This window comes from Miscanthus floridulus, chromosome 17 (assembly GCF_019320115.1).
Source record: "Miscanthus floridulus cultivar M001 chromosome 17, ASM1932011v1, whole genome shotgun sequence".
Classification (NCBI taxonomy): domain Eukaryota; kingdom Viridiplantae; phylum Streptophyta; class Magnoliopsida; order Poales; family Poaceae; genus Miscanthus; species Miscanthus floridulus.
This window is the reverse complement of record NC_089596.1, coordinates 81,352,508-81,423,864: the sequence shown is the minus strand read 5'-3', so window position 1 is coordinate 81,423,864 and position 71,357 is coordinate 81,352,508. Positions and strand designations below refer to the sequence as shown.

The following is a 71,357-nucleotide window of genomic DNA, read 5'->3' as shown; positions in this document are numbered from 1 at the left end:
TTAGTCCACTCCGATCATTATCACGTACAAAAAACGGTGTCAACACTTGCTTTCTCCGTTCGTTCCCTGGTCCTTTCTAAGCGGGCGTCCCCGGTCGGTTGGTCCCAGTCGGCTATGGTTGCGCCAGTCGGAGAAAAGCAGTGAGCAGGGTCCTTGCATACCCCAGTCGGAGACATGGGGTCAGAGTCGGAGGCAGTGCTTTGCCAGGCCTTCTGGTCGGAGAGACCGTCCGGAGGCGGGCTGGAGACCGAAACGGGCGCTCCGGTCGAAGAGGTGGGCCGGAGTCGGAAGGCGGGTGCCTTTCCTCCTCGGCTAGACCTTCCGGTCGGTGATTGGATTGCCCTTCTAGCCTATCGTTTAGATACTTGGGCCGACCCACGAGTTGGGTGTTTGTCTGCTTGGGCTAAACCTTCGTTTAGGAAGCCGGTCCACAAGGGACCCCGGGTTTATGAACCTGACAGGAGCCCCCGAGCCCTCGGGCGGTTCGGGCAGAATCGTTGAAAGCTCTAGTTTGGTTTTGGTTAATTGATGAAACCCTAAGTGCTAACCTAGTTTATCAAAGAGATCATGAGATAGGTAGCACTACTCCAAGTGATGAAGCAATGACGAAGATCATGACAATGGTGATGGCATGGTTATGATCAAAGGCTTGAACTTGGAAAAGAAGAAAGAGAAAAACAAAAGGCTCAAGGCAATGGTATAAAATGTAGGAGCCATTTTGTTTCAGTGATCAAGACACTAAGTAAGTGTGATCACATTTAGGATAGATAGCCATACTATTAAGAGGAGTGAAACTCATATCGAAATGCGGTTATCAAAGTGCCCCTAGATTCTCTAATTCATTGCATATGCATTTAGGATCTAGTGGAGTGCTAACACCCTTGAAAATATTTGTGAAAATATGCTAACACATGTGCGCAAGGTGATACACTTGGTGGTTGGCACATTTGAGCAAGGGTGAAGGAGACAGAGATGAAAGAGGGTCAGTCTCGCTGTTTTACAACTGACCGGATGCTAGTCTCAGGGGGACCGGTGCATTCGGTTAGGCATGGCAGTGAAAACATGGCATCAGTCATGCGATCGGATGCTGGGCCTCTGACTGACCGGACGCTAGAAGGCAGCGTCCGGTCAGAGCTGATGTAGCTGCACAGAAGTCAGGGTAACTGACCGGACGCTGGCTGTGTCCGGTCAAGTGCGACCGGACGTGTTCGGTCGAAGAAATGCGTCTCTGGGAGCTTACTGAAAACGACCAGATGCTAAGGTCCAGCGTCCGGTCACTTTCTAACTGACGCGTCCGGTCATCACTTGACCATTGAGATTGGGCGATCGGCGTTTGAAGCCGATGACACGTGGCGCACATCGTACGACCGGACACTGAGGTCCAGCATCCGGTCAATCTAACCGGAGCCTCCGGTCGGCCCGTGTTTAGTACAGTGAGGAGCCCAATGGCTCTATTTCGTAGGGGCTTCTATTTAAGCCCCATGGCCGGCTCAAGCTCACTCTCTTGCACATTTTCATTGACATAGCAACCTTGTGAGCTTAGCCAAAGCCCTCCCACTCATCTCCATCATTGATCCATCATCTTTGTGAGATTGGGAGAGAATCCAAGTGTATTGCTTGAGTGATTGCATCTAGAGGCACTTGGTATTCATGTTGCGCTGCGGATTTCGCTTGTTACTCTTGGTGGTTGCCACCACCTAGATGGCTTCGTGCAGCGATGGAGGATCGGCACGAGTTGGTGATTGTTCGTGGCCGTCTTCAGTGATTGTGAGGGGAGTTGTACCTTCCCTGGCAGAGTGCCGAAAGGTAACTCTAGTAAATTGCTCGTGTCATTGAGTTACCTCACTTGTGGGTAGGTTCTTGCGGTGTCCAATCATGTGGACGAGGTTTGTGAAACACCTCTTAGCCATCAAACCACCAAGTGTTGGTCGACACAATGAGGACTAGCGTGTTGGCAAGCACGTGAATCTCGGGAGAAAAATCGGTTGTCTCTTGCCATTTGATATTCTCCCGGTGATTGGTGTCATATTCATCTTGTGATTGGTTCATTCCTCTACACGACGGTATAACCATCCTACTCACTCGTTTATATTCTTGCAAACTAGTTGCAGCAAGCTCTTTAGTGTAATTAGATTTGAGAGCTTGCTTTACTATTTAAGTTTGCTTAGTGGAGCTCTTTAGAGTAGAAAGATTGAGAGCTCTTAGTGAGTAGTATCATAGCAAGTTATGTGTCTAGCTATCATTGCAACTAGAATTGTGGGATAGGTGGCTTGCAACCCTTGTAGAGCTAGAGCAAGTTTGCATTTAGCTCTTTGTCATACTAATCAAATTGCTCTAGTCGATTTGTAGATTTTTAAATAGGCTATTCACCCCCTTCTAGCCATATTAGGACCTTTCAAGTGATATCAGAGCCGTGGTCACCGTTTGATTAAAGAACAACCTTGGTGTCAAATTATGGCTCAAGTTATATTCAACCATGTGGGGGGCAAACCACCGTTCTTTGATGGCATATGCTATGATTATTGGAAGAGAAAGATGAGGATGTATCTTGGTTCAATCAATGATCAAGTATGGGAAGTGACCGAGAATGACTATGCTATCATTGATCCCGATGATCCCACCAATCAAGATAAGATCAACAAGCAATGCAATACAATGGCTCTCAACACCATATACAATGCCATTGATTCCAAGGTGTTTGAGCAAATCAAGGATTGTAAAAGAGCAAATGAGGTGTGGAAGAGATTGGAGGAAACATATGAGGGCACAACGGCGGTGAAGAGTGCCAAGTTGTATATTCTCAAGGATAAATTGACAAGCTTCAAGATGAAGGAAGATGAGAGCATTCTAGAGATGTTTCATCATTTGCAAGTGATTGTCAATGATTTGAAGGCATTAGGAGAGAAGATCAAGGATGATGATGTCTCTCATCGGTTCTTGATGTGCCTACCTCCAAGATTTGAGATGTTGAGATTGCTCATCATAAGAGGAGGATTGAAGGAGATTACCCCTAATCAAGTACTAGGTGATGTCATGACCCAAGAGACATACCGTGTGGAAAGGGAGAGGGATGACAAGGATGACAAGAAGGAAGAAGAAGACAAGAAGAAGAAGAGTATAGCATTCAAGGCTAGCTCATCATCGTCCAAGAACAAGGGCAAGTCCAAGAAAGAATCAAGTGATGATGATGATCTTAGTGATATTGATGATGAAGCTATGGCCCTCTTTGTCCGCAAGATGGGAAAATTCATGAAGAAGAAGGGCTATGATGCAAGAAAGAGAAGAGATCACACCAAAAGCAAAGAATATGTGAGAAGATGCTACAATTACAAGAGCCCCGATCATGTTGTAGCAAATTATCCCTACAATAGTGATAATGATGAAGATGAGAAGAAGAAGCACAAGAAAGATAAGAATGAAAAGGAGAAGGAGAAGAGAATGACCTTCCAAAAGAAAAAGGGTGGAGGCTATGTAGTCACTTAGGATAGTGATGGCTCATCGAACAGTGATGACTCTAGTGATGATGGCAAGAAATCTATCAAGAAAGCACTAGCAAGCATCGCCATCAACAACAAGCCCTCCATCTTCGACACTCCATCGACATGTCTCATGGCAAAGCCTACCAAGGTAAAATATGATGAGAGTGATGATGATGAATGTGAAAGTGACTCTTGTAGGAATGATAATGATGATGAGGATGAGGATGAGGAGTACACCAAGGATCACTCATGCTACTCATGAGAGGCTAATGGAAGCCCATGAGAAGCTTGGCAAAGCTCACTCTAAGCTTGAAAAGGATCACTCATCTCTCATTGAGCAAGTCAAAGTGAAGGAAGCCAAGAAGGAGCAAGTAATCGTATCATGTGATGTGGGACTAACATGTGATCTTATTAATAAATCTTTTCATGAGTCCATTTTAGTTGCTCCCACTAACCCCTCTTGTAGCACTACCACTTCTACTTCACCTTTGAGTGATGGAATCACTTGTGATGCCTCACTAAAAGTGGAAAATGAGAACCTCAAGAAGGAGGTGAATGAGCTCACTCGTGCCTTAGGCAATGCCTATGGTGGAGATGCCCGCTTGCTAAAGTGCTTGGGTAGCCAAAGGTTTTCTCTCAACAAAGAGGGATTAGGCTATACCCCCAAAAAAGGCAAGGCGGCCTTTGTCACTCCCAAAGTTAGCTTTGTGAAGGACAATGGTCAGTTTTGCAATAGATGCAAGCAAGTTGGGCATATAGAGCAAGATTGCAAGATTAACAAGAACAAGCTACCTAATGTATCCTTAATTAAATTTGAATCTTGTTACACGCTTTTTAAGAGTGCCAATGGTGTGAAGGCTAAGTTCATTGGTACACCAATTGTGGGCCCAAAGAAGAAGGTCATTTTGGTACCAAAGACCTTGGTAACTAATCTACAAGGACCCAAGCAAATTTGGGTACCTAAAAAGAATTGATCTTCTCTTGTAGGTCAATTATAAAGCCAGAGGAAGGCATTGGGTGCTTGATAGTGGGTGCACACAACACATGACCGGTGATCCAAGAATGTTCAATTCAATCAATGAAAACAAGAGCAATGGGATTGATAGTATCACATTTGGTGACAATGGCAAAGGCAAGATCAAAGGGCTTGGTAAGATTGCAATATCCAATGACTTGAGTATTTCCAATGTGCTACTAGTAGAGAGCTTGAACTTCAACCTATTGTTGGTAGCTCAATTGTGTGATCTTGGTTTCTAGTGCATATTTGGTGTAGATGATGTAGAAATCATAAGTGTAGATGGCTCTAACTTGATATTCAAAGGATTTAGATATGAGAATCTATACTTAGTTGATTTCAATGCTAGAGAAGCTCAATTGTCAATATGTTTGATCACTAAGTCTAGCTTGGGATGGTTGTGGCATAGAAGGTTTGGTGATGTTGGAATGAAATAATTAAACAAGTTAATCAAGCATGACTTAGTTAGAGACTTGAAAGATGTCACTTTTGAGAAAGATAAGCTATATAGTGCATGTCAAGCCAGAAAGCAAGTTGGTAACACACATCCTAAGAAGAGTATGATGAGCACATCTAAGGCATTTGAGTTGATGCACATGGACTTATTTGGACCAACCACATACACTAGCATTGGTGGAAACAAATATGGATTTGTGATTATGGATGATTTCACTAGATATACATGTGTCTTCTTTCTTAGTGACAAGAGTGATGTGTTTGCAACATTCAAATCTTTTGTTAAGGGTATTCACAATGAGTTTGAAACAACAATCAAGAAAGTTAGAAGTGACAATAAAAGTGAGTTCAAGAATACTAGAATTGATGAGTTATGTGATGAATTTGGAATTAGACATCAATTCTCGGCCAAGTATACTCCTCAATCAAATAGGCTAGTTGAAAGAAAGAATAGAACCTTGATTGATATGGCAAAATCAATGTTGAGTGAGTACAATGTGAGTCATTCATTTTGGGCCGAAGCAATCAACACGGCTTGCTATTATAGCAACCGACTCTATTGTCACCCCATGATGGAGAAGACACCTTATGAGCTATTGAATGGAAGAAAGCCAAACATAGCATACTTTTGGGTATTTGGTTGTAAATGCTATATATTAAAGAAAGGCACTAGATTGAGCAAGTTTGAAAAGAAATGTGACGAAGGTTTCTTGCTTGGTTACTCCACTACTAGCAAGGCTTATAGAGTTTGGAATTTATCTAGTGGTACTCTTGAGGAGGTTCATGATGTGGAGTTTGATGAAACAAATGGTTCCTGAGAGGAAGATGAGAATCTAGATGATGTAAAAGGCACTCAATTGGTCAATGTAATGAAGAACATGGACATTGGTGATATAAGGCCTAGAGAGGTGATTGTTGTTGAAGATGACAAGAATCAAGTGCTCTCTAACTCAAATAAACAAGCTAGTGGTTCTCATGATCAAGTTCAAGCAAGAACTAGTGATGACAAAATGCAAGATCAACAACAAGTGGCTAGTTCATCATCTCAACCAAGTGATCAATCAAATGCAAGCAATCAAGTGCAAGTGCTTCAACCAACCAATGTTGCAAGAGATCATCCATTAGACACTATCATTGGTGATATTTCAAGAGGTGTGCAAACTAGATCAAGATTGGCTTCATTTTGTGAGCATTTCTCATTTGTGTCATCCATTGAACCTAAAAAGATAGATGAAGCTTTGAGGGATATTGATTGGGTCAATGCTATGCATGAAGAGCTAAACAACTTTATAAGAAACCAAGTATGGGAGTTAGTTGAGAGGCCTAAGGATCATAATGTGATTGGAACCAAGTGGGTCTTTCAGAACAAGCAAGATCAAGATGGGATAGTAATAAGGAACAAAGCAAGATTAGTGGCTTAAGGTTACACTTAAGTTGAAGGTCTTGACTTTAGAGAAACATATGCCCCGGTTGCAAGATTGGAAGCAATTAGGATCTTGTTAGCCTATGCTTGTGCCTACAACATCAAGTTGTATCAAATGGATGTGAAGAGTGCATTTCTCAATGGGTACATCAATGAGCTTGTATATATTGAGCAACCTCCCAGTTTTGAAGATGAAAAGAAGCCCAACCATGTTTACAAGTTGAGAAAGGCTTTGTATGGATTGAAACAAGCACCTAGAGCATGGTATGAGAGATTGAGGGATTTCCTACTCTCTAAGGGATTCAAGATGGGAAAGGTTGACACCACTCTCTTCACCAAGAAGCTTGGAAATGACTTGTTTGTAATACAAATCTATGTTAATGATATCATATTTGGATCAACAAATCAAGATTTTTGTGAGGAGTTTGGCAAGATGATGTCAAGTAAGTTTGAGATGTCCATGATTGGAGAGCTTAGTTACTTCCTTGGTCTCCAAATCAAGCAAATGAACAATGGCACATTTGTGAGTCAAAGCAAGTATATCAAGGACATGCTCAAGAAGTTTGGAATGGATGATGCTAAAGCTATTAGTACACCAATGGGGATAAGTGGAAGCTTGGATAGTGATGCTAGTGGCAACATGGTGGATCAAAAGATGTATCAGTCTATGATTGGAAGCCTACTCTATGTGACTGCATCAAGGCTGGATGTGATGTTTAGTGTATGCATGTGTGCTAGATTCCAAGCCTCACCAAGAGAAAGTCATTTGAAAGCAATAAAGAGAATATTGAGGTACTTAAAGCATACACAAAATGTTGGATTGTGGTATCCCACAGGAGCAAGATTTTAGTTGATTGGATATTCGGACTCCGATTATGCGGGATGCAAAGTTGAGAGAAAGAGCACATCGGGCACATGTCAACTATTATGAAGATCTCTTGTGTCTTGGTCATCAAAGAAGCAAAATAGTGTAGCACTTTCAACCGTCGAAGCGGGGTACATTTCAGCCAGTAGTTGTTGTGCTCAATTACTTTGGATGAAGACTACTTTGAGTGACTTTGGAATTAGATTCAAGCAAGTGCCATTGCTATGTGACAATGAGAGTGCCGTAAAGCTCACCAACAACCCAGTTCAACATTCAAGAACAAAGCATATTGATGTCCGCCATCATTTCATAAGAAATCACCAACAAAAAGGGGACATTTGCATTGAGAGTGTGGGCACCGAAGATCAACTTGCTGATATATTCACCAAGCCACTTGATGAAAAGAGGTTTTGCAAGCTAAGGAATGAATTGAACATACTTGACTTCTCTAATATGTGTTGATGCACCCCCCCCCAATTTATATGACATGCCTCTCCTTCGAGCAATCCAAGTAAAAGTTGATTGGCATGGCATACATCCTTGCTAAGGACATGATTAGTGCATCTAGACATATTTCACATTTGAATAGCATTATTCATGAAAATCAAATGAATTTGATGCTTGTATGGTACCACTATTGCTTGTATGTTTGAAATGATCTAGTGGTAGCATATGACATGTTTGTGGGCTTGTAAACCTAGTGTTTGATCTATAAAATAAGCTATAAGTGTTTAACTCAACATGGTACAAGATAACCCTTATTTGGAGGTGTGAAGAAGCTTGTCCTTGGATCAAACCGAGTTAAATAACTTTTGCAAGTAATCTAGATTGAACCAATTTGGGAAAATGATCCTCATTTTACATGGTTTTCACCCCAACCTATCTATAATTTGAACCTATCTACACTTTAAGTCTTTGTGGTCTTTAATGACAAAGGGGGAGAAATAGTGTACAAAGATAGTGAAAAGATGACAAGATAAGGGTGAGATAAAATATGACAAAGAAATGGGATCAATTAAAATTTTGAGCATACAAGTAGGGGGAGCAAGCTCATAAACTTGTATGATGCATTTGAATGTGCATTTCATATATTTGCTTGCATGGCACAAGTTTTAAAGTTCAAAATCCATGCTTGTGTGGTGTATGCTAATTGTAGATTTGAATGATGAAATGAAAATCTAGCATGCATAGGTCATCTAATGATTTCATTCCAGTGTATTTACAAGTGGTATCTAGTTATCAAGTGGTATCTAGCTAAAGTAACTAGACTTATGTTTATCATATGGAAATTAGACCCTTACTTGTAATATTGATCTCATGGGGTATTCTAGTTTTTATGTATGTCTAGTTACTAATGGTGCTAAGGATGGTATAATGGTGCACTCCGATTGGTATCACGTTTCAAAGGTCCATCTCTTATACCTTAGCATCATTTGGTAGAAATTGTCTCCTATATTTCCTATCTAAGCATATGTGCAAAGCTACAATCCAAACTCTTAGCACATATATAGGGGGAGCAATTGCTACCATATGGAGTTCATGAAACTTGTCCATATCCTTTACACATGGTAAATATGCTTGGGAAAGCAACATGGATTCAACTAAACTTTGATTCATATCTTTGTATAAGGGTTGTCATCAATTACCAAAAAGGGGGAGATTGAAAGCTCTAGTTTGGTTTTGGTTAATTGATGAAACCCTAAGTGCTAACCTAGTTTATCAAAGAGGTCATGAGATAGGTAGCACTACTCTAAGTGATGAAGCAATGACGAAGATCATGACAATGGTGATGGCATGGTTATGATCAAAGGCTTGAACTTGGAAAAGAAGAAAGAGAAAAACAAAAGGCTCCAGGCAAAGGTATAAAATGTAGGAGCCATTTTGTTTTAGTGATCAAGACATTAAGTAAGTGTGATCACATTTAGGATAGATAGCCATACTATTAAGAGGAGTGAAACTTGTATTGAAATGCGGTTATCAAAGTGCCACTAGATGCTCTAATTCATTGCATATGCATTTAGGATCTAGTGGAGTGCTAACACCCTTGAAAATATTTGTGAAAATATGCTAACACATGTGCACAAGGTGATACACTTGGTGGTTGGCACATTTGAGCAAGGGTAAAGGAGATAGAGATGAAAGAGGGTCAGTCTCGCTGTTTTACAACTAACCGGACACTGGTCTTAGGGGGACCGGTGCGTCCGGTCAGGCGTGGCAGTGAAAACCTGGCGTCGGTCATGCGACTGGACGCTGGGCCTCTGACTAATCGGACGCTAGAAGGCAGCGTCTGGTCAGAGCTGACGTTGCTGCACAGAAGTTAGGGTAACTGACCGAACGCTGGCTGTGTCCGGTCAAGTGCGACCGGACATGTCTGGTTGAAGAAATGCGTCTCTGGGAGCTTACTGGAAACGACCAGACACTGAGGTCCAGCGTTCGGTCACTTTCTAACTGACGCATCCGGTCATCACTGACCGTTGAGATCGGGCGATCGGCGTTTGAAGCCGATGACACATGGCACACATCGCACGACCAGACGCTGAGGTCCAGCGTCCGGTCAATCTGACCGGAGCGTCCGGTCAGCCCGTGTTCAGTACAGTGAGGAGCCCAACGACTCTATTTCATAGGGGCTTCTATTTAAGCCCCATGGCCGGCTCAAGCTCACTCTCTTACACATTTTCATTGACATAGCAACCTTGTGAGCTTAGCCAAAGCCCTCCCACTCATCTCCATCATTGATCCATCATCTTTGTGAGATTGGGAGAGAATCCAAGTGCATTGCTTGAGTGATTGCATCTAGAGGCACTTGGTATTTGTGTTGCACTGTGGATTTTGCTTGTTACTCTTGGTGGTTGCCACCACCTAGACAGCTTGGTGCAGCAGTGGAGGATCGGCACGAGTTGGTGATTGTTCGTGGCCGTCTCTGGTGATTATGAGGGGAGTTGTACCTTCCCCAGCGGAGTGCCGAAAGGTAACTCTAGTAAATTGCTCGTGTCATTGAGTTACTTCACTTGTGGGTAGGTTCTTGCGGTGTCCAATCGTGTGGATGAGGTTTGTGAAACACCTCTTAGCCGTCGAACCACCAAGTGTTGGTCGACACAACGAGGACTAGCGTGTTGGCAAGCACGTGAATCTCGGGAGAAAAATCGGTTGTCTCTTGCCATTTGATATTCTCCTGGTGATTGGTTTCATATTCATCTTGTGATTGGTTCATTCCTCTACACGGCGGTATAACCATCCTACTCACTTGTTTATATTCTTGCAAACTAGTTGCAGCAAGCTCTTTAGTGTAATTAGATTTGAGAGCTTGCTTTACTATTTAAGTTTGCTTAGTGGAGCTCTTTAGAGTAGAAAGATTGAGAGCTCTTAGTGAGTAGTATCATAGCAAGTTGTGTGTCTAGCTATCATTGCAACTAGAATTGTGGGATAGGTGGCTTGCAACCCTTGTAGAGCTAGAGCAAGTTTGCATTTAGCTCTTTGTCATACTAATCAAATTGCTCTAGTCGATTTGTAGATTTTTAAATAGGCTATTCACCCCCCTCTAGCCATATTAGGACCTTTCAACCATCTGGGGGGTTTTTTGTGTTGCCAGCGGGGGAGGTTTTTGTTTTGTCAGTAGGTGCGTGCGAGCACACCCACGGGTGTAGCCCCCGAGCCCCTGGGCGATTCAGGCAGAATTGTCTGGGGGTGTTTGTCAGCAGGCGTGTGTGCGTGCTTTTTAGTCGAGATGGAGTTTGTCAACTAAGGCGTCGTTGCGCAGCCGAGACGGTTAGTTCTTTAGGGATCGGGTGAGATGGAGCTCGTGGATCCTGGCGTCAATGCGTGCAGTGGGATCGGGTGAGGCAGTTAGTCAAGGGATCAAATAAGATGGAGCTCGCTGGTCCTGGTGTCGGTGTGCGCCTTGGGATCGGGTGAGTCGAAGTCATGGATCCTGGCCTTGGTGCAGTCTGTGCAGCTAAGGTAGTTAGTTAGTTAGTTTAGAGATCGGTTGAGACGGAGCTCACTAATCCTGGCGTAGGTGCGCGCTGTGGGATTGGGCAAGTCGGAGTTGTGGATCCTGATGGGGCGAGTTCGGGGTCACAGACCTAGGTAGTTTGGGAGTGCAGTCAAAGCATAGCCGGTTGGGGTGAGTTCAGGGTCGTAGACCTAGGCGTTTTGTGTCTTGAGCCCCCGAGCCCCGTTGGGCTTTTAATAGGGGTCGGTTTTGAGTTGTGTGCGTTACCCTGTCCTTGGTTCTTCACAACTGGAGGGGCTGAGTTTTGTCGCTTGTTCCGATCGCTCGGGCTCGAGTGACGCGCTCGGTGAGTTCGCTAATGGGTATGATTGAGTGGAATCTAGGTCCGTCGTTCATGATGGGGTTGGCATAGCCCTCTTGTGACATTCCACTGCTCCTTTACCTGCAACCCGGTAGATGCCTGGGTCGTTCCAGAGACTGACCCGTGTGGCCTAATGGCCTCCCCTCGATGGAGATTCTGTGGGCTTTGCAGAGGCTTAGGATCGAACGAGAAGGTTTGAGATGACCCTGTCTGCCAGACTGGGCAAGGGCCACATGGGGATCATCTATGTTTTCTCCCCTAGCTCTGTCGTTGCTCATGTCGAATGAGACAACTGCCGCTTCGTGACGCAACACGAAGCGTCGTGATGCATTTCGCTGCATGTGTGATGCTTAGTTCCCGAGCTCTCAGGTGGTTCAGTGCCCGAATTGTCTGGGGGCACAGGCGTATGGGATGAATGCGCGTATGGATGTATGAAATGATTTATAAAAATAGAGGGGGTCGGTAGTGTTACCTTGATGACTCGAGTGATGGGGTTTGAAGAGCTCTAGTCAGAAATGTCCGACCGGGACTCGTGCTCGTCATTCGTGACGGAGTTGTCATGGCCTACATGGGGCGTTCCTTTGATCCTTACCTATCTCTCGGTATTTTTCATGAACAGTTTGTTTGACTTTAAGAAGCTCGACGGTCTTTTCTAGCGGAGATCTCGTTTTGGTTTTTTCTAAGTCCTGCCTGGGGATATGGAGAGCCGCCTATGTGTGGTGGCACTTTGGTTCTTGTGCCCGGCGTGCGGTAGTGGCTGGCGTGCGGTAGTTGTGGGCCAGACCCATGCCATGTCCCATCTGATTAGGAGTTGTTCCGTCGGGCAGGGCACGTCTCATCGGTCAGGGCGCGTCTCATCTACATTAAATGGGAAAGAGAGAGGGTTTTTGCTCCGCCATTTCGACTTTCTTGATCGGCATGCCCTCCCCTAACTGTTGTACCCTTTTCCTTAAGTAGGAGAAGGGAGAAGGTTTCTGCCCTGTTCTTTCGCCTATTCCTCATCTGTCGTCTCCTTTCCTTTTCCTTCTTGTCGTGAGCGTTCTTGAGAGCCGTGGTGGTTTCTAGGAAAGAAAAGGGAGAGAGCGAGGGAGAAGAGAAAAACTCACCAATCCTTTTGTGATCCTGGAGCGAAATGTCGGACTAGAGGTCGTCTACTGTGAGGGAGTCGGTGTTGAAGGCCTTCGTCGCAAAGGGGTTTCTGCCGCCGAAGGAGGTGGCGCATAGGAGGGCTCTCGGGAGGGAGGAGTTCCCACAACCTCGGCCTGACAAGGTGGTTTCCTTTCTCACCTTCCATGAGTGCGAGTTAGGATACCCTGCACACTAATTCCTATGTGGGCTCCTCAATGAGTGGGGTCTAAAGCTGCAGCACCTTAATTCGATGGGGGTGCTGCACATCACTGACTTCGTCACTGTCTACGAGGCTTTCCTCGGGATGGAGCCGTATGTGGACTTCTTTCGGCGGCTGTTCTCTAGGAGAGCTTTGATGGTGGGGAATCCGGCCGAGGTCGCACTGGTGGGGGGTTTTGCCCTGCAGAGGCAACCGAGCGCGGGAGGCTCGTATCCCGCATACATCCCCTACGACTCCAACCGGGGGTGGCATGGGGAGTGGTTTTATATCAGGAATCTGATAGAGGCGCCGTTCCCAGCATTCATCGGTGGGAGGCCAGAGAAGCAGGACAGTTGGTCGTGGGGTTGTGCCTATAAGGAGAAGAAGAAGGTGGAGATCATCGAGGAGGAGCTCTGGAAGCTCATGCGGCGCGGCCTTGATGGGGTGCGGGTGTTCCACAACCTTTACCGCCGCCGAGTTGCGCCATTGGCGAAGAGGACACAGCCGATGTGGAAGTACAACGGCCCATCAAACTCGGACCGTGCGTCGCCAGAGGAGCTGCCGGACGACGAGGTCTGGAGTCGCCTTGGCCGGGTGCTGTAGCTGAAGCCCAAAGAGAGAGTCGATGGGAAGCCCACACCTTTCAACTCCGCGATCGTGTCCAGATTGGTATGCTCCCTTCTATTTAGTCCGTGCTTCTTCCTCTTGATTTTGAGCCACCCATTCCATAGGGGCTTGGAGTTTACAAGTCCTAGCCACACCTTCCCATGGGACCAGAGGGCATGGCCTGACAGGTCACCCAGAAGGAGGTGGTGGATGCCAGGAAGAAGAAGAGAACCAGGGAGGTTCGACGGAAGCAAGAGAAGGAGTAGGAGATCGCTCGGTATGTGAAGGCCAGGGAACGTAGGAGCGATGTCGAGTCGGAGCACACATCAGAGGATCCCATAGATGTGGATGACATGGTTTTCTCTGAGGAGGAGGAAAGTCGGGAGGTCATTGTGACCTCGACAGAGCATCATGACCCTACGGCGATGTTCGCTGGTGATGAGTAGGAGGCAGAGAGGCGCGCAGTGGTTCTCGTGCCGAGGAAGCGTGCGGTGAGCACGGACGCCATTGGCAAACGGGAGGCAAAGCGAACGCGATCACCGCGCCCCTTGGTGGTGTCGTCGGTCCTGTCACCGCCTGCCACGGACGTGGCTGAGCAAGCTAGGCAGTCCGAGGAGCAGAATGGCACCCGTGCATCGCCGGGACTAGTGCCAGCGTGCGACTCGCAGCCAAAGGATGCCTCGCCTGCCGTGGACGCAGTCGAGCAAGCCGGGCGGTCTGAGGAGTGGACTGGCACTCGTGCATCACGTGACTCACAGACAGAGGATGCCCCACCTGCTGCTCCGGTCAGGGAGTCCTGAGCCGAGGGTCATGGCGACCCATAGGCCGGGCAGGAGCTGGCTGGGATGACTTTGCCCCTGGCTAAAGTGAGGGGGTGTGGGTCGTAGCCTAGGGGTGGTCCTTGCCCTATAGGCCCATCGACATCGGGTCTTGCCTTCAGAGTCGTGCCGCTCACCTCCCGGTACATTTTTCTTTGTTTCTTTTTGATCTTTTGATGTTGAGTCTTTTTGGAGTGTGACTTACCTGCACTTTTTGTCAGTGGCCGGGCGATGATGGGGTTGAGCATCGCCCCAACTCCCATGTAGGAGACTTGGAGGCCCACCCTACAGCGTGTCGTGGCGAGCGGTGGGGGGAACGGGGTGGCCGTGATGAACCCTTTCCTTCTGGGGGTGGTGCCCTAGGGTCAGCTGCTGGTATGGTGGCAGCGGTGGCATCAGCATTGGCGGCGACCCTAGTGCTGACGGCAGAGGTCGCATCGGAGGTAACTCTCATGGCCTCTCCTCCACCAGTTGCGGCGAAAGAGGAGAGGGAGACCGAGCTCCCTGCCTCACCGGGTGGAGGGCTTCATGGCTCACCCTCATGGTCGGAGCCAAAGGCACCGGGGGGGGGACATGGCTAGGACGGAGTCGGAACGCCCAGCGGCAGCCCGCACAACCAAGGTGGTGGATATCTCGTTCGACGACGAGGCTGATGACATGGTGGAGCTATCGGTGTCATTGCAGGAGCTGGCGGTGGTTCAATCGGAGGCTGGGCCCTACGGCGGGCTGCCGGAGGGTGACCTAGAGTGGCACTGCCCTGAGGACCCAGCAAAGGTGTGGTTCGTCCTTTGGGATTCCCGGGAGTGTCAGCTCTGGGACATCCTTGGGGGAAAGGACTCGCCATGGTGTCCGAACTCGCCAACCTATCCGCGAAGCTCGGGGACACCTAGGAGAGGGTTAAGTCCGCCTAGCAGTTAGTTGAGGTTGACCTACAGCTCGTCGTGGAGGTGAGTTTCCCGTATTTGTCCTTGACCTCTCAATCTTTTGTTGGTTACCTCAGCATGCTTGTTTTTCATAGAGTTTGAAGGAGATGTCATCCTGTAAGTCTCACTTCCTCCGGATGGAGCATGCCTGGGTGGCTGAGCTTGAGCGTCAGCTAGAGTCCGCTCGCCGCGAGTCCCAGGACCAGGTGGCCAAGGCGACCATGGCGTGGGTGGAGGGGCAGCGTGCAGCAGAGCGGGTGACCGCCGCCAAGCGAGGGTTTGAGGTGGCAAAGGCCCACCAGGTGGAGACCGAGGCAGGGTTGCGGACATCCCTGGTGGACACCGAGGCAGCACTCTAGAAATCCCTAGAGACCCTTGAGTCAGAGCGGAGGGCCTTGGTGTCGGAGCGGAATGCCCTGGAGTTGGCGCGAAAGGCCCTGGAGTTAGAGCGGAAGGCCCAGTTGGAGGCAGACCAGGAAGTGCTCGCGCTTTAGGGCCAAGTGATGGGGACAGAGGAGGCAAGCTCCTAGCTACGCGAGCAGGTGGCCCGGCAGGCAGAGGAATTCTCCACCCTTGAGAACTTCTGCGTCGGTACGTACCTTTTATGTTTTTCCTCGTGTTGGTTTCTTCCTTCAGCTTGTTTCTGAGCTTATCGCCCTTCTTTAGGAGCTGGGCGGAAAGGTGAAGTCGCTGGAGCGGGACCTGGAGACAGTCAAGGTGACTTTCAGTTGGAATGCAGAGGAGCTGGCCAAGTCCCATGAAGAGCGACGTGCTCTTAAGGGAGAACTTGACTAGATCCACAACGTTGCCTAGCTTATCGTCTCGGAGGTCTTCGGGTCGGCGCCAAGCACTAGCGCGCCCGCCGTCCAGCTAGCGGAGGTCCCTAATGCGATCTGGAACCTTATCACAAGTGGGCTATTCTACGGAGCATTGGGGTGTTGACCTCGGTGGCGACATACCACCCAAACCTAGACTTCACCACTATCTACAGTGGGTACGCTGATGGCTTGAGCACGGAGGACATCCAAACGCTCAGGGAGAGCTTGCTGCTGCATGTGAGGTTGGTGGCAGAGCAAGTCTCTGCATAGTGGGTGATGGATGTTCACCGTGAAGACATGGCCAGAAGCGTGCGTCGGGAGGATGTTGCCCAGCCTGTGGATGGCATGGGGCCTGGGTCAGAGGTGGACATCGCTCCGGCTTCGACCGAGCCGAATGTCATCCCGCCGGGGAGTGAATAGCCCAAGCCTTCGCCGGTCGCACCGACAGCAGATGCCGCCGAGCCACCCTAATAGCTTGTAAAGTATAAGTAGTTTAGTAGATGTAAAAAATTGTAAGTTTATGGGGGAGGCCCCGTGTAAACGTTCTTGTGTACTTAATGACTACAGTCGGTTTTGTTTTTTGTGATGGAGTCACTCCATTCGGGAAAGCTTGTCCCTTTCGTTCCTTAGTTTTCCCTTAGCATAATTTTGTTTTTTATTCTTTCTTTCTCGTACTTGTCAGTTTGTCCCATAGGCTGCAACCTTGGGAGCCCAGGGCATGGCCCGCGAGGCTCAGCTACTCATAACCGTAGGTAAAGGCGGGGTGTGATTGGTCGGAATGTTTTGAAGCAAAGCTACGTAAGGTAAATTAAAGGAACAAACTACCCTTTTGTTCAGGTAGGAAGGAGTTTCACCATATGATAGCAAACAAAAAAGAGAGGTAGTAGTGCACCCTCGTGGAGCCCCGAAGCGACCCGGGCCAAAAAGTGTTCGGGTCAGGGTGCTCTTATAGGAGCAAACGCTAAGTAACCAACAGTAAGACTAAAATTTAGGGGAAGAAAAATGACATAGCTATTCCAAGAGTTTAGTGAGAATGTCGTCGTTGTCATCCTTCAGTCGGTAGGCGTCCGGTCGGATCAATTCAACCTTCAGTCATCCGGATCCTTGCCCGCTACGCCCCCTTTCTTGGTCGCTGCTTCTTCACCTTTTTCTTCCTTTGGCCCGCCGGCCTGCCGCAGAAGGCGCTTGAGGAGCTCGCAGTCCTTGTAGAGGTGTTTGATAGGGTAGTCGTGGTTGGTGTATGGGCTCTCCATGAGATCGTGGAAGTGGCCCAGAGGGTCCTGCTGGGGCTGCTTGCCCATGTGATCAGCCATGGTGACCAACACGGAGTTGGCCGGTCGGCGGTGATCTTTTCTGTTCTTTTTCCCCTTCTGCTTGGAGGGGCCCTCATCCTGATCCTGGCGCTTGGCCTTGCCTTTTCCTCGGCCTCTGTTGGAGCGCGGTGGGAGCGACGCTTACTGGAGGTGTTGGACAAAGGTCCGTGGTCCTAGGCCATCAGGGCTGGGACTCCGGTCGCTGCTGCGTGCGTCTCGGCTTGGTCCGAGTCGCGTGTATATAGGCGGTCGGTGTGGAGTGGTCATCAAGTCAAGACGAGGTGCCAATGTGGCGTCTTGTGCCACGCTTGGCAGTTGTAGTGGTGAGCGAGTGGAGCGACTCAACTGCAGCGTCCCCATTCCCCTGGCGGGGAGTGAGGCCGCGAGTCGGTATCGCGATATGGAGCTCTCCGCTTATTGAACGGTGGCGGTCTCCACTAGTGCCCGGAGGTTCCAGTGGATCGCCTGTTCCTGAGGATCGTTCGGCTCGGACAGGCCGCACAGAAGCATTGCCACAGCGATGATGTTCTGATTGGCCTGAGTGAACTATGGGGGATCGTTCCCCCTGCCCATGGCGTTGCGCTGGACCCGACAGGCATGACCCCGGGCGCCGCTCGCCGGTCTATGCGCACGGGGCGCAGTGTGGTGCGCCGAGTGCGCTGGCGCAGTCGGTGGCTGGTGCAGCCGCTGTTGTCGTGGTTCCTCGCCGTGCTCCCATGTGAGCTTGGGGGTCTCCGCACGATGGTCTGAGAGGGGCATGAGTTTGCAAGGACTCCGTTACCACCGGTGGCTGTCCCAGAGCGTCCGCCATAGCGCACTCCCAAGACGGACGGTGGCTAGGCGCCATGTTGCCGATGCTAGAGCTGTCACTCTCAACATCGTCATCGATGAGGTCGAGGAAACAAGTGAGAGCATAGCTGGCCATCCCCACAAATTTGGACTAAGAGGGGGCGACGCCGGCATCCTTCGGAGCCCTAGGCGTACGCGTCCGTGAGAGACGTGAGGCCGTAGGGGAACCGGTCGTATGGCGGTCGTGATGGGGACAACGGTGTCCCTCCGTGTAATTGGTGGAAGATAGAAAATAGCAAGTAAATAACAACATGTACATTACTCATAGCGGGGTTTGAGCAGAGAGTTTGCTCAGAATGAAGCACGGATGCCGCGTCGTCGAAGTCGTGCATCTCGAAGTCGATGGAGGGTGCCCCTCCGTCGGGTGCCGAAACAAGTGCCTCATCGCGGAGGTGTAGTACGCCGAGCCAGACGACAACGAAGTCCAGGCTTCCGAGGAGGAAGGCCTGGGATGGCTCGAAGATGGGTGGAACCCACGTCCCAACAGGTGGGCACGGGAAACTCCAGTGAGCCGAAGCGAATCGTATCGCCAGAGCCCGCCATGGCGAAGGTGGCGGAAAAGTGGGTCATCCGATGACTAAAAAGTATTGAACGTACAGCGTCTTCCCCACGGATGGCGCCAAGCCGCCAACTGTCGGTGCAGAAAGTGACCAACAAGTAAATATTTGTAGTTTTGTCGTACATTGTGATCGGAGGTGGCCTAGCACTCAATGACACAGGGTTTATACTGGTTCAGGCAGCATGCCCTACGTCCAGTTTTAGTCGGTCGATGACTTTATTCCTGAGTCCAGGTGCTCAAAGTTTGCAGTGGGGTTACAAACGAGAAGGAGAAAGATGGGGTGTACGAGAGGTCCGGCCGAACTCCGGTCGGAAGGGCCGAGAGCGACAGGAGCTCCGCTACGAGCTATGTGTTCAAGCGTGTGCTTAAGGTTCGAACCTGGCGGTTCTGTGGTTGTGAACTAGTAAACTTGGTCGATCTAATGAATCTGGATTCACCTTAATGCTGGAAGAGAGCACACCCCCTTTTATAGATAAAGAGGATAGCCTTACAAGTAAGAGGGAGAGAGTACGTATACATCTAAGTCTTGTTGCCCACGCCGGCGGGTACAGGATGATGGTAGGCGCCCATAACACTGTTGGATGTCGGATGCACGTGGGAGGCTGTGTCGTTTTGTTTGGGTATGGCAGATGTCGGTACCTGCTATACTGTTGATGCCCAGAGGCATGTGAGGAGTTTTACCATGTTTACTCGGTACGGTAAATGCCGGCGCCCACAACACTATCGATGCCCAGAGGCATGTGGGAAGCCTTACCGTATAGAAGTTAATGGCGCCCACAATACTGTAGGAGAAATGTCGGCGCCTACAACACTGTTTGTGTTAGGGTGGTTGCAGAGTACTGTTCCTGCAGGTGTACAGGGTACTGCCCCTGGTATCGTGGTTTGACTTGTGCGCCCTGCCTTGCTTTCTCCATTCGTTCCCTGGTCCTTTACGAGCAGGCGTCCCCGGTTGGTTGGTCCCAGTCGGCTCTGGTTGCGCCAGTCGAAGAAGAGCAATGAGTAGGGTCTTTGCATACCCTGGTTGGAGATGTGGGGTCGGAGTCGGAGGTAGTGCTTTGCCAGGCCTTCCGGTTGGAGAGACCGTCCGGAGACGGGCTGGAGACCGAAACGGACGCTCTGGTCGGAGAGGTGGGCCGGAGTCAGAAGGCGGGTGCCGTTCCTCCTCGGCCAGACCTTTCGGTCGGTGATTGGATTGCTCTTCTGGCCTATCGTTCAGATATTTAAGCCGGCCCATAAGTTACGTGTTTGTCTGCTTGGGCCGAGCCTTCATTTAGGAAGCCGGTCCGAAAGGGACCCCGGGTTTATAAACCCGACACTTCCGTTTGTAGTAAGCCATGGTTACTGTACTTTGAACGCTGGCCTTATTAGTACTCCGTACGTACTTAGATATAATTACTACCATTCAGAAGCAACAGGTGTCTAGAGCCGGTGTGCGACGCGGAAATGGACCCGGATGCGCAGTAATATTACACACACGTCGACACGTGTGCGACCCAGAATACGGATTACGGTACAGCTACACGGACGTGTACTACTACCAACCGCAATCTCATTAAGACGGCCTCCCAACTCTATGGATGGATGATCGATCGAATTGGCCTCCATCAATCCTCTGGTACATACCGAGCTCGCTGCGAGTTCTCATGTCTACGTTTCGACCTAACAGCGATTCTCTGTCACGTGCCATGTTCTCGTACGTACTACGCACTACTGGGGCTGTCAACTTGTAACAGACTAGCAGTAGTTTCCCGGTGTCTGGTTTCAACGCTACAGGGGGTTAGCACAGGCCACGGCATCGTATAATGCAGTTCCAAATTCCCTTGTACTACAAAAACCACTCTACAGAGTACATACGTACGTAGTACAAACAAATGAACCGTGCGCCCACGAAGAGCTCTGCTCATCGCCGGACGCTGGAGGGCAGGTAGGCGAAGAAGGAAGCAGGATGGACTCGCTGGAGCCGTCGCACTCGCACGCCGCAACCGACGAAACACGGGTCCAACGCACAGCTTCACAGGCCTCGTTCTCTATCGGCAAGGCGGCAAGCGGCATGGGCCCCAGGCCCAGCTCACTCGCGCGCGCCGATCCGACGAGCCGCCAACAAACAACGCCTCGCTCGCTGATCACTGACTACAGTAGGCGTCACGGATAGTGTAGCTTGCAATGGCGAGCCGAGGAGGGCCCGAGGGAGGCAAATAATTCAGCCTCAGCCACGTGCCGGTGCGGCGGTGCTGCTATGTGCTTGCTATTGCTACCACACCACATGCGCTGCCACTGGGAATTTGGGAACGGACACGGCGTGCCATTCTTTCAGATTCCGATAAGCCTGCTGGCCTGCCTGCCTCGACTCTCTTCTTTCTTCCACGTAGAAGCGCCAATGTGTCCTCCCAACTGGATTCAGTTTGCCCCTTCTAGTTGCCGGCCCTGTTCGCTTGAATTTATGAGCTACGATATTTTTCTCTCATAACAAAATAGCTTCGGCTTTAATACCAGACGGCTGCTGCGTCTTGGTCTCGTTTCGTTTCCCTGTCTGGACTGGATGGGTGTACTACAAGGAAACTCCCCGTGAGCGAGGATGCTTCCATGTGTCCCTCACTGCCTGATGTTAGCATGCATGGATGATGGATCGGCGGCCGCACTGAACTCCACTCCACTCGAGTTGGCGTGAAAGATCGAGGGGCTCTCTCATTGTCGTAGTAGGCGAGGCCCGCCCCCCCCCCCCCCCCCCCCCCCCCCCCATGTGGCGGAGGTCCTGCTGGCTGCTGTGGATGGATGGATGTCCCCGCCGGCCGGGGAGGGTAGGGAGGGATCCAGATGCCAATGCAGTAGAGAGGTCCAGCATGCAGAAGCTGAGAGCGATGCTTGTTTTCGCTTCGCGCGGAATGATTCCCGCAATCACACACGCAGCTCGTTCCTCGGCATGAAATCACACTCCGTCCTCCAATCATACAGCCCATCGATGATCGATCTCACTCCAATGGCCGTGAACGCTTAGCTCAGGAACAACCAATCATCGGTCACCATAATAACAACAGACAGTAAGTAGAGTAACAGTTAATGAGGATTGAGGACACTAGTTAGTTCTGCAGCTCCAACTGCTGAGGCCCTCGGTGGACCGCTCGTCCCCGGCCGTTTTGGAACGCCAGAACTTCCAGTGCCGTTGCCTTCCGCGGCGTTCGCGCCGGGTCCCAAGGGAGGCGGTTCCTTTTCCTCGTCCTCGCCATGAAAGATGAGTGAGAAAATCCATCGCCATTCACCAGCCTTCGTATCAGACCTGACCCAAACCCAGTGATGTGTAGTAGGCGGCTCATGATGGAGCAGGAAGATGGGGAATTGGGAGAGCTTTCGCCCGCTTTTCACCGTGCCTGGCTTCCCCTCTTCTCCAGCTCTCCTGCATTGCACGCACAGACGCACGCACTGGAGCCTGGTCGCCTGGAGCCGGAATTCCTTCCGAATTCCTGCCGGGGGCGGGGCGACAAGAAGCAGACGCGCGGGTGCCAGTGCACGGGGGCGGGCGTACGTCTGGCGATGCGACGCAAGCGAAAGGCGATCGAATCCGTGGGCGCGCTGACGGCTGACGCCCTGCGGCTGACTGCCGCGGCCCCACCCCCCCGCCTGCCAGCTCACTGTCAGCCACCCACCACCACCACTCCCCTCACCGCCCGGTGAGCATTGGCTGCACTGCACTGCAGCTTCCTCCTGCTAGTACCTCCCAGACCCAGCTCCACGCTTCCAATTCAATCAGAGCAAATAGACAGGGCAAAAATGGAGCTGAAGCAGCTGCAATGTAGCACAAGAATATAGTTTTGATGGTAAAAGCAGCGTCGGCTGCGATATGGAACAATTGGAGCAAAGGAATGCAATGGATTTTGATTGGATTTTTACAGGGCGGTACTGTTATTCCCCTTTTGATGATGGCCAATAACCAATTCTGTTTCTTCTTACTTAAAAAGGTTGCTGCATTTTCTTGTTTTCGCAGCTCAATCTTCTTCTTCATCTCCCTCTCCCAGTGTACAGATTCTAGCAAAACCCAAATAAGAAAAGAAAAAGAAAAGAGAAAACAAAAGAAAGGCAAAAATTGAGCACAAGAGGAATGGCAAATGGACTGACCAAGTCGTCCCGGATCTCATACCAGATGTGGAAGTAGGTACACCAATGCTATACACCACCAGCCGATTCCGATCCCGTGCGCCGGCGCCGGCGCCGACGCCGTGTCGTAGTCCTGCCCGCCGCCGCGGAGCGCGGGCGGGGAGGAGAGCTTTGTCGGCGGCGTCCGCGCGCTCTCGGAGGCCTCCGGGGCTGTCGCGACTGGCGGGGGCGAGGACGCGGCGGCGGTGGCAGCCACGACTGAGGAGTCGCCTCCGCCGCCTGCTGTGCGGGTGAACATCTCCTTGGGGAGGAGGACCTTGGAGACGGCGAAGACGGCGACGGGGTTCTGGTCGAAGACGGTCCGCGTGATGGTCGCCTGCACGACGCCCGTGTCGATGGCGACCGAGCCGTTGGCGCGGGTGATGTTGAGGGTGAAGCGGCCGGCGTTGCTGAACTCGGTGGCCAGCGTGGGCTGCACGGGGTTCACGATCGACTCCAGCGACCCCAGCGGGTAGTAGGAGTGGAGCACGTGGAAGCGGAGCACCACGGCCTTGCGGTCGGCGGGGAGCGACTGCAGGCGGTCGCCCGCGGGGAGGCCCGCGAAGGCGTCGTCGGTGGGGGCGAACACCGTGATCCCGGCCCCGCGCTCGTCGTCCTCGAACTCGGCCGCCACGCCCGAGGCCTCCAGCATCGACGCCGCCACGTTGAAGGCGCGCGCGTCGGCGAGGACGCGGGTGATGTTGACGGCCGCGGGCGGGCGGGACTCGGACGCCGCGAGGTCGAACCCGGTGGGGACGATGAGGCCGCTCACCGCCAGCACGCTCAAGTTGTACGGCACCGCGGTGATGGCGCCGAGGACGGTGGCGTTCGAGCCCGGGAACGGCGCCGGCGAGCGGACGACGGCGAGGGAGGCGCCCGCGGTGGTGACGTTGACGGCGCCCAGGTCCGCGGGGGCGCGGCCGGTGGTCTGGAATAGCGTGGTCACGAGCTTCCCGGAGGCGGGAAGGCGGCGGAGGTCGGCGGGGGCCAGGTACTCGAGGAGGACGTGGTAGCGGAGGACGTCGGCGAGGTCGGCGCCCGTCGCGGCCGCGAACGCCGACGGCGACTGCGGGAGGTTGCCGTTCGGCACGGCCAGCAGCGTCAGCGACGACCGCCCCGCGAGCTCCGCCAGCACGGGGCTGGACGCCAGCAGCCGCGTGAAGTCGCTGAGGTCCGGGAACGCCGACAGCACGCCCGTCATGTTGACCGCGACGGCCGCCGGCGCCGGCGACGCTGCAGACGCCGCGGCGAGCAGCGCGAGAGCCGCCGCGAGGAGTACGAGGCAGGAGACGGGAGGGATCTGTCTCCGCATCTCGCCGCCACTATTGGAGTGGAGTGAGCGAGCACTCGAGGCTGTGAGCGACAGCGAGTGAGGTGGTGAAGCTCCAGATGCGGGGTGGTGAGCGGAAGGGATTGAATATTTTATTTCGCTTTTGTCAGGACAGCGCCTTTTTTCTAAGGAAAAATGCTGGATGGTATTATTTTATATCCGGGATGGATATTTGAGTTCTTTGACAGAGTTTTAATCCCTTCTGATTAAGTTTTTAAACTGAAAAGTTAAATTTCGTAAATTTTCACTAATAATTAGTTAAACTATTTGTAAGTTTAGATATAAAACTTGTATCGGTAAATTTAAATTTAAAATGTCTTTAAGATATCATGATTCTTTAGCAGTTCAGAACATATTATATGTTAAAATCTCTTTCCATCTGACTTCTCTTTAGTCAAATAGATTTATTTTTTTTGGACATAGGAGTAGGGTGCTATACCGCCAGCGCGATGTGATTTGTGTTTTCATGAAATTTATGGCGTGAGGGTCCTGGTGGGTAGCTTGGACTGTAGTAGTCTGTAGCAGCAGCAGCTAGGCAGCTAGCAAGGCTGGCCACCAGCTCTAGCGCAACGATGCACAACTCGGCGGGACGGCGGATTATTATTTTTTTTTCTCATAAACTCATCTCAATTGTCCACAACAATGCACAATACATATTAGATTTTGAGAAAATGAAGTGACCAAGGACATATCGATGATCATGTTCTAGTGTTGTAAGGCAACTTTTGATAGTATGGCATTAGATATTAAAAAAAGAGATAAAAATAAGTTTCATCTAGATGAAACCCCACAATGTTGTTTTCAAGTCTTAATCTGTCATAAAAATCAAATACAAATAGTGCATATAAAACACAAGAAATAAAACTATGTGGCATACTTGTAGACAAGAAACCGACACATTGAGATTGGTCTAAATGAGTAATTAACCAAAAATACAAGCACCCACGCATCCCTTCAAGATTTCTTATGGTGGCATAAGAAATCTCACCAGCTATAAACATTCAGCTGGCACAATGATTTTTAAATGAACCAACAGTGGGCAAAAAGCCCACTTAAATTTTAACGTATTCATTAAAGGACCAGAATTCATAATACAGAAGAAGCATGACGCCTGCAAATAGGAAGTTGAGGGGAGTAATTTACGGGAGGAGCATCATGACACCAGTTCCAGAGGGTGCCAGTGTCGAAGCTCTGTAGATCCACAGCTTGATATGGGCATGGATCATGGCGTGTAGACCAGTGAGGTCTACACGTTCATTGTCAAACACGATTATTTAGTTGCAGCTCTTCCAGATGATCTAAAGCATGAAGACGACCACTGTGTTCCTTAGGTTAACCTTGTTGCCGAAGGTGAGCAAGCGCTAACCACGTATGCGAGGAGCCAAGGCTGGTGGGGGAGGAGAGGGGTTAGCCACTGCCAACACCCACGACCAGAACCCGACAAAACAAAGGCAGCCAATGAACATTATTTTTCTCTCACAACAAATCAGCTAACAGTACTTTCAGTCATGGCTTATCAGCCAAACGAACATGACAATATTTCTTGGTAGGAATTATGCAGAACCAACGGTGTGGTGAGTCGAGGCGGCCATGAAAATTAAGGAAGCTCCTGGTTCCGGTGTTCGGGAGAATCCCGAAGAAGATTTTTCACCTATGTAGAGGCAAAGCCAACCTAGTTGACATCTTTGAACGACGATGTATGGCCTATTTCCTGAATTTATTCTAGGATTTAATAGTGTGCCTGTGGTATTTCGTTAATCTGAAAATCTGCTGGCCCTCTTTATAGGGTTAGGATGTGTGTGCATGTCTAACTCAATTCACGCACATCAAGATAAAATGTAGAATCCTTATTTGCCTAAAAAATCGCCACATTTGATAATGCCCGTGTAAACGCAATGCTTGTATGCCTAGTTAAAATGGCCAATTCAGCCTGTATAAATTTCTCACCAATGGTCACTATTTTATAGCTTCCTCGAGTATAAATTTCCAGGTTTGTTCAAACAAATTTCACAGATTGTACATTCCCATAGTCACATTGTCAAATGTACACCTATAAATTTATTAAAAATGGCCAATTGCTCGACAAGATCATGGAGCAATAAATCAAGTTTACTTTCTCAGATTGTATTATAAAATGTGGAGACCGTAGATCACCAATTAACTTTGGTAATTGCGTAACTCTAAAAGATGCATACTCCTTGGTTACAAGAGTTGCCTAAAGTCAAACCTTTTTAAAGTTTAATCCAATTTATAGAAAAGGGCGTCAAAATTTATATACCAAATAAATTAATATCATTAGATACATGATAAACTATATTTTCATAATGTGCTCAATTAGTATTACAAATATCTATATTTTTCTATAAATTTAGTCAAACATAAAAAAATCTAAGTTAAGATAACTCTAGGAATTGATTTACCTAGGACGAAGCGTTGGTACATATATGTCCTGTTGGCTTGGCTGATAAGTCATGACTGAAAGTACCGTTGGTTGATTTGTTATGAAAGAAAAATACTGTTCGTTGGCTGAAAAGTACGGCTTATAAGTCAAGCGAACAGGGCGATAATATCTAATGTGATGATCCATACGCGGCCACATGGTGAATGACACAATCAATGTTGTTTCCCAACTCACATGATGTTTAATTTGTATCTACTAACCAACTTGCCCCATCATCTTTAGGTCCACAGCGACATGCCAGCGTGCAAGTAGCAAACCCTCACCCAAATGAATAGATCTGCTAATGCACGAGAAACAAAATAAACAATTCTGCAAAGTCCTTAACCTATTGGGACCTACTGTAAAAATTGATTTCAATGATCATTTTCCTTCCTAGCCCATGTAGTTTCCTTCATCATTCAAACAAATGTGGATTGCCGTCTAGAAATTAGGATGGATCTCAAGCGGAGGATATAGAAATATGTCTGGTTATGTAGTTTCTGTTGTGATGATTTCGTGATGAAAATGGTGTTTGCCGTGAACCTTGTCAACGCAAAAAGTTGTAGAAAACTTGTTGATCTTAGTTGTCCTAAAATTTCATAATTTTAGGCCAACATGTTTGGGAGTTATTAATTTTGCAAATTCCTTGTCAGATTTTACTTGTTTTTTGTGCAGTACTGAAAGGTTATGCTTTTTGACTTGGTTAACCATTGAATCATCTCTTGGTGACAACAAGAGAGTTGTAGTACTTTTATTAGGCTTTCCAAAACATTAAAGAACATAACTTTTGGGGGACTAGAACTCTAGATACAAAATTCTGAAGTTCCTATCAGAACTCTGTCCATGTTTATATAGACCGAAACATTTTAATGTTTGACTTTGCTAACCGTTGAATCATTAAGGTGATAATAATAAATAATAGTAAGGACTCTTCCCCTTATTTTCTATATTTATCCTTTTCTAAGCTTAAATAAATGACTATAAATTTGTAGTGGGAGCGTAGGATCCAATAACGGTGGGTGGGGCAGGGGCTGGAGCCCCCGTGCTATATCTGCTATATCTGCCCTGAGAAATCTATCAACCGCGCAACTTGGCTAGACTGAATAGAAAGAGGTAGCAAATACATTTGGCATGTTCGCTGATTGGTTTCAGGGCTAATAAGCTCGGCTGGTGCTGGTTTGTTGTGAGAGGAAACACTGTTGGCTGGCTGATAAGCCCTGGCTGAAACCAACAAGCGAACATGCTGATTAACTATACATCTCCCAAATTTCAAACCAAGATTTTTATTTATGGAAACGTTCCTTATAGGCATTCGTCCAGATGGACGGACCCGGCCCCCGCCCGCACCCCCGTCACCCGACGTGCTAGGCGCTCGCTAGCTCGCTCCCGGACTCGCGCCTCCCGTCGCGGCCGTGCTCCATTCGCCTGCCCCTGCTCCTGCCGAGGTCCGTGCCGCCGCCGAGCTCCACACCAGCTACTTTCTCGCCACTTCGCGGCTTCGAGCTCCCAGCCGGCGTCGAGCTCCACGTCGATGAGCCTCCATTCGTCCAAGTAGCAGCAGATGCTATGCTAAAGCGCATGTTGCAATAGTATGTTTCAAGTGTTTTCAGATGTTTTTGAGGTATGTTGCAAGTGTTATATATCGATGTTGCGAAAGTAGATCGGGATGTTGCACATGTTGTAATGGCTATACACATATGTTTCAAGAGTATGTTCCAAATGTTTCATCTGTTCTAGACGAATGTTGCAAGTTTTTTGTTTGGATGTTGCAGAAGTAGATCTAGATGTTGCATATATATGCATGTTGTAAGCATATGTTTCAAGTGTTTCATACGTATGTTTGCAAATGTTTCATCTGGATGTTGCATATGATTGCAATGATTTTCAAATGTTTTTCAAGCATTTTTGCAAGTGTTTTCAGACGCTTGTTTCAAGTGTTTCATCTGTCTTCTTTTGTATGTTGCAACGGTTGCATTTGGGTATTTCAAAAGTAGATTGGATGTTGTACATGGGCGTGGGCAGCGTCCGGGACGGCGTGGGCGACGTGCGGGGCGGCGCGGGACCACTACTGCGCTCCCTCATGAGCCCGACGCGCTAGACGATCGTTCGCTCCCTGTGCGGGCAGCGTCCAGACGCTAACACTTGGATAAGACGTCCGGGCGCTACTAAGTCCGTTTTAGGGCCTGTTTAGTTGCCAAAATTTTTTGCGCAGTACCCATCACATCGAATCTTGCGGCACATGCATGGAGTACTAAATGTAGACGAAAAAAAAGTAATTGCACAGTTAGGTGAGAAATCGCGAGACGAAACTTTTGAACCTAATTAATCTATAATTAGACACTAATTGCCAAATACAAACGAAAGTGCTACAGTTGTCAAAATCCAAATTTTTTTGAATCTAAACGGGGCCTTATTTATCTGACCTGAACTCCTTATCTTCCTCCCACCAAGTGAAAGGCGTTGCCTCCGTCACATATTCCAGCTCCACCAGACCACAAATGATGTTGCATTATAGGCTATTTCAAGTAAGATGTGAGTGGAGTAAAACCTATCCGTGACGAATTATGTACTCCCTCCATCTCAAATTGTAAGTCATTTCAAGAATCTTGGAGAGTCAAACTTTTTCAAGTTTGACTAAAATTATAGAGAGAAACACAAAGATTGATGACATCAAATAGGTATAATATGAAAATATAATTAATGAAGAATCTAATGATACTTACTTGGTATGATAAATATTATTATTTTGTTATATAAATTTGGTCAAACTTGAAAAACTTTGACTCTCTAAGATTCTTGGAATGACTTACAATTTGGGATGGAGGGAGTAACAGATAATATTTTTTAACTGCACCCCTATTTGTACCCGCCCACGTTGGATATGATACCCGTGGGTACCCACATCAGCGATTTATATTATAACTAGAATAGATGAGAAACAATATATCCACACATAGACCAATGGGTAGAATCTTATATCCATACTTATACCCACGAGTGAAATTTTGTACCAACACCCACACCCGTGAGTACCCACATCGGCAAGTAGGATTGCCATCCCTAGGCACGACGGATCTTACCTTGAGCTCACTCTCTGATGCTCGACCATCGGATAATGACAATTAAACTCACTACAGCAGCTTCTGAACACATTATTGCAAATAAGCAGATACCTTGCGCTATACTGATATAGCAAGAATCAAGTTCCACTGGGCAGTTTCCAATGTTAGAATTGTGAATAGAAGTGTAAGAGACAGTTACAACAGCGAAGACCTAGCTAAAAGAATACAGGGAGACTATTGCAACAATGCCAATTTTCGGGCAAGATGAGAATTTTTTTTACAATGCCTGTCTTCCATTCAAAATTTGTACATGATGACAGACTGCTAATGAACCATGTACAACAGCAATACTACCCAAAACCATTTGATACTTCATTGACAATGGGTAGTATCCTACTGGAGTCAGATCTGTTGCTGAGGATTAGTCAGTTGATATATAGTTAGCATCACAATTAGTCTAATATACTCCACAGAGGAATCTGGGGTTTCCATGCTGGCATATGCTATACAAGGAAAAACCGCTACATAGGGAGAATAGATTGCCTTCAATGCTGTGGCAACTGGCAAGTATGCTTGCAGATGAAGTAATGAAAAGCCGCACAGCAAATGAAGAATGAACAAACTAAACTGGATGTCAGAAAGAATAGGGTTAGTCAGGAAATGCAACTACGAGATACTATCTACTGTGTCTGGATTTCGAGTGTTCTGTTCTATTCAAGCGGCACATGCAGTCAGGACATGGAAAGGTATATATAGATTCGTTTGGTCTTTTCATTTCAATCCCCTTGGCATCGCTGTGTGCTCTCATATTAAGCAAGTGCCGCTTCAATGCCTTCCACCTGCACATAAATGAAAATTATGGTTTTAACAAACAAGATGGTCAAGTGCTTAGAACTCAAGATAAACCAAAACAACACTATGGGCAAATAGTGTTATCATACCCTATACGTGGATTATCAAAGAGTACGGCAAGCCTTCTTTTGTCTGGTTTAATTGTTTTTGAATGCCCACCATACAAGTATCTCCTGTGACCCATAAGGAAATGCGGGAAATTTCCACCTTGTGTGGTCACAAAAACTTCACTTTGGGCGCAAACACTATAGTCAACAGCAGCCATCCTTGAGGAGAAATTCTGGCAATAATGAGTCGTTTAAGAACAATCAACGTATGGAAGTACAGAACAAAAAAAATGTAGCTAACCCTGCAGTTCCTACCTTGAATGGAGCAAGTTCCTCTTCTGATGCCAGTGTCTCTTTTGTCTGTAGGAGAGGAAACATTTCAAGAAGAGAAGCCATGTTCTTCTCTGCTCTGTAAATCTTTCCAGATGCCAAAAAGATTGCAGTCTTATTGCTGAAACCCATTCCACGAAGCATTAACCCAACCTAAACATCACAAGACTTCTCAAGACAAATTCTGCCTGATACTAAATGAATTTGTTTTAAACTGAATAAAAGGAAACGAACAAAGCATGGACCAGCAAAATGTGCTTGAGAGCAAATTTCTGAAATGTCAATAACAGCAGTTGTTCTACCTTTTGATATTAGATACTGACATACCTCCAAAGGTGTAAGAGGACATTTTCCATTCATTCTGATTACTCCTGGTCTTATTACTCGTCCTCTCTTAGTAAATTTCCCTCTCCAACCTATTTCTCTGGCTGCATCCATTTCCTTCTTCTCCTCATCACCACCATCATATACACAACATGAGAAGGCAATCATATCCTGCAAGATGACAATTAGCAGATGCCACACTTACTTCAGAACACTGGCAGCATATTACGCACAAGATTCAAATACATAATGGTGGATCCTTGGTTCCCAAACACATAAGCATTGAATTTCATGAAAGAGATCCAACCTCCTCAAAACGAAGATGCACTGAGATATATTTTCCATCACTTGCAACGCTTTTCTCTCTCATTCGAGAAACTAAGGTTTCAGACAAAGACACAATTGGTTTAGAGAATTTTAAGGCTTCAAAGTTTGCCAAGCATCTCAACCGTTGAACAGCAGAAGGTGCATCAAACGAGAGTCGGTTGGCAAAAGGAGAAATCCTGATGAACCTGCACTAAAGAGCATAGCATCAGAAAGAAATGCATTATAATTGAATTGAACACTTCATGATACTTAACAAAATAGAAACTCCTAGCTAAATAGTAGTGCCCTTGTAAACAGGGAAATGATTTGACACCTAATTCCATCATTAAAGGGAGTGTCAACAATTTAGTAATCCTCGAAAGTCAGCTTCCACAAGCAACAGGTCACAGAAACTTTTGATGGCAAAGAATGAAAGAATTGATCGAGTCAGAGGAAATGGTTGCTGCAGATAAGTTTCATGAATAAAAAGGTAGTATCCTTCTAGAATAAATTTAAGAGGATAAAGTTGAAGAGATGCTCCAAACACCACTAATGATTTTTAATATAGGATATCCTACGTTAACATATATCAATATCATAGCAAGTACAATAAAAAGGTTGTAGTGGTTATAAATATATCATATATATGCTTTTACAGATTCCCATGTCAAGTTTAATATCAAACTCATATCCAACATACTAGAAGTGCTCTCTATTCTACAGTAAATGATTGTAATCAGATACAGAGGTTGTGTTACCAATTAATAAAGCTATAACATTTGAATTAGTACTCCAGTTAAATCATATGGAATGTAAGCAACTGATGGCGAAGACCGCCCCCCGCGGTTTTTACTCCGAGAAAGAACGTAAGTCAAACCAACCGATAAAACTACCGAACCCCGGCTTCACCCTACGGGGCTGCATTGTAACCTGGGTCACACCCAAACCCAATGGGCTGCAAACCACTGCAACTACCAAACCATAGGTGCAACAAGTCCGCACCCTGCCACTATTTTTAGGGTTGCCAGTGAAGGGATTTTTTTTGTGTGCCAAGATAACAGAAGATTCAAGTAGTAACTGAACTGTATTTAAACTCACCTTTCTTCAACTAATTTTGGAAGAACAACATCTTTGTAATATTGAATGCGTGCCCAAGCCTTTATCTTGAAATTGAACACATTGCTGAGATTATGACCAAACCGCTCCATTATAAAATCCGGAATTTTGTCGACTACTCGAACATCATTTTGTAGACGTTGTACAAAGTGATCTTTATCATAGATATCACTGAATTTGCTGTATCCAAAATGAAATGTCTGATTTTAATAAAATTTACAAGCAGAAAAGTATAATACTGACAGATGGCGTTTGCATCAGCTAACACGACGCTAAATCTCACAGTGCACAGGAACAATCGATAATATTTACACAACCACCTGAACTGTCAAAGAACCTGAAGAAAGTGAAACAACTTAACAAAAGGCAGAGCCATCCAATCGAACCAAGTGCCAAATGTATACAACACCCAACAATAGGTAAAGCAATCCAACCGTTAAAAAATTGTTATTTTCCTCCTAGAACTAATTGATATAACCCTTTTAGAAATTTCTCAGCAATAATAACAAGAAACCGCAATTCAGTCACTGAAGCGAAGTTTTCCCAACATGACATGCAAATAAGGATAAAAACCAATACCTTTATGGTGTGTTAACTAGTGAAGTCAACAAAACTAGCAACATAGTGCACAACTAACTTCAGATCTACATAATTTTGTCCATTATGCAGTACAACTCCCTCAACCTTACTTGAAATCATACTGTAATACAAAACCATGTTTAAAAAAAATCTCGAACTATGCAGGAGAGCTGTATGCCATTTCATTAAGAAGAAAAGAGAATAAAACAAGTGAGATAGGCAGAATGCCTTCTCCCCAACCCAGCACACACATGCCTAGCAAAGGATTAGCTAAAGACGCGCCACCAAACACTACAAACGACCACCACCAGCACCTCTGCTATATAAGAGGATTAATTGACCATGGCGAGCGACCTTAGGATCAGCTCCAGGTTTCCTGGAGCGCTAAAGCCCCAGCAGTACACCATAAACTGCTCTCAAGCGCAACAGCCTGCAGAACAGCTTCAATACATGATCTTGCTCCATCAATATTCTATTTTTTTAAACGAACTCCATCAATATTCTAGAGTGATAATGATGCAAACAAGATATAAAGTGTGAATTCAACATTCTAGAGAACTTAAAAACTCAAATGTTAAAACTGCAGGAGTGTTTGCAAGAATGAAAGGCCACATCTTACATTTGCATCAAGCAAGATCACCATGCATACTAGAAGAAAACGACATATTATGGTTTTACATCATGAACTGGGGGGAAATCCATTTAGCTTACAGGGGTTAATGGTATGTTCCAGTACTTAATACAAATTTGAGTTGAGAGGTGGGGAATGCACCTAGGATCCCTCCAAATGCTATGGAAATGGAAATTTGGGATGATAAGAGTAGCATTCAGAAAACCAGCAATGGCGACTGCATTGCAGATCTGAAAAAAAAAACAGAAAAAAAAAACAAAATAAATAGAGGCATGAGTTAGTAACTCAAGATACCACATAGCAGTTAACAAAAATATAAAATATCAGGAGTAATCAGAAACACTGAGGTAAGGCGATTACTGATGTCCTTTGTTGATTTAAACCACCATTTGCCTCAACGTATATGTAGCCATTTGATTCAGGTAAACCTAATAGAAGTTATGGAATAAACTATTAGAGAGAGAGAGAGATCAGGGGGAATATGCAAGTTTTCTAAACGGAACTAATTCCAGTCACGAAACAAAAATGATGTTTCCGCCTTCCGAGAGTGATATATTGACACTTTCATTAACCTCTAAATTTTCGTATATTCTGAAAAGATTTTTAAAATTGGATACTATTAGGGTAAATTTTCATTTGTCCAAACAAACTAGCCTATAAAATATCTTGCGTCAAAATTAATACGGTTTGAATAATTTTTACACTGTGAGTTTAATAACAGAAGCACTGGAGGTGGTACCGCATCTGACTCTTCCAAATGTAAACTTGGTAAAAAAACAAATCATAGAAGGAAGAGAACTTTTCTTATATCAGGAAGATGATCAGTTAATCATAAACACTTGTCAATCATATGCCGAGAATCATAGCCCCAATATGCGCTGCTGCCTGCTTGTAAGTTGTATGATAAACTCATTATGACATCTCTGAAATTTAGCTTTGTTGTAGTTGTATGATAAACTCATTATGACATCTCTGAAATTTAGCTTTGTTGTAGTAGGGTCTTTGGCTTGTCACCCCTTTACACTTTGTTCAAGCTGGCAACCCCAGCTGTTCTGTAACCAGATATTTTTTCTCGAAAACACAGGAGAACTGTGCTTTATTATATTTAGAAGAAAAAAAAGGGGGAAGAGACCCCAAATACAACACACACCACACCACCCAAAAATAAAAAATACATACGCGCCTGCAGAAACCAAGATATTGCTTTCTAAAAGCAGAGTTATGCTCTTTTCCAAAAAAAAATGATAAACTCATTACAGTGGAGCATAATAAGCAGTAGGCCAGTAGCTTTACTCTTGTTTGCCTGTTTGCAGTTCTATATAACAACGTAACTATGTGCAACAACAGTCCATTTGCTAAAATCAAAACATAAGACCATTTAAATTAACTTCTGTAATGATCAAATACAAGGAAAAAAAGTCTTCCATTCACAAATATGAATGCGTTCAGGGGTTTTACAATCTACATATTAGAAAGGAAACAAAATAACCTGAATTGCATCAAAGACACATTAGAAGTACCCTAAAACAAGACGTTAGAAGGAACAAAAAGAATTAGAAATTACAAGTGCACGAAATCTGCACATCTGATGCACAATATTTAGTCAAGAGCCAAACAAACGGAAGAACGGCAAGAAAGTGGCATACCATCTGTCACATTTTTTATGCAGGGCCGCCATGTGCCACCTTTGTAAGTGTGCCTCCATACAGTTGCTAGCTAGAAAAATATGACAACGTGAGAGGAAGAAGCATACATGCAAAATTAACACAAATAAGAAGCAGAAAATTATAATCATCAAAACATGGAAACAGAAGTACAGGGCTTTTTTCTACCTCATTGCTGGATGCCGTCCAGTTAATATATTCTGTGGGATATTTGTAATGAAAGATGTAAATAGATGCAAATATATACTCACCCAATGTTCTTATTCCACTTGGCATAATAAAAGAAAAGGCCTATCTGCAGATGGATTTGATGTTTTTATCTTTTAATCATTCATGCACTGTATTCCATGCGCATAAACAGGTTTCAGCAGATTGCATATCGAAATTTATTTCTTTGGTCCACTCAACCAGACTTTACTTTGGTTCATTTGGAATTCAGTTTCTTTGTCCATTCACCCATATTTTGCACCGGATAATTTGAAATTGATTTGTTTTGTCTGTCAAACCACGGTTACATTGTTTCATTTGAGGACATAATAAAAGGATGTTATAAGTGATACACGAATAAAAGGCAGTGAAGATGACAGCAAACGAGATGCAGAACACTTAAACACCAGAAATGCAGGCGAGGTTTGCTTGTTGTGGTGCGAGTGCAACTGGAGCTTCTTGATCATGAGTGCAACTGGATTTTTTTTTTAATAAATATTCTCCATGACAATAAGGGCAAGCAAAACGAACATCACTTATGAGAGCATGGTGTAATAATGGATAAAGAAACCACACTTTTTGTATTTATTAAGAGCAAAGGGCAGGATAGCGCATACTAATTTGGATGAGACAATTTGACTAAACCAACCAGTGATCTTGCAATGTAACAAGGACCAATAACATTCTAACATGACTGCCAACCTGAACCAAGTTTCAGAAGATGTGACAAAATGGTCGTTCATATCATCCCATGACACAAAGCAATCACATGAACAAGTAAATAACAATATAAAACCCACGGTTCAAGCACATGTCCATTGTCACCCATTTCCTCACTATTAGAAGACGACCAGGTGCCAGTTCGGATTGATCAACACCACTTAAAATAATCTAAAGAGCATGTTACACCATCTCAGCTCGACCACAATATGCAAAAGCATTACGCTGCTTATTATGCATAAGCTCGATCATGCTTCAACCATTCTGTGATCAATACGGCCAAACATTTGCGCCACATTGCAAGCCCCGCAAACAAAATTAAAATGCTGAAACAAACGTGCAAGGAGGAGGGAGACACACACTAACCGCGCCGGTGGAGTTGTCGGCGTCCATGTCGGCGCGGAGCCGCGCGTACAGTTGCGGGCTGCGGTACACCGACCCGGGCGGCTGGCGCGCGATTATCCGCGGCACGGCGTCGAGCGGGAGGGAGCCCATGTACAGCAGCATCGCGGCGACGTACAACAGCGGCGCGAAGAGGAACACCGCCTGCCTCCGCAGCAGCGTCGCGAGCACCGCCCTGGCCAGCCTCCGCGCCGCGCCGCCGCCACGGTGGGCGACCCCCGCCCGTGCCGCCGCCGTTGCCGAGGCCGCGGCCCCCGGGATGCCCCTCGCCGAACTCGCCTTCGCGGACGTCCGGCTGCCCCCGCCAGCGCCGGCCCCAGCCGGCACCGGGGACGACGGCGACGGTGGCGGCGGCGGGGACGGCGCGCTCGCCGCGGAGCCGAAGCTGCCCAGGCGGCTGTACGCATGCCCCTGCATTGGGTCGGTGCCGCCCCTCCGAAGCTAGGTCTAGGCCTCCCCCGCGCGAGATCGCTGCCGCCCGCGCCGCGCAATGGGGGCGAGACGAGAGGGGGGCGGGGCGGGGCGAGGAGGACGAGGTGGCGCGTGTGCAGGCGAACCAGCGGGGCGAGTGCGCGGCGCGTGACCGACCGAGCGCGGCGTGGCGAGGTGGCGTCGACTCGGATTTTTTTTTTAATTTTAACCCTCTTTGAAAACTTATTTTAAATCTAACACGGTCGTTTGTTTAACTAATACTTTTGGTCGTGTCTATTGTTCTGGCACGGCCAAATGTCTGTACCGCGTTATGCATAGCATGGCAGAGGGCTGATGTGGCAGCGACCGGAATCGCTGACCGCTGACGGGGCAGGGCCTGCCGCGCCACCGATCTTGGCGCGGCACTATCGCACCCTGATCCGTGGCGTGGTAGAGCCAAATAAAACTCCCGCCGCCAGTCCCGCTGCCCGAGCAGCAAGGCCGTCTGGCTGCCGCGTCTGCGTCCGCCCGCGTCAACCCGCCGCCGAGCACACCGACCGCCACGCCACGAACGCCGGCAGCCCGGCCCCCGTCCGGCCCTCCGTTGTCGTTTCCCTCCATTCCATTCCCCGGTCGCCTCCCTTTCTCCTCATCCTCGTGCAAGGTAATAACGTATATTTTATTTTCGTTTGAATGGTGGATAGTATATTATGAATGGGAGCTAAGTTTAGGAGGAAAATTATGTTTAGAAACTATGATCTACGGTTTGAAGGAAGATATTAGTTTGATTTTGTCAATGTTAAGATTAATTATTTAGTTAGAAGTATGTTTATCATGTATATTTTTGTTGCTATAATTGTCGGTTATATTATTTTAGTTGCATTGCAAATGATTATATTTTATATTAATTTACGTTGTGTTTGATTGATGTTTAATTTGAACCGTTTTATTAGATGAAAGACATGTTTCGGAAGCAATTATGATGAAAACGGGGTCGTACTAGAGAATTCTACCCCCGACGAGTCTAGCAAAGATGCCCCCGTCCCACCTGAACTCCCTGTCCCTAACTATGACTATGGTCGTCCGGCCGACGTGTTTCAATCGAGACATCCGGACACAGCGGCTCGTTGCTTCTACACGTGTAGTCGTTTTAATGTAAGTAATTGTTTTCGTATATTTTTTTCTTCATTTGTATTACTAGGTTACTAATATTTTATTGATTTTTTGTTGTGTATGATCATGAGAGGTGTTTTTTCTTTCAATGGATCAACGATGCAGACAAGTTTGATCTCAGGTATCTTCTTTTCGACGATTGGTGGAGAGGGCAACATCCACGAAAGCACTTCGAGCGGTGGGTTCCACCTCTCCCTAACCCCCCTCCAATGACGACTAAGGAGAAACACTTAGCCGCAGTTAGACGACTCGAGAAACCTCCTCTATGCCATTGCGGAGACCGAGCCGTGATAAACCCTGACAATACGTTGAAGTTTGTGTGTCCAAACAAGTATGAAGTAAGTGCAAATTGTATGTGTTAAAATGTTGAGCTATATGAGTCATGTACTAATGTCACGTTATTTAGATGTATTCAATGGCGAAGTGTCATTTCAGAGAGTGATTGTATGGTCCTAAGAACAAATGGTCCGAAGAACCTCCAAAAGCAAAGCAAAAGAAGAAAGAAAGGTTAATTTATAAAGCATCGTCAGTCAAGTGCGAACGTGGCGTTAAATCCAACTACGGTCTAGTTCCTTTGGAGCTTAGAATAGGCCATTATTGCGGCCATATGATTGACTATAATGAGGTTGGTTATTTTTGTGGTAACCATGAAATCGTATTTTTTTTGCTAAGACATATATGATATAATTTATCATTTGAACAGAGCACTAGAAAATACATGTGAAAATATTATAATGGTCAAGCTAAGTTCTTAAATGAACTGAAGGGGAAGCAAGTAATTGCACGAAAGAGGAGATATGGACCTGACTACGTCAACCTTTTCGTTAAACATTACAAAGACAAGATGCGTGAGTTTGCTAGACAGCGCATTATTTATAACCCGATCGACATTGGGCTTGTCAAATGGAGATTGAAGAGACGGATGATATTAGAGGAGGAAAGAGCAAGGAAGAAGGCAAGGGAGGAGACAAGAGTACATATGCAGGTCTTGAACGAGCATGTTGTTTCATTATGTGCCAGTGAGTACTTCGAAGTCTTTTTTTCATTGCCTGATTTTAAATGTAATATAGTCGCGTTGCTAACTTATTGCATTTTATATATGAAGAGATTGTATGCAGCGAGGACCATGTTGTAGAGGTGGCTTTTGCAAGGTACGAGGAAAAGAAGTTAGATGAGCACAGAAAGCGAGCTCATCGCACCGTTGAATCACCGATTGTATTGTCTGATGAGGGGGACGAGGATGAGAACGACACTGTCAGACTCAGCGAGCTCATCGTTCTAACAGAGACGGGCTTGCAGGCGGAGGAGGCTAAAGACGACACTGGTAGACTGAGCGAGCTCATCGCTATAGCAGAGGTGGGCTTGCAGGCATAAGAGGTTGAGGACGACACTAACAGACTGAGCGAGCTCATCGCTCTAGCAGAGACAGGCTTGCATGCGGAGAAGGATGACGACGCGTTCTTCACTCAGGCCGTAGAGGCCGTAGATGAAGCGAAGGCCGCTTACTACAGGCGAAAGGCAGATCAGGGCAATGTAGGTGAGCCTAGCCACAACAACAGGGTTGTGATTGAGGATTAGTACTCGGACGACGAGTTGCTTACTCAATATGTTTCTGACTGAGGGTTTTTAATTGCGCTAACTGTTAGTTCCATGCTTTATTAATGATCAATGTAGCTATGTAGTAGAAATTTTATTGTGTTGTCTTATATTCTATTTGAACTACTGATGTATTGTATCCATGTGTCATGTACTCGGATTATCCATGATCGATCTTAAGTGATCACATCTGTTTATATCACGCGTTCAAATTTTCTAAAATAAATGTAATCGGGTGAAATTATCTCGAATACAGCGCCGTAGCCCACTCGTTCGGCCGCGCCATAGCTCATGTTCTGCCGCGCCAGAGTCCACGGTGCATTAGTGCCACGCGCATGCTACATGGCGTGTCAGTGTCGCGCCATAGACGACGACGCGACAGTGACGCGGACAGACAACATCCAGCTTCAATTGAGTTGTTGTCGGTGCTGTACAAAACTATAAGTGATGCTGCGATCGTGCGCAAGTTGAAATGAACATGAAGCAAATAAATGAACGACAAGTTACCACATAACATTTTTATTGGTTTATGAGTCTGCAAGTTTTCGACGATAATATTTATTCGACATAAGTTCGACGTAATAAACTAAGTCCCAGGAATATAAGGATCCCTCGAACACCTCTTGAAAACCTCGTTGTCCGATGAAAGAAGGGGGTCGTCGTACTTCACCTTAAGAAGGGGGTACAGCTGGTGCGGCGTGGGAGGGGTCATCCTGTCACAAATTGATAAAAAGGGTTAGAGTATTCAAATTAATAATATTCAGATTAACATTATGTAGCATTGTAAAATTTAAAATACTTGTTATGCAGTACGAACACAATATAAAATCATCTGTTGCCCTCGTCTTCTATGCCGGCTAGCCTTGTGACCAGATTATTTGCAAATAGAGCAAAGATTCCTGCCACGGGTCTCGTTGAAGTCTCCCCCGCCGTACATGTCTTCGCCGTACCCTCTCATAGCGTCCATATCCTCCTTGAGTCGCTTCTTCTTTCTCCTACCCTTCCCTACCTTCATTAGATTCGGATGCGACATGTAGTCATAACCATTGTAAGGTGGCCACTGTGTTGGGGTAAGGTATGACTCGAAGCTCATCTCCTAAATACTAACGGTGTTCGAACGGAGATACAAGGATGACATATATGGTAGATTCTCATAGTTGTACACGCGAACCCTATAGGCTGTGATCATACGAGAGCAAGGGGCATGTATGATCTGAGGGACGTTGCAACTGCACTTTACCTTTTCAAGATCAACTCGGTAGTTTCGTCCACCATAACGTTCGTCGCCCAAGCTTGTGCCACCCTTGTCCCGTACACTAAAGATATGGCGGCATGGTTCATACGGCTCAGCGGTGTGCTGCTTGGCCAATTCCTCGGCCTCCTTCAAATGTTCAGCTCCGGCCTTTTCAAAACGTCCATGCTTAACTATATTCCTCTACGCAAGTTTTCACCTCTTCACAAAGTATTCGTTGCACTTATGAAACGAGAACTCAACAATTCCAGACACAGGTAACGTGGAGTGAACTGTTGCTGATTTTCCTTCCCCCTATTGTCTAGGCAAGTGTGGGGTTCGACAACTTTAGTTATCCTTCACTTGTCATCACTCTGTCTCTTTCGCGCATTTAACCTCCACATACAACCGTTTTTGCATATCATGTGGTATCTCAACTCCTGATCCGAATGAGTGACGGTGTACTGCCTATAGTGGTACACAGCATAGTCCTAAAGAAAGAGTTTCATCTCTGATATTGTGTTGAATATCATCCCCTTCCTAAGGGTTTTTTTCTCATGGTCATACAATGAATTCCTACACATCTGGAGACCGGTGTCACAAACTGCCATATTCGTCATGCTGGCATCCCTATAGTTCAGAACACCCATAAAAAGTACGTTCTTGGACCTTAGTTGTTCAAGCTTAGTCGCTGTGTAAGGTGATGGTGGAACATACTGCTGCGCTTCACTAATTCTGGCCCATGAATCATAGGGGGTATCATCTGTAGCTAAATCTATGACTAGTCTACCCTGAGCCTGGACACCATGCAAAAATCTCAGTTGGTACTGGTAATGGCATAGTATGAACCGGTACTAGCATGACATCAGCTGGTGTTGATATAGTATCTGTACCTCCTTGGTTATCATCATAATCGTCTAAATCACTGCTAACTACATCACCGATCTTGTCCTCCTCCTCCTGCTCCTCCTCTTCCCGTTCGAAATCATTCACATCGAAGTCATTGCTTATACAACCTACTGCAGTTGAATGAAACCGCTCCTACGTCAACTGACCATCCAAATCCATGTTACCCTAAGTTACTTCCCCTTCGACCCTCAATTCTTGCTCATTGCCTCCAACACCGTCAATGGATGGGCTATCCTGAATACCCTACATCATGTACCCATTCTCCACCACCACCTCAGCCATGGGCACATTGGAACATTAGAGAACCATAGTATAGCGGAACCAGTGAGCTGGGTCGCGCAAGGGCATGAGGACATAGTGTGCCCTAGTCTTTCCAGTATCAAACCTCCCCTTCAGTGTGAAATCACCGCTAAACTTTGCATTCAAATGAACACAAAGAGCGTTGAAGCTAGGAGGTTCATCAAACCATTTCAAATCTTCTTCCATATCCTCAAACATACCATCTTCTCTCCTAACACTTCCTTCATACAAAACTCTAACACAACAATCCATCTGTAAAAACATTTCAAGAAACTTCATCAAATCGTCGAAATCGTCGTACGTAATGTCCATAGTAATATTAATACATATTCTAACTATAAGTATACTAACTAATTTAATATTAACATCTATACAAGGCTAACTACAATAATTAATTAAACTAAATGCAATATATAACTAGACTCAATAACTGTACTAACTAAACTACCTAACTTTACTACCTATACTAACTTACTATATTACCTATACTAACTAAACTAACTAACTTTACTAAATATACTAACTATACTTTAATAATTTTACTAACTTTATTAGAGGAGTACCTCGTTGCAGCGCGCTAGACCGGACCGGGAGGCGCGGGCGCAGTCCTCGGCGGGCAGCCGCCGTGCGTGGCCGGAGGGGGTGGCGCGTCGGCGTGCAGGCTCGGCGACGGGCTGGTTGGGCGGGCGGACGCGACCGCGGCGGCCAGGCGGCCTTGCTGCGCTGCTCGGGCAACGGTGGCTGCTCGGCCACTGGCGGCTGCGGGCCGCGGCGGGGGTTTTATTCGGCTCTGCCGCGTCAGGATCGGTGGCGCGGCAGGCCTTGCCCCGTTAGCGGTCAGCGATTCCAGTCGCCGCCACGTCAACCCTCTGTCGCGCCACCATGTATGACACTCTATAAGCACTTGGCCGCGTCAGGACAATAGACGCGGTAAAAAATGTTAGTTTAAAAAAACCGACGGTAAGTGTTAAAATTAAAAAAAAATTATCCACTAGCGGTCGCGGTCGCAGTTGCGCCCGGGCACCGGTACGATAGTTCGAGTCGAGTCGGGATCGTCCGGTTTTTTCGGGCTTTCGAAAAGCGCTTGGGTTTCTGCCGTTTCGACGCGGACGATGACCAAGACATTGATCTTGACGGAGATACAACGATCGTTGGCCACTGGAGTCAAACGGAAGTAGCAGGAGTACGTGAATTACGGCGTGCTATGCGCCGACGCCTCTTTTGTACTCTTCGTCAGACCGCAGTAGCAAGCTAGTGAAAATAACAAAGGCATGTCAACATCATCATGGGGCACATTGCACATTGGTTTAATGGAATTTTTGCGCTTCAAGAAAATAAAGAAGGTTCAAATGAACTTCAAGTGGTCTGTGTTTTAGTATATACTCCATGTGCCTTGGCTACTTTAGAAGTTTAGCATCTAGATCTATGGATGATAGTCTATGCTTAAATGGCGTCACATCCAGGGGACTATTGGCCCTTGGCAGTAGGCCGAAGAAAAGGATTGATGTTTTCTCCATGCCTCAAGCTGTCTCCCTGCATAAACGGCAAAGTTTCATCGCTGGTTCGTGTGCATAAACGGCAAAGTTTCATCGCTGGTTCGTGTGCATAAACGGCAAAGTTTCATCGCTGGTACTACAATGCAACATGTCTGCCCTTTTCTACGTTGCTTTTGATAGTGGAACCGTTCGGTGCAGCGAAACAAAGTCAAAGAGCATGAAACTTGGAACACATGTCGAGCCCGTCTAGCTCAGTCGGTAGAGCGCAAGGCTCTTAACCTTGTGGTCGTGGGTTCGAGCCCCACGGTGGGCGAATGTTTTCCATTTTTGTTCTTATTATTATATTATAAATATGGATGGATACGGACTTTCAATTGTCAGTTGGGTGCCTGCGAAACATGTAATTATTATCAAATGAGCAACAGTGATGCTCTACTTCATCATATAAAATCCTCTAAAAAAATACTTCTATCATATAAAATGCTCGAATAGCTCGTTCATAAAAAAAACTCTGCCTGCAGAACATGTTATCATTATCAAATGATAAAAACTCAGCCTGCGAAACATGTTATCATTATCAAATGAGCAAAAGACTGTGCTTCATCATATAAAATGTTCGAATAGCTCGTTTCATAAAAACTCTGCTGGACGTAAAAGTAGCAGCACAACTCCGACAGTTTAGTTGTTCAACACTTCAACTGCAATTCTACACACACGCTTAAAGGAAATCTAGTTGAAAGCAGCAGCAGGACACTGCCTGAAGTCACCAACAGAAAGGTTGAACTAACTTCTCCATCCACATACAGCATCCATTTAGGTCATCATTTGAAGATCCCAGTGGCCGCCATCTTCTTTTGGATGTCTTGGATCTACAAGCAAAACGAACAAGAAAGCCAAAGGAATTACAAGCGGTATATAACTTTCGCCAGAGATGCATGCCTTTTGCCTTAACAGATGACATAAAAATTACCTGCTTTGACGAGAGGCCGATGTGTTCCAAATCTGTAAGCTGGACAAGCAAATTGTATTAGAAGGCCATTTCAGACGTTTGGATTCATTTTCCTTTTTTTCTTTTGGAAAAAAGATCTGGATCATTTCACATTCTACAAAAATCTTACAGTTTTGAACGGTCTTGGTGAGTCCTCCCGTAATTCCAGAATATATTCTGCTCTCTTCAGGCCAATTCCCTAGCAAACAAGAGGGGAAGTTACTCAGAAGAAAAGGCTGGAACAACAGTGATCGAAATGCTATTAAGATGAAAGGATCATACTTTCAGCTGCTGTAGCTCCTCCCTGCAGTCATAGGTAAGGGAGAGAAACATTAGAAAGAAAGACTGCAAAAAACTGGATATTTTTTGTGACATAAGGTCAACCTAAGAACAAAAAGTTCATGCATTCTGCTATACTGACAGGCCAATAGTCAGAGTTTTACAGACTATAACATAATAACGATGCCCAGGAGGTACATCGTTCAAGCTCCTTTATGGAGATAGACTTATACTCGTCTGGCCCAGACACAGGCCCATCTTCGCCAGCACGCCCATTGCCTGTCGACATCGCTACGGCCCCGGCTGCCACTTCCCCCGTCCACGCGATAGACGTTGACGGGATCCTTGATCGTGTGGCCACGGCGGAGCCTCACGCGACGCAGGTGTCGGTGGACGACTTCATCGCCTCCTTCAAGAAGCCGCTCGAACAGTCGTTGCTAAACACCCCACAGCTGCGCGTCACCAAGGAAGCATGCAGGGACGAAGGTCTGTTCTGGGTTCCCAGGCGGAGCGCACGACTGGCGGCGAATAGCAGGAACAGGGAGAACAAGCCCGACGCGCAGGCACGGAAGGTGCTCATGAAGAAGCTAGGCTACGAGGTAGACACCGAGCGGCCGGACGAGGCATCGTTCGATGAGCTCCATGAGGCGGCGTTCCAGGTGGCTCTCACGGGAGAGGCTGGAGAAGTGATGCAGGTACTCTTCCCAGGAAGAAGGCAGCAGGTGCTCCGGCCTGCGACCGCTGTCTGAACTCTATTGCTTTCAGTCGCTACATGTGTTCTTAATGTCGGAAAACATCCTAATCTGGAATGTGCGTGGGTTAAACATGCGCGCGCGTAGAGCTGTCGTTCGCGAATTCCTGCTGCAGGACGTCGTCAGTTCATTCAGTTGTGCAAGCAGTAATCAGGGAAGGACAGGATTGGGTCCTTGGAGGCTTCGCTCCTGTTGGAGAAATTGCTCAGGTCTGGTCGCAAGATTCTGCGAATATGTAATGCCTATGTCTGAGTTCCAGTAGTTAGGTCTGTGTTGTGCTGGTTGTCTGATGTTGGCGACTCGCCGCCATCAGCTACTGGTTTGTACCGTTTTAAACTTTTATCCCTCTTAATGAAAAACGGGTGAAGTCCCGGTCGCGAAAAAAAAAGAATGGCAGGATTCCTGCTGAACTTTCATAATGTGAAGAAATGTAGCTTGTCCTCTCATTTGAACTGACACCTAGGGAGCAAATTACTTGAACTAAAAACTACGAAACTGCATTCGCACCCCCACCCAAAATGTCAGGTCATGTTTGTAAATGATCCTTAGGCCTTATTTGGATACTCATGTATCCATCTCAAACCATGTGTGTTGAAGTGGGTTGGTGTGGAATTTTATGGAATTTAGTTTAAATTCCACACCAAAACACTCCAACAACACATGGATTGAGATGGATATATGGGTATCCAAATCCAAACAAGCTCTTAGTTAATTTGTGATGTTCACAAACCATAACTGACATGTCCATGTTTTTTGTCACGGTGAAGCTACACCGTAGGCATACAAGATACTAGAGAAGAAAGATTAGCCTAAAAGTTGATCAAAGTGCCTTTTTTAGATCCAGGGGGTTTATGCAATTTAGATCCATTGCATTTTTGCTTCCCATGTGCTATTTTAGCCACTTTTCAGCAAATACGTACAGCATCAGCCATTTTACGCATCAATCAAATAAAGCTAAGTTCAATAAAAATCTGGAACTGGGGTGCCAACAAAAAAGGTTGTAGAATTTGGACTTACTTGTCTGCAACATTTAAAACTTCAAGGTACTGCTGAACAAGAGCTTCCTAAAAAGTCATAATGTCAATTGATGAATCTTAAAGTACCAAATATCTTGTCTATAGAATGAGAAGGGGAACCGTACAAACCTTTAAGTTAGACTGTAGCGCATTAAGTCTCTCTAGTGGGGTTGCACCAGGAGTCTCCTTGACTATGTTATGTGTTTCTATTGGAGTTTGGGGCTCCAATAAAATGGGGCAATTGCCATTATCAGATATTTGCTGCTTCACAGGCACCATGTTTGAAGAAATTGGAGAAAGAGCTTTCCTGAGAGAAGCTTCATGTTTTTCATGGCATTGAGTAACTGAAGGAAGCACCACTGCATAAGACTTTAGACATCAGATTCACACGTGGAAACACAGGTAAAAAATCTCGAGGCCTTTAGACATCAGATTCACACATGAAAGCACAGGTAAAAAATCTCAGAGGTTGTTCTGAGTAAATTTCAACTAACTTTTCAGATTTTGTAACCACTATTTCACACAGATATAATACTCCTGAAGTTTTCTAAAGTACCTTTCTTTGGTGTATTTACTTCTGTCTGCCTTTGCTCTCGATGTATATTTTCAGTGGGAACATGGACTTTTGGATCAAAAAGCATCCTGTGCAGGAGAAGACAAAGAAATAAGAACTATGTATGGTTCCATGTAATATATAAAGAGGAAATGATAAAAAATACTAACTTCTTGAGTTTACCACCATCCTGATCCATTGCCTTAGCTCTACAAGAAATTCTGGAAGATGTTGGTTGCTTCATATGGCTCATAGACAATGGAGTCTTGCTGGCAACTGGGGAGAGAAGACCATCCATTCTTTGGATGCTCTTTGTTTTCCCCTTTGACTCCAACCATGCTCGTAATTTGGCTTCCATGTCAACCTTGACCTTGGGAGTTTCTTGCTTGCTTGAACTGGTGAAAGTCTCAGTATGGCATGGACGAGCAGCCAGACTTACTGTCTTGGCTGACTCCTGGTATTCTGCAGGATTCTGAAACAACAAAAAACAATTAGCCAAGTTCTACGTTATGAGACATCCATAAGAAAAAAGATTGAGAAAAGTCACCAGGCAAGCTATCATCACAGCACGGCTACTGCCTCCTAGAGAATCTTGAAGTATGCGGGTCAGTTTACTCTCTCTGTAGGGAATTCGGTGCTCATTCTTGTTTAGAGCTGAAAATACATTGGACAATGTAAACAATGAAAGGTTGATCTTGGAGCTTTCTTGAAGGTGGATGCCCTCATTCAAAGTCCTCCTGTTGTCTTCGCTACCTATAAACAACAATCAAGCACAACATGAGTTCAAGTACAGGGATACAGCTTAAGCATGTGTGCCTCAATCCAGACTTCCAAAGAGATGTACCAGCCAAATCAATGAGGTTAAGTTTCCCTTTGACAACATCAGTGCTGACCCTAAGTGAGAGCACAGCGTGGCTCCGACTGGAAACATCATTCAGTCCAGTGTGGGCGACATTTCTCCTTTGCACGCCTATGGAATAGAGCTCCTCGAATTCCTCCATGGATCTCACAGGGACCTTCAAACATCAAAGGGCAACAGTAAGCAACCGATTGAATTCCAACAAACACATTCAGTAATCACCAAGCAGCATCACATTACCCAGCTCAAGCCCTTCAGCTGCATGTTACCATCTTTGTCATCCAAGGCCATGATTTCTTTTGCTTTAGGCTCCAGCAGGTCATAGCACCGTTCCAAGTACACCTCATAGTACGACATCTCAACAGAGCACCATGTGCCAGTGCAGTTTGCTAGGATTGTTGAAGCAGCCAAGGGGATTAGCCCCGGAAAATCCTCCGTGCCCTGTTCAGCAGCCACTCAGATAGGTTTCAGTGAAATATTGTTTTGCCAAAAGTGGCATTTAGTCAAACACATTGCAGTGATGATAATAGTGGGCACCTGCATTGTGTAGGTCTTGCCGCTGCCGGTTGCCCCATAGGCAAAGACCGTCGCGTTGATCCCCTCGAAGATGCCTGGGATCACTGCGCGAACCTCCTGGTCAAATATCTGGCTCACGCTGTCCTCTTGACCGAAGAACGAGTCCACTTTATACAGTTCACTCCGACTGCATAAATGGACCAGTACACCAAAGCAAATAAGGAAACGCAATCAAACATGGGAGAATGAAAGCAAATGAGATTGCGTGCTGAGACTGCTCGTTTGATCCCAAAACCAAGGGGATTAAATCCCCTACAAGTCAGCCCCCCCCCCCCCCTTCCAATCCCTTTGGTTTTGGGATCAAACGAACAAATTAGCTAGGAGTATAAATTTTCCATGCAAGCACTTCACCAATTCCTGGAAGGTTAAATGGAGGTACTAATCGTGATGGTCCGCAATTAGCGCAGGAACAAGTCCGAGGGCTCCAGATCGTACGCTGAGGAGGCGTTTAGGCGTACCTGGTGTGCTGGTCCTTGAGCTGGACGGTGACCTCACCGCCGGGGTGGTAGTCGAGGAGGGAGACGCAGGGTGCTGTCGCCGAGGCGGCCTCCGACGGGAGGAACGGGCGCACGCGCAGCACGACGCGCACCGGCAGCGAAGAGCGCGCGGAGGAACGGGCGGGTGTGGAGGTGCCCGCCATCGGAGCGAGGATCACGCGGTCAGCGCCGGCCGCCGGGGGAGAGGGGCGGAGCAAGAGGGTATTCGGATTCTGGGCTTGGTAGTGGCAACAAGACGAGGAGTGGCCGAACGGGGGCGTGCCGCTTGGGGCGGATCCAGATGGTACCGTTGGGGCGGAGGAGGAGGTTCGAATTTTGAACACGGCAAGCGGTCAGGTGGTGTGAGGTGGATTCTGTGAGGAAGTTCGAATTTTGAACACGGCAGGGCAGCCACGTCGGATTCTGCCGCCGTTCGTAGAGCACGGTACTACTCACAGTCCTGATTTTTTTTTCAACAACGCTAGCGCCTTATGTATAAATCAGGAGCCTTTTCCTAGGTGCTAGTTCACACGTACTCCGGTGCCATGACGTTAAACTCTTTTGTCCAACACGCCATTCCGTCTCTATTCTGTTTGGTTTTGACTGTTTGGCAGCTCTTACATGTGGGACCGGACAGGAAAAATATCCATATTGTTCTTTCAGTCACGGGCATATGTGGAGGCTGTGTTGACCGATATTGATTGGTATCTCCCTCAGTCTCTCACTCTCTCTTCTCGCTCGACTCCCTCAGTTCCCTAACCCTAGCGGCAGAGAAACCCTAGTGACGACGGAGGCTGTAGCGGCGGCTAGGAGAGAAGACGACGAATCACCCGTGCTTGTGGCGACATATGGGGTAGTGGAGCGTGGATTCGACTGTGGATCCAGAGGATAGGCGTGGCATGGCGGGGAACAAGGGCATGGGCTAGCGAACGGATTGGATTCCGGACGAGTGAGTTCACTGCTTCCCCCCTTAGTTTCGTGGCGCCTCGTGTTTGTAGTGTTGATTGGTATTTAGTGCCCTACGTTTGTGCCCCGTGTTTATAGTGTTGATTGCATGCTTCTTGTTCATCTGTAGGATGGACGCAGAAAGTAGCTACAACTTAGAAATTTGGATTGTTGCTCCCAATTCTCGTGCGTGGTGTTTTCGTTGAACAAAGTCGTGGATGTTGACCGCATTAACTTCACAGACCTAGTTGCTGAAGTTGTCGACAAGTATCCTCATAACTACGCTGATATAGTGAGATTGTTTTATTTCTGCATGGATAGTAAAGTGAACATCCAAGTCTGCACTGACCAAGATTTGGTTGAAATGTTTGCAAAACATAAGGCTTCCAAATGCTACTTGTTGACTGTTGCATATCATAGCCTAAGTAGTGAGCCCCCTGTGATTCCTGATTGGGATTCTGGTAGCACTGTGAACTCTGTTGAACTCCCATTCACCCCTTCAATTGCTTGTCCAAGCTTAGCAGAACCAAGCCATGCCACACACACTCAATCTGTTGAACCTGAATACCTGGCTAACCTAAACCCAATGAATGAGCATGTGGGTGTTATGAGGAAGGGTTGTATACCCCCCACCTCCTCCCAATCCTCAAAGCCAAGGTGGGAATAAAGAATGGGAAGGTGAGAGTTCTAGTGCTGATGAATCCTCTGAGACAGACTCTTATGATGAATCCTCTGATGATGAAGTAGAAGACATAGATGATATGGTTAAAGATAGGGAGCCTGGACATATGCCTGATGTTGATTATGACAAGAAGGACCCTCCTATGTCAGTAGGAACAGTGTATTCCGACATGGATGCTTTTAAGATTGCTTTAGCTACTCATGCTGTTAAACATGAGTTCAACTATGACATTGAGAAGAGTGATACAGGGAGGTATAGGGTGAACTGCTCACAACAGAGTGAGGGCTGTAGGTGGAGACTTCATGCCTCAACTCTAAGGGATGGGCACACTATTAAGGTAATGTGTTAGTACATTGTTTTCATTGACTGCTCCCTGTTTTTCTTGCATTGTGTGGCTTGTAATAAGTGCATTACTTAATTGTTTTGTAGGTGAAAAGGAACCCCTACCCTCATAAGTGTCAGAGCAATAGGAGGCAAGGAATCTGTGTAGGGGTAACACAGTTTTAGGTGTGCAGTCAGGTGATTGATTGGCTGAAGGAAGATGAAACTCTAGGTGCAACAGAACTGCAAAGGCGATTGAAGGATGCACACAAAATTATGGTGCCCTACAAGAGAGTGTATAAAGGTAAAAATCTTGCCATGGATAAGATTTATGGGCCTTGGGGCAAAAGTTTTGATAACATGTATAGGCTTAAGGCTCAGTTAGAAGAATCAAGTCCTGGATCATTTCTTGTCATTGATAATCACACCATCAATAATAAGATCAGGTTCAATAGGTTATTCTTTGCACTGAAACCATGTGTTGATGGATTTCTTAAAGGCTATAGACCATATCTTGCAGTTGATAGCACATTTTTAATAGAAAGGTTTAGGGGACTGTTGTGCATTGCTTGTGCAATATATGGGCATAACTGGATGTATCCAGTAGTTGTTGGTGTAATTGACTCAGAAACCAATGAGAATTGGGTGTGGTTCATGGAGAGGTTGAAGAAAGCAATAGGCACCCTAGAGGGCTTGACATTCTGCATAAATTATGGCTAGGCAGCAATGAATGGGGTTAGTGAAGTTTTTTCAAATGCTGAACATAAAGAGTGTATGTATCACTTAGTACAGAATTTCAAAAAGAGGTATAGTGGGAAGGTATTTGATGATCACTTGTGGGCTTCTTTATATTCATGGAGCCCTTACATGTTTGAGAAGCACTATTAAGCAATGGCTGTAGCCAAACATGAGGCAATGAAGTATCTGCAAGAAACTCACAAGAAACTTTGGACCAGGAGCTAGCACAGAACATTATCAAAGGTTGATTATGTGACTAATAATTTTGCTGAGTCATTTAATAATGGATCAAGCCTGAGAAGGCAAAGCACCTGGATGACTTGCTGGACACTATAAGACAGAAGATTTTGATCAAATGGAACCATAGGAAGAAGGTAGCCAATAAGTTGGAAGGAAAGATTATGCCTCACATCCTACAGAAGCTAAGGAAAGACAGTTACAACCTGGACATTTAAGTGATCACAGCCTCCCCTGATGGTATGGCAGAACTGTATGCTAAGGGAGGTAGTGGCTTCAAGTTTATGGTTAGCCTACCTGACAGAACCTATTCCTATAGGGTTTGGCAGGGGTCAGGAATCCCATGCAAGCATGCAAATAGCCTACATTACTTCAATTCCTGGTGAAAAACTAGAAGACCATGTGAATGACTACTTCTCTGTCAACAAATTCAAAGCTGCATATGAGGGTTCTATCCCTTGTATTTCTGACAAAAGCATATGGCCCAAAGCTGCTCATGGCTTTTTCATGCACCCTCCCTGTCTTAGGTCCATAGGAGGTAGAAGAAAAGAATAGGATGAAATCATCACTTGAGGGAGGTAGCAGCAAGAAGAGGGCAAAGAAACATGAGTGCCCCATCTGCCATGAGTTAGGGCATCACTAGTACACTTGCAAGAATGGAAATCTAGAAGATATAGTTGTAATGGAGGCTAAAAGGTAAACTATGTAACTAAATTACTTTGCAGATACATGTACAGCTTCAATAACTTAGTTAACTAATGTAACTTTTTTTATGCAGGGGTCTTCCAAAGAAAAGGCTGAAAAAAGCAGCAAGCTGTAACACAGAGACTAGCATTGTGGTTGCTACTCTATCCCAGATGGTGTTCCCACACAATGAGGCAGTGTTCTTCTTCTTCTTCTTCTGGTGCTAAGAAGAGCAAGAGGGCAGCTACCACTACTACTTCAAGCTCAGGTCCAAACAGTGTGTCTAACAGGTATGTTTACCAACTCTTCAATTGATCACAACACTTCTATTATGACTGCTAATGCTAAAGCACACTCTGCCTTTTTGCCACAAGGTCTGGAACTGGTTCCAATGACCTAGTTTCAATCCAAACTGTGCACCTGGCCTCTTTCTATGAAGACTCCATTACAATAGAGATAGAGCCACTAGAGACTGTGCTGCCCCAAGCTTCACCAAGGAGGAAGATAGGGATCAAGAAGAAGCTTACACCAAAGGAGCTCCAAGTTGCAGTAGCCAACCCATCCAGCCCTGCTTCAAATACCAGAAGCAAGAAGCTCCAACTATAGTGAAAGGTGCATGCTCAATGTTCTTTTGGTGATGTGGTTCTAGAAAAACACCTGCTATGTGATGGCACGACTATTCTTTTGCTCTATGATGAATGTTCTGTAATGGCATGACAGTACTTAGCTATAGATGAAAACCAATAACTTAGCTGCTATGTGATGAATGTTGGTGACATGTTGGTGCCATGAAACCTTTTGAAAGGATCAAGATGCCCAAGAGGGGGGTGAATTGGGCTAATTCTAAATTTTTGCAATAATTAAGCCCTACACTTAGCCCATTTCACCCCTTGTGTCTAGAATGTGTTTTATTATTTTCCCGCACAAAAGTTTTACATCCCAGGTTCCAATCCTACTCTAGCATGGCAATTCTAGGAATGTAAAGACATGAAATGAATTGCTCAAATGTAAATGCTCAAAGTAAAGAGAGGGAAAGGAACACGGTGATATTTTCCCGAGGTATCAGAGAGGCTCCACTCCCCACTAGTCCTCGTTGGAGCACCCGCGCAAGGATCAAGTGCTCTCTACGGGCTGATTCTTTGACACTCTGTCGCTGTGAATCACCCACAACCGCTCACAACTTAGTCCTCATTGGAGCACCCGCGCAAGGATCAAGTGCTCTCTACGGGCTGATTCTTTGACACTCTGTCGCTGTGAATCACCCACAACCGCTCACAACTTGACTTGGGTCATCCATAAGGTCTGTCGGATCATCACCAAGCTCCTAATCACCGCCGAGCCGTCTAGGTGATGGCGATCACCAAGAGTAACAAGCACAAACTCTGACTTGACCAAGACAAGCCTAATAAGAAAGGTGGATGCACACTTGCTACTCCTTATGCATTAATGAGGTCCTTAATCTTGGATTATCAAATCTCAATCACCTCACTAGGCTCTTGCTCTTCCTGGCACTTCAAAGGGTGTTTCTCAGCTGAACAAATGGGCAAGAGACCTCCTATGGACGAGTGGAGTAAGTATTTATACCCCCTTATTCAAAACATAACATTTGGAGACTGAGTCATCACTCTATAGGATGACCGGATGCTCTGGTCAGGGTGACCGGATGCTCTGGTCAGTTGTGCCCGCCATTGTGCCAGAGAGAGCCATTAAGTTCTGACCAATGTCCGGTCAGCACCCACCGGACGCGTCCGGTAAAGAAAAAGCCTCTCTAGAACCTCTCTGGAGTCGATCGGACACAGGCACCCTAGCGTCCGGTGCTCCTCAACTCAGCGTCCGGTCAGTACTAGATGACTGCAGTTGATTGACCAGACTCTGACCAGCGTCCGATCAGCACACACTGGACGCGTCCGGTAAAAAAACTCTCTAGAACCTCTCTGGAGTCGACCGGACGTAGGCACCCCAGCATCCAGTGCTCCTCCACTCAGCGTCCGGTCAGTACCAGATGACTGTAGTTGATCAAATGAACAGACTAGAAAGTAAACGCGGAAGCAAAGTAAATGAGCATAACCAAGTGACATGATATATATATATATATATATATATATATATATATATATATATATATATCAATGTAGAGAGCACACATGTCACATAAGTCTCACCATCACATGTATATAATACAATTCATGAAAGTAAACATGAATGCACGAAGTATCACACATAAAAGACCAAAAGAAACGAATCAAGACCATCTCACATGCTCCCCCTAGATCTAACATACTCGCTCCCTCTCCCCCTTTGGTGTCAAGCACCAAAACCTAAGGGTCAGACGGTGGGACAGAAGCAGTCGAGTCAGGCGCTGAGGTGCGGTGAGAGATCTAAAACTAAGCTGCATCATCCTCTGACCCTAAACTCTGAGCGGTCTGACCCTATGTAGCTAGAAGTAAAGGTGAAGCGATCGGGGTCTACTCAGTAACTAGCATGGCCTGTGACTCTGGAGGTGTCACTGTAGGAAGTGGAGCCACATCTGCCTCTGTCGCTGTCGCTGAAGCCTCAAGTGTAAAAGTGACTGTCTGAGGTGGATCGGATGATGCAACAGACGATAGAAATGTCTCGGTAGTCTGGGTAACAGGAGCAACTGTGGTAGGGATAGAAACTCGAAACACTAGAGGTGTAGGCTACCCTATAAGCTCACTGAAAGTAGCGCTGAGACTCCTAGAGACTAGGGTGTCCATCACTAACACCGAAGAACTCTAGGTCGGAGTGAAGCCTGTAATAATAGGAGTAAAGTGAGGACCCTGAGCTATCCCTGGTGAAGCAAACCACTGAGACACCTGCTCTATAGGTGAGGCAAACTAAGGAGCTAGCTGTCTCTGACTCGGAAGCCCACTAGGCTATACAGCTGGAGTCACTGGAGTGGTGGTGGCAGGCTAGCCTATCTGAGGTGTAGATTGCTGAGGAGCAACCCTAATAGCAGTGAATACATGCTACATGAGGCCGAGTAACTGCTGCTGAATCATAAGCTGCTGCTGCTGCATGGCCTGCTGCTACCGCTAAAACTTGTCCTATCGTGCCTGAACCTGAGCAAGTGCAGCTGCGGTCTACTATGCCTGGCGTGCCTAATCCTACCTCATATGCTCAAGTACAGCTAGAAGTGCCAGGTCTGTCTATGGTGGCTGTTGAAAGGTCCTAATATAGCTAGAGGGGGGGTGAATAGCCTATTTAAAAATCTACAAATTAACTAGAGCAATTTGATTAGTATGACAAATAGCGAAACACAAACTTGCTCTAGCTCTACAAGGGTTGCAAGCCACCTTTCCAACAATTCTAGTTGCAATGATTACTAGGCACACAACTTGCAATGTTACTACTCACTAAGAGCTCTCAATCTTGCTACTCTAAAGAGCTCCACTAGATGAACTTAAAATAACAAAGTAAGCTCTCAATTCTAATTACACTAAAGAGCTTGCCACAACTAGTTTGCAAGAATATAAATGAGTGGGTAGGGTGATTATACCACCGTGTAGAGGAGTGAACCAATCACAAGATGAATACTAAATCAAACACTAGGAGAATACCAAAGGGCAAGAGACAACCAATTTTTCTCCTGAGGTTCACATGCTTGCCAGCACGCTAGTCCCCGTTGTGTCGACAAACACTTGGTGGTTCAGCGGCTAAGAGGTGTTGCACGAACCTCGTCCACACAATTGGACACCGCAAGAACCTACCCACTAGTGAGGTAACTCAATGACACAAGCAATCCACTAGAGTTACCTTTCGTGCAACACCTCTTAGCCGTCGAACCACCAAGTGTTGGTCGACACAACCAGTGACGAAGCCAGCGGTGGGGCTAGGGGGGCTCTAGCCCCCCCTACCGATCCTAGGCACGTGGAGCCCCCCTAAGCCCTCTCTTAAAATTTTATGCATATATGTATTAGGTAGGAGGGGCTAAGGTTAAGAGAAGATAAAAAAGTCTCTATTCTTTTATTCAGCCCCTCCTAAATTTTTTTCTGGCTTCGTCACTGGACACAACGGGGACGTAGCATGTTGGCAAGCACGTGAACCTCGGGAGAAAATTGGTTGTCTCTTGCCCTTTGGTATTCTCTAGGTGATTGATAAAGTATTCATCTTGTGATTGGTTCACTCCTCTACGCGGCGGTATAATCATATCACTTACTCATTTACATTCCCACAAACTATCTATATCAAGCTCTTTAGTGTAGCTAGAATTGAGAGCTTGCTTTGTGGATTAAGTTCATCTAGTGGAGCTCTTTAGTGTAGCAATTGTGAGAGCTCTTAATGAGTAGTGACCTAGTGGATTGTGTGCCAAGTGATCATAACAACTAGAATTATTGGATAGGTGGCTTGCAACCCTTGTAGAGCTAGAGCAAGTTTGCATTTCGCTATTTGTTATACTAATCAAATTGCTCTAGTTGATTTATAGATTTTAAATAGGCTATTCACCCCCTCTCTAGCCATATTAGGACCTTTCACCCCGCCTCTGTGTCTGAGGCCTCGGTGACACCTAAGTGCGTGTGCGACTGGAGCGTCGAAGCTGTGGCTGTGCTACCTGCTCTGCCTCCTCAACTTGCTCTTCCTGTTGAGTGTCCTCTATCTACTCTGCCGACTGTGTCTACTGCTCAGTCACTCCTTGAGTCTGACTCTCATCTAGACGAGGGACCTCTAGAGCATCTTCTAAAGAGACACATCGTCCTCCAAGCATGATAGTCCTGGGTGGACTACCGAAACTAGTCTTAATCCTCTCCATGGCGACCCTCTTACCTGGTGACAACTAATCACCTAGGCGAATGCCACCCCTAGGTCCACCTCTCTCTGCACGCTCTGCGGTGGCTGCCACTGTTGCTGCTCTCTCTGCCTCAACATCATCTCTCTTGCACTTCTTCTTTGTAGTCGTTTTCGCCATTCCTTTTTGCTGAGCAGTCAGGCGAGGCGGAGGCCTTGGATCCTCATCACCGGGACGACCCCTGGCATTCTTGCAACATGCCATCTCTAATGCTAACAAGAACCACTAACACTTAAGAGGCTTGGCCTCAATTCGTACTCGTGGGCTTGGCCCCGAGTAAAACTACCACTGTCAAATCAACCACAAGAGTACCGACTCACTGTACGATGGAATAGATAGGAAATATAAATAAACACTATATTCATCTAGAGGTGAGAAACCCTAAGAAGCAAGCAGTAGATAAGAAATTGAGATCGGTAGCTTACTACCTCATGAAATCCAACGATCCGGTGACCGAGAAGCAAAGGAGAGGATCATGGGGTACCACTTGGGATTGGCAAGGTTGTGCCTAGGGCAAGGGTTCCTGGTGCTTGGACTGAAAGCTCAACGACGCTGAATAGACAGGTGATGGAGAGGAGGCAACGCAGCGACATGGTGGTTTGTGAGCACGTGGCGGCGGAGTGGACCATGAGCACGTGGCGACTGGTGAGTCACATGCGGTAGCGTGGTGGCATGGGCGTAGCGAGGCAGACACAGGCGCGGGCATAAGCATGGGCGTAGGCGCGGGCGCAGGCGCGGGCGCGAGCATGGCGAGGCAGGTGCAGGAGCGGGCGTGGCGCGATGGAGCAGAGCAGAATGGTGGCGGGTGAAGGCACAGGCACGGGCGCAGTGCGGGTGAGGTCGTAGGCGCGAGCACGGCGTGGGTGAGGTTGCAGGTGCAGGCGCAGCGCGACGGCGGGGATGCGGCGGCGCCCGTGCAATGTGCGCGGGCTGCGGCAGCGCGATGCGATGGCGTGGGTGATTAGGGCAATAGTAGTGGCACAGCGTACGGAGGAAGAACTATATATATGGTGGCCCCCACGTGCCAGAGAAGAAAAGGAAATTAAAATCCACTCGAATTCAACTGACCGGACGCACCGGTGGCAATGATCGGACGCTGCCACCCGGAATTCGGTCGACAACAGAGAGGTCCAAAACCCCTCAAGTCGTGACCAGACACGTCTGGTGCCACATGATCGGATGCACAATAGAGTCCGATCGATCCTGACATCTTCTTTGTTTGACCGAACGCTGGGCCATCTTCACACCGGACGCTAGAGGAACACTGTTCAGCGTCCGGTCACTATTTTTCAGCAAATCTTCAAAGTTCCTTCGCGCTGCCTTTTCCCAATCAAGTCCCAACTTCAATAAGACACAAATAAACACCAATTGGAACTGATGTGAGTGACCGCTCTCAAGCCCTCAAAATTTTTAAAGTATTTTGCCTTAGGTTATAATTCTTTTTAAGAAAATATGCAATAAAAGGGGCGAGGAGCACCATGTGACCACACAAGAGGGTTTTATGACTAATAGGAGCTTCAAATGCTCTTCCTATTTGTGGACAAACACAGCAGGTGCTCAAAAGATAACCGAAAAGAAATGACAAAGCAACACACATGCACATGCAATACAATACTTGAAAGTAAGTCTAGTTACTTGTCAAGTTTGATCCAAGGTTAAGCTTCTTCATACACTTTTCGACGGTTATCTTAACCATGTTAGACAAGCCCTAAATGCATTACTAAAAATTAAACATGTTTTATATTACAATGCAATGCAAGGGACAACACAAGCTCATTTTTTAGTGTAGTTACTAAAATCAAGCACATTTAGCTCATTCCTCAACTGACAAAATGTAGCCTCATCTAGCGGTTTAGTGAATATATCCGCCAATTGATCCTCGATCCTTATACCTTCTAGTGATATATCATTTTTAGCAACATGATCTCTAAGAAAATAATGGCGGATATCTATGTGCTTGGTGCGAGAGTGTTGAACCGAGTTATTAGCAAGCTTTACCACGCTCTCATTGTCACATAAAAGAGGTACCTTTTCTAGAACTACACCATAGTCTAGCAAAGTTTGCTTCATGTAAAGAATTTGTGCACAACAAGCACCCGCGTCAATGTATTCCGCCTCGGCGGTGGACAATGCCATACTATTTTGCTTCTTAGAGGACCAAGACACTAGTGATCTACCAAGCAAATGGCACCCTCCGGATATTCTTTTTCTATCAATTTTGCAACCGGCATAATCCAAATCGGAATAGCCAACTAGTTGGAATCTAGCTCTTTAGGATACCAAAGACCAATACTTGGTGTGTGCTTAAGGTACCTAAGGATTCTTTTAACGGCAACCAAGTGAGCCTCCTTAGGATTAGCTTGAAATCTAGCACACATACATACACTAAACATGATGTCAGACCTAGATGCGGTCAAATATAACAAGCTACCAATCATAGAGCGGTAGATAGTTTGATCAACCGTTTTACCTCCCTCATCTAGGTCGAGATGTCCATTTGATGGCATAGGTGTCTTGATTGGCTTACATTCATCCATTTTGAACCTCTTGAGGAGGTCCTTGGTATACTTTTCTTGAGAGATGAAAATCCCTTCTCATTTGCTTGACTTAAAAACCAAGAAAGAATATAAGCTCTCTAATCATCGACATCTCAAACTCCTTCGACATCAATTCACCAAACTCTTTGCAATAATCTTCATTTGATGAGCCAAATATGATATATCAACATATACTTGACAAATAAAGATCTCTCCATCAAGCTTCTTGGTGAATAGTATGGTGTAGACCTTCCCAATGGTGAAGCTCTTCTCAATGAGAAAATCCCAAAGGCGTTCATACCAAGCTCTTGGGGCTTGCTTGAGCCCATATAGCGCATTGGACAACCTATAACCATGATTAGGACATCTAGGGTCTTCAAACCCAAGAGGTTGATCAATATAGACTAGTTCATTTATGAAGCTATTTAAAAAAATGCACTTTTAATATCTATTTGATATAATTTCATTTCATGATGCGATGCATATGCAAGGAGGATATGAATGGCTTCAAGTCTTGCAACCGGTGCAAAGGTCTCTCCAAAATCCAACCCTTCAACTTGAGAGAACCCCTTTGCAACTAGTCTTGCCTTGTTCCTCACAACAATACCTTGATCATCTTGCTTATTGCGGAACACCCACTTTGTTCCAATGACTCTTGCACTTTGTGGTCGCTCTTCAAGTGTCCAAACTTCATTACGGGTGAAGTTGTTCAACTCTTCATGCATGGCATTTATCCAATCCAGATCTTGAAGAGCTTCTTCTACATTTGTAGGCTCAACACAAGAAACAAACGAGTGATGTTCAATAAATAAAGCAAGTTTTTTAGAGCGAGTCATTACACCCTTTGAAGGACTCCCTATGATGAGATCTTGTGAATGTGCTTGTAGTAGGAGTGAATTTCTTCTATCAACCACTTGAGGGGGAGGTTCTAGAGCATCAACATCTTGAGCTTGTGTCACTATTTGATCATGGGAGACATGAGTATCTTCATTTTCTACTCTCCCATCTTTATCATCATCTTGTGGCATATTTGATGAAGAAGGTGGATCAACTACTTGTTCACCATCTTCATCATCTTTGGACTTGATGTCTCCAACCAGAATGTTCTTCATGGCCTCCCTTAAGGGTTCATCACCTACATCATCAAGATTCTCATGTGCTCCTTGGGAGCCGTTAGATTTATCAAATTCCACATCATATGTTTCTTCAACCAAGCCGGTGGCATGATTAAATACTCGATATGCTTTGGACTTTGATGAGTAACCAACAAGAAAACCAATATCACAATGTCTTTGGAACTTCCCTAGGTATTGCTACTTCTTGTAGATGTAGCATTTGCAACCAAACACCCGGAAGAATGATACGTCCGACTTCTTTCCATTGAGCAACTCATAAGGGGTCTTGCCAAGAAACTTTTGAAGAAATAGGCAATTGGATGCATAATATGCGGTGTTGATAGCTTTCGCCCATAGAGCTTCAGGTGTATTATACTCATCAAGCATTGTTCTTGCAAGTGTGATAAGTGTCCGGTTCTTTCTCTCTACTACACCATTTTTGTTGAGTGTATGTTGCAGAGACCTCATGCTTGATCCCTACTTCATCACAATATGCTTCAATGTTTGTGTTGTCAAATTATTTTCTATTGTCACTTCTTATCTTCTTGAGCTTCACTTCAAATTCATTTTGTGCTCTCTTGGCAAACTTTTTGAAACATGCGGCCACTTCAGTCTTGTTATGAAGGAAGAACACCCAAGTATATCTAGAGTAGTCATTAACTATCACAAGACAATAGAGATTTCCTCCCAAACTCTTATAAATTGTTGGTCCAAATAGATCCATGTGTAGAAGCTCTAGCACTCTTGTTGTTGACATGTAAGATTTTATTGGATGAGTGTTTGCAACTTGCTTGTTGGCTTGACATGCACTACAAAGCTTGTCTTTCTCAAATTTCACATCCTTCAAACCTCTCACCAATTCATTCTTTATTAGCTTCTTGAGTGAGCTTATCCTAACATGTGCAAGTCTTCTATGCCATAGCCACTAAAAGGTCCTAATGGCTAGAGGGGGGTGAATAGCTTATAAAATTTTTTACAACAACACTTAGCAAACCGGTTAGACAAATATGAAGCAAAGCGAGTGTTGCGCTAGCCTACTAAAAATGCAAGCCACCTACCACAATTCTAGTTTTTTATAGTCTCTATCCACACAATGGCTATGTGACTACACTATGTTAGTATGCTCTCAAATGCTAACTAAAGAGCCACACTAATCAAACTAACAAGCTCTCATGACTAGCTACACTAAAGAGCTTGACAACTAGTTTGCGGTATTGTAAAGAGAGATAGAGCAAGATGGTTATACCATCGAGTCGAGGAATGAACTAATCAATCACAAGAGTGAATACCAATGAATACTAATCACCTCGGAATCAAATGTTGACACAATGATTTTTTACCGAGGTTCACTTGCTTGCCGGCAAGCTAGTCCTCGTTGTGGTGATTCACTCACTTGGAGGTTCAAGCGCTAATTGGCATCACATGCCAAACCCTCAATAGGGTGCCGCACAACCAACACAAGATGAGGATTACACAAGCCACGAGCAATTTACTAGAGTACCTTTTGGCTCTCCATCGGTGAAAGGTCAAGAACCCCTCACAATCACCATGATCAGAGCCGGAGACAATCACCAACCTCCGCTCAACGATCCTCGCTGCTCCAAGCCATCTAGGTGGCAGCAACCACCAAGAGTAACAAGTGAATCCCATAGCGAAACATGAACACCAAGTGCCTCTAGATGCAAACACTCAAGCAATGCACTTGGATTCACTCCCAATCTCACAAAGATGATGAATCAATGATGGAGATGAGTGGGAAGGCTTTGGCTAAGCACACAAGGTTGCTATGTCAATGCAAATGACCAAGAGAGTGAGCTAGAGCTGGCAATGGGACTTAAATAGAGAGCCCCCACGAATAGAGCCATTGGCTCTCTGTTCACTGAGAAATCAGGGCGACCGAACGTGCCGGCCAAATTAACCGAACGCAGGACCCTAGCGTTCGATCCTCAGATCTTCGCCATGTGTCCCCTGCTTCAAATGATGATCGCCTGATCTCAATGGTAATCAGTGCACTTAAGTTGTGACCGGACGCTCTACAATGTAGGACCGGACACAGGACCCCAGTGTCCGGTCACTTCTAGTAAGGTTCTAGTCATGGCCAGACATGTCCGGTCAAGCCCGACCGGACTTGCCCAGCGTCCGGTCAACATATAGACCAAACCCCAAGCGCCATGTCATTAGCACCGGACACGTTAGTTTGATCACGACCGGACGCAGGAGAGGCAGCGTCCGGTCGAGTCCAGAGAGCTCCCAGAGCTACTCAACATCGACCGGACATGTCTAGTCGGTCACGATCGGATGCAGCAATAGCATCTGGTCCTTCTCCTCTTCTCTGCGCCACCACATCAGTGGGACCAGACGCACCCACTCCGTGTCTAGTCATGAAGTGACCTAGCATCCGGTCGAAGACTGACGCCAGCATCTTCACTGCTTTCGCTGACCGGACGCGCCGATCCAGTCGAGGCCAGCGTCTAGTCCACTCTGTGAAACCCTATCTTTTCTGTACATGGCGCCGTTGGCACCATTGGACTGTCCATACTCTATGGATGGACACTTATACCTTTGCCTTGAGCCTTTTGTTTTTCTCTTACTTCTTTTCTAAGTCCAAGCACTTGATCATCACCATGGTATCACCATCATCAAGTCATGATCTTCATTTGCTTCACCACTTGGAGTAGTGCTACCTATCTCATAATCACTTTGATAAACTAGGTTAGCACTTAGGGTTTCATCAATTTACTAAAACCAAACTAGAGCTTTCAGCCACCAAGTGATGTTTTGGTGAATAAACATGTCTTCAAGTTTGCATCTTCGGAGGTGAAGTCCACTATATATAAGTTGTTGTATCTAAAACCCTTGAATATAACTTGATCATCTTCTTTCTTTGATACAACCACTTCCTTCTCGGTAAACAAACATTGAAAGCCAAGATCACACAATTGACCAACGGATAGCAAGTTGAAACTCAATGAAGCAACATATAGCACATTTGATATTGAATGATCATTTGATATTGCAACTTTGCCCAATCCTTGAACTTTGCCCTTTGAATTATCACCAAATGTAATCCTTTCTTGACCATCTACTTCTTCATCTAGTGAGGTGAACATATGAGGATCACCGGTCATATGTTGAGTGCAACCACTATCAATAACCCAATGACTTCCACTGGTCTTGTAGTTCACCTACACACAAGAGATCAAGCTTGTTGTTTAGGGACCCAAGCTTGATTAGGGCCCTTGACTTTCTCAACTAGTGACTTTGCAACCCAAATTTGCTTAGGTCTATTCTTGTTGGGAGGACCTAAGAATATGACTTTCATCTTTTCACTAGAATCCTTTCTAAGAATGTAGTGAGCATTAAAGGCAAAGGGTCTAGCATGCTTGGGCAAGGGTTGTGGTGGTGTAGTTTGACACTCATGAGCAAAGTGACCTTCTTGTCCACACTCAAAACATCTCTTTGGCTTAGGCTGACTTGTATTGTTGTTGATGTTGAGCTTGAGCTTTCTTCTCTTGATTTGCCAAGTACCCAATACCACTTCTATCCATCTTCATCATGGTGTTCATGAGTAGCTCACTTTGGAGATATTGGCCTCTTGTAAACTTGCTCAAACCGGTCTTAAGATGCTCTTTCTCCAACTTGAGCTTCTTGTTTTCTTCTCTAAGTTCATCATGATTTTTTTCCACCTTGAGTCTCTTGTTCTATTCTTTAAGCATCTCATTCTCAAGTGCCATATCATAATCTTTGTCAAGATTCTCTATCACAATTGTGTTGGTGGTTGATAGCTTTTCAAGATCTTTCTTGAGCTTTTCATTCTCATTCTTGAGCTTGACATACTCATCATAGTTGTTGGACTCAACCACTTTCTTGCCTTTGCTACTAGAACCTTGCTCAATGCTCTCAACAATCAAGTCATCACATGATGTAGCTATATCAACATTGTTAGTAGCATCATGTGGCTCATTGAATAATAACTCATGAGAAAGAACAAGATTGTCATGATTAATCTTGAGATTGGTGTACTCTTCTTTTAGTAAATTGTAACTAGTGGTGAGCTCATTATGTATCCCCACAAGTTTATCATGTTTTTCTCTAAGCTCCTTTTTAGAGGATTTGAGCTCCTTGAGTTTGGATGACACAATTTTATTTTCTTCTCTAAGCTCAACACTAGCTTTTTAGGCTATGTCATACTTTGCTAAGAGTGAGTCCTTCTCAATTTCTAGCTTTTTATTTTTAGCTCTTGTCTTTCTAATGATTTTAGTGTATTGGTTTAGCAACTTGACAAGATCATCATAAGAAGGTGATTCAAATATTTCATCACTATCACTACCACTTTCATCATTGCTAGCATTATCATCACCACTACTATCATCATCATTTTGTACCTTTTGTTCACCCTTGGCCATAAGACATAGGTGTGTAGAGGATGACGGCGACGGTGTCGGTGAAGATAGTGAAGAATCAATCGCAAGAGCGGCCACCTTCTCGTTCTCATTCTCACTTTTATCATCAGATAAGCCACTTGATGATTCAATATCCGTGAGCCAATCACCAACAATGTATGCCTTGCCATTCTTATTCTTCTTATGAAATTCCTTCTTCTTATCATCCTTCTTCTTATATGGCTTGTTTTTCTTCTTCTCATCATCATTTTTATCACTTGAGTCATCTTTCTTGCCCTCATACTTCTTCTTGTAGTTGTCTTTCTTAGGTTTGGGGCATTCATGAGCTAGATGACCAAGTTCTCCACAATTATAGCAATCCATTTCAGAGATGGGCTTCCTTCTATTACTAGTAAAGAATTTCTTCTTCTTGCCATCAAACTTGATACCATTCTTGTTTAGCTTCGTAAGCATCTTGGTAGTTCTTCTCACCATGAGAGCAAGACTTGGATCATCAATCTCATCATCACTTGAGCTATCATGATCAACTCTTGCTTTGCCCCTCTTCTCTTGGCTAGCCTTGAATGCCAAATCTTTCTTCTTGGTGGAAGAAGAGCCATCTTGTGGAGTGATGTGCATGTACATCTTATGTGCATTGATCTTCCCCAATATTTGAGTTGGTGTAGCGGTGGAAAGATCACCTTGATAAAGCACCATCACAATATGCCCATATTTGTCAATGGGGAGGACACTCAAGCCCATTGACTTCCTCTACAAGAACATTCAAGCGTGAATACATCTCATTGACATTTTTTCTAGGAAGCATCTCAAATGAATTAAGCTTTTTCATCACAAGGTGGTAGTGTTCCTCACGCTCACTCTTGGTTCCCTCATGGAGCGCACAAATGTTCGACCATAGTGCATGGGCGTCTTTGTGGTTCCACACATGATTAAAGACATCCTTGCAAAGGCCTCTAAAGACGGTATTTTTAGCCTTTGCATTCCACTTCTCATAGTTAACCTCATCGCCTTGAAGGTTGATGGGATCCTTAGGTTTTGGGAAGCCTTGAGAGGCGGCTCTAAGAACTCCAACATCTAAAGCCTCTAGGTATGCCTCCATGTGAATTTTCCAATAAGGAAAATCATCTCCTTCAAAGATAGGAGGAGGTCCATCCCCGTGGGACATCTTGCTCTAGGCGGTTAAGCCTAATTTAGGGAGCACGAGGCTCCGATACCAATTGAAAGGATCAAGATGCCCAAGAGAGGGGGTGAATTGGGCTAATTCTAAATTTTTGCAATAATTAAGCCCTACACATAGCCCATTTCACCCCTTGTGTCTAGAATTTGTTTCTATTATTTTCCTGCACAAAAGTTTTGCACCCTAGGTTCCAATCCTACTCTAGCATGGCAATTCTAGGAATGTAAAGACATGAAATGAATTGCTCAAATGTAAATGCTCAAAGTAAAGAGAGGGAAAGGAACACCGCGATGTTTTCCTGGGGTATTGGAGAGTCACCACTCCCCACTAGTCCTCGTTGGAGCACCCGCACAAGGGTGTAGCTCCCCCTTGATCCACGCAAGGATCAAGTGCTCTCTATGTACTGATTCTCTGACACTCTGTTGCGGTGAATCGCCCATAACCGCTCACAACTTGACTTGGGTCATCCACAAGCTCCGTCGGATGATCACCAAGCTCCCAATCACCACCGAGCCGTCTAGGCAATGACGATCACCAAGAGTAATAAGCATAAACTCTCACTTGACCAAGACAAGCCTAATGATAAAGGTGGATGCACACTTGCTACTCCTTATGCACTAATAAGGTCCTTAATCTTGGATTATCATATCTCAATCACCTCACTAGGCTCTTGCTCTCCCTGGCACTAAAAAGGGTGTATCTTAGCTGAACAAATGGGCAAGAGACCTCCTATGGACGAGTGTGAAAGGATCAAGATACCCAAGAGGGGGGTGAATTGGGCTAATTCTAAATTTCTTTGTAATAATTAAATCCTATGGTTAGCCCAATTAACCCCTTGTGCCTAGAATGTGTTCCTAATTGTTCTACCGCACAAAAGACTTGCAACCTAAGTTCCAATCCTACTCTAGCATGGCAATTCTAAGAATGTAAACACATGAATTGAATTGCTCAAAATAAATGCTCAAAGTAAATATAGAGGAAGGAACGCGACGATGTTTTGCCGAGGTATCGGAGAGTCGCCACTCCCCACTAGTCCTCATTGGAGCACCCGCGCAAGGGTGTAGCTCTCCCTTCATCCGCGCAAGGATCAAGTGCTCTCTACGGGTTGATTCTTTGACACTCCGTCGCGGTGAATCACCCACAACTGCTCACAACGTGAGTTGGGTCACCCACAAGCTCCGCCAGGTGATCACCGAACTCCCAATCACCACCAAGCCATCTAGGTGATGGCAATCACTAAGAGTAACAAGCACGAACTCTCACTTGACCACGACAAGCCTAATGAGAAGGTGGATGCACACTTTGCTACTCTTGATCTTCACTAATGAGGGCTCTCTTTGGGATTCTCAAATCTTAATCACCTCACTAGGACCTTGCTCTTCTTGGCACTCTCTAAGGTGTTTCTCAGCTATTGGAATGAGCAAAAGTACCCCCACACACAAGTGGAGGTGGTATTTATAACACCGGCTGAAAAACAAACCATTATGTGCCTCTGCGGGGTGACCGGACGCTCCGGTCATGTTGATCGGAGGCTCCGGTCAGTATACCTCGAACTCTAGTGTTTACAGTGTGACCGGATGCTGGCTAGCGTCTGGTCAACACTGACCGGACACATCCAGTCGTGATTTTCCCTCTCTGGAACCTTACTAGAGTCGACTGGACGCTGGCCCTCAGCGTCCGGTACCATGACCTCGCAGCATCCGGTCAAACCAGACGCAATCACCTTGGTCAAATGAACTGACCAGACCCTAAGCCAGCATCCGGTCACACCGGAGCCAGCATCTGGTCAGTATTTGACCCTCCATTCACTTCCAACTCTCGAACATATGTGAATGAAGTTTGCTCCATTGGATCATAGGGTTGTTTTGGAGTTACCTAGTGCTAGTTTTAACAAGTGTGCACCACACCTAACTCACTAGACTCACCTAGGTCACGCTACCCATTCATACCCCCTTAATAGTACGGCCAAAGGAAAAACAAAGTCCTAAACTACTCTAAGTGTCTCTCCAACTCCAATCGACACTTAGAACTAGTCCATCCTTAACCTTGTCATCCATCCTTTGAAAACTGAAGCGATTTCCATCGTAGGGGCATGACAACCATGATTGCCCAATCGATCTCCATTACCGTGACCTAACTCAATTGTTTCTGCAAAACACACGTTAGTCACAGTAATCACGTATTGTCATTAATCACCGAAACCCAACTAGGGGCCTAGATGCTTTCAATCTCCCCCTTTTTGGTGATTGATGACAATACTACCTCGAGTATGTGAAAGAGATGGGGTTTTTAACATGCTTGGTTCATATAAGATTTAGGCAATAAGAACAAAGGTGTTAGACAAGCTTATATGACCCAAGCCATCATGATGTACTCAAAAGATATGAAATATGCATGAGTACAAGTAATAAAGCTCATTTGCATCGGAGTAAAGCGCGGAAGCAAAGGCAAATGAGCAAAACACAAGTGATACGACATATAAAGAATTCAAAGTAGAGAGCACACATGTCATATATCATGATCACGTAGATATCACTATCACATAGATATAGTAGTAATCATGAATGCATAATGTATCGCACGATCATGTAGATATCACTATCACATAGATATAGTAGTAATCATGAATGCATAATGTATCACACACACAAAAGCATAATAGTGTATCTCACAAATAGAAACTCCAAATATAAATAGATAAGCTAATATAATAACTAAGCTCCCCCTAGATAAGTAGCTCCCCCTAAGCCTAACATACTCGAACCCTCTCCCCCTTTGGCGTCAAACACCAAAACCTATGGGTCTATCGGCGGGGCTGCAGTAGACGAGCCGGGCGCTGAGGTACGAGGAGCAAGGTGGAACTGGGTGCCATCAATGTCTGATCTAGAGCTCTGAGCTGTCTGACCCTCTATAACTGGTAGTGATGCTAAAGCAGTCTAGGTTGGATCAGGAACTGGTGCTGCTATAGGCTGAGCTGGTATAACTGAAGCAGCCGGCTCTGATGATGCCACGGAGGAGGGGAGCATCTCTGTTGTCGCTATGATAGGTGTAGCCATAGAAGGACCCAGAACAAGTAGATATGGAGGAGTGGGCTACCCTGTCAACTCACTGAAGGAAGCACCAAGGCTCCTAGACACTGTGGTCTCTGGCTCTAGCAGCGAAGACTGCTCCACTGTTCATATAGGCATTGTAGAAGTCCTCCTGCAGAGGTGTATAGAATCCATCTAATGCTCTTTCATCCCTCCTGGGTGGAAACCACACCTCAAAGTCAATAAACCTCAACTACTGCATCTGCTTGGCCATGGCGGCCCTCAGGTCAAGATGGGTCACTAGAGGTGGACCCTGTGGTCGAGGTGGTGGACGAGAACCCCTCCTCTGAGTGACTGGCCTCAGTGAAACTAGGACATGAGTGCGACTAGAGCGGCGTAACTGTGGTTGTGGTGCCAGCTCTGTCTCCTCAGCCTGCTGGACCTGCTCACCCTCCTGAGACTGCTGTGTCGGTTGTGCGTCCTGTGTCTGCTGAGCTGGCTGAGGCTGCTGCTATGGCTCCCCCTAAGGCTGAACCTCGTCAATGGCAACATGCTGTCCTCCAATCATGAGGGTCCCAGCTGGACCACCATGAAGACGCTCAACACGCTGAAGTGTAGCCATTGCCTCTGGTGAAAGTGGATTGGCAATCCGGACTCCACTACGAGCGCCTCCTATCTCAGCATGCTCTACAGACTCTGCAACTATGGCGGCTCTCGTTGTATCTGCATCTGGATACTTGCGCTTCCTGACTGCCAGCTTCTTAGTCGCCTTGCCTTTAGGTTTTGTAGGCTAGCGAGGTGGGGGCCTTAGATCCTCGTCACCAGGACCACCTCCGACATTCTTCATGTGAGCCATCTGATGGATCAAAGAAGAATCAACTGCCCCTGACAAAGAAACAACTGCCTCTATCGAAGATCAACTGCCGCTGACACTTTCAAGGCTTGGCCTCGATCCTTACTCGCGAGCTTGGCCCCGAGTTAATTGACAACTGCCACACCATCTCAACGGCACCGACTCGCTGCACGATGGAATAGATAGGATATATAAATAAATACAATATACCTAAGAGATGCGAAACCCTAGGAAGCAAGCAATTTAGATACGAAATTGAAACGACTGGCTTGCTACCTGATGAACCGGTGATTCGATGAAAAGATAAGCGACACG

The 71,357-nt window shown here is 46.1% G+C and overlaps 3 protein-coding genes and 1 non-coding gene across 4 annotated transcripts; 1 reads left to right on the top strand and 3 right to left on the bottom strand.

The window, feature by feature from the left end:
- Window positions 1–22,429: 22,429 nt before the first annotated feature.
- Window positions 22,430–24,269, bottom strand: LOC136518253 (fasciclin-like arabinogalactan protein 4). The gene is made up of 2 exons (XM_066511895.1): window positions 22,897–24,269; window positions 22,430–22,784 (listed from the first exon to the last, which is right to left on the bottom strand). Exons 1-2 carry the CDS (start codon window positions 24,202–24,204, stop codon window positions 22,758–22,760), a joined length of 1,335 nt encoding a protein of 444 aa, XP_066367992.1. The 5' UTR covers window positions 24,205–24,269; the 3' UTR covers window positions 22,430–22,757.
- Window positions 24,270–29,932: 5,663 nt separating this feature from the next.
- Window positions 29,933–37,463, bottom strand: LOC136518252 (protein ESMERALDA 1-like). The gene is made up of 10 exons (XM_066511894.1): window positions 36,867–37,463; window positions 35,556–35,625; window positions 34,270–34,337; window positions 34,051–34,139; window positions 32,682–32,879; window positions 31,585–31,789; window positions 31,281–31,448; window positions 30,939–31,106; window positions 30,666–30,856; window positions 29,933–30,563 (listed from the first exon to the last, which is right to left on the bottom strand). Exons 1-10 carry the CDS (start codon window positions 37,317–37,319, stop codon window positions 30,401–30,403), a joined length of 1,773 nt encoding a protein of 590 aa, XP_066367991.1. The 5' UTR covers window positions 37,320–37,463; the 3' UTR covers window positions 29,933–30,400.
- A 6,795-nt stretch (window positions 37,464–44,258) lies between these two features.
- TRNAK-CUU (transfer RNA lysine (anticodon CUU)) lies at window positions 44,259–44,331 on the top strand. Its single transcript has one exon. It is a non-coding gene; the product is annotated as a tRNA-Lys (tRNA).
- Window positions 44,332–44,581: 250 nt separating this feature from the next.
- Window positions 44,582–49,774, bottom strand: LOC136518389 (kinesin-like protein KIN-10C). Its single transcript, XM_066512040.1, has 13 exons — window positions 49,500–49,774; window positions 49,003–49,168; window positions 48,706–48,906; window positions 48,451–48,622; window positions 48,154–48,359; window positions 47,777–48,078; window positions 47,610–47,695; window positions 47,183–47,412; window positions 47,055–47,101; window positions 45,289–45,310; window positions 45,137–45,205; window positions 44,989–45,027; window positions 44,582–44,887 (listed from the first exon to the last, which is right to left on the bottom strand). Exons 1-13 carry the CDS (start codon window positions 49,679–49,681, stop codon window positions 44,840–44,842), a joined length of 1,770 nt encoding a protein of 589 aa, XP_066368137.1. The 5' UTR covers window positions 49,682–49,774; the 3' UTR covers window positions 44,582–44,839.
- Window positions 49,775–71,357: the final 21,583 nt, after the last annotated feature.

Excerpts from the sequence above, each read along its gene's own strand:
- LOC136518253 (XM_066511895.1), bottom strand. The coding sequence starts at position 24,204 with ATGCGGAGACAGATCCCTCCCGTCTCCTGCCTCGTACTCCTCGCGGCG. Across the intron at positions 22,785-22,896 it reads TGTACCTACTTCCACATCTG|AATCTGTACACTGGGAGAGG; the intron begins GTATGAGATCCG and ends GGGTTTTGCTAG.
- LOC136518252 (XM_066511894.1), bottom strand. The coding sequence starts at position 37,319 with ATGCAGGGGCATGCGTACAGCCGCCTGGGCAGCTTCGGCTCCGCGGCG. Across the intron at positions 32,880-34,050 it reads AGCATTTGGAGGGATCCTAG|CAAATTCAGTGATATCTATG; the intron begins GTGCATTCCCCA and ends TTTTGGATACAG. Across the intron at positions 31,449-31,584 it reads TGCATCTTCGTTTTGAGGAG|GATATGATTGCCTTCTCATG; the intron begins GTTGGATCTCTT and ends GTCATCTTGCAG.
- LOC136518389 (XM_066512040.1), bottom strand. The coding sequence starts at position 49,681 with ATGGCGGGCACCTCCACACCCGCCCGTTCCTCCGCGCGCTCTTCGCTG. Across the intron at positions 48,079-48,153 it reads CTGTGATGATAGCTTGCCTG|AATCCTGCAGAATACCAGGA; the intron begins GTGACTTTTCTC and ends TTGTTGTTTCAG. Across the intron at positions 47,102-47,182 it reads CGCTACAGTCTAACTTAAAG|GAAGCTCTTGTTCAGCAGTA; the intron begins GTTTGTACGGTT and ends ATGACTTTTTAG.